Raw genomic sequence first — 60958 nt, forward strand, 5'->3', positions numbered from 1 at the left:
CATTTTTATGTGTTTACCACATTCACTTTGAAAGCACTTTTAGATAGCCTGTCTTGCTCTTCTCTGACAAGCCCTTGAGCACCACCCATTCAGCGATTTTGTGAGAACCCAGGTGGTGGGATCGTCCACATGTGACCTGCTGACCCTGAACCCCCCTCTTGGAAGGTTCTGCTCCACTGATCAGGCTCTTCTAGGATTTCTCTGCAGAAGGAACCAGTCGAGCATGACTCCACCTTTGGATCATTAAGGCTTCTAAGAGGCTTTCTCTACAACATGGGTTGGCAAAGTATGACCTGTGGGCCATCTGGCTGGCCGCCTGTTTCTGTTGTTTTCCTGGAATGCAGCCACACTCATCCGTGTACTGACCGTCTGGCGGCTTCCACGCTCCACTGGCAGAGCCCACAGGCCTAGCGTGCTTGCTTGCTGGCCCTTTACTGAGCTCGCTGGCCTGCCCTGGGACAGGTGAGCCACAGTGGAGGCTTTCCACTCCTTGTTCTGTCTGTCCTTCCATCTCCGACCTCAGTTCTTTGTTAGAGGAAGGTTCAACGTTCTTCCTCTTCCCTGCTCATCACCCTCATGGGATTTGAACTCATGGGAGACGTGAATCCTACCGTGTCAGTGAAGGTCTCCGTGATTACTGACGACCTTCCCACCCCACTCCCTCCTGGCCTATGCCTCTCCCCAGAGTGGAGTCTTTGATGATCCACCCGGCGGGTGTCCGTCCACGTCTGCTCTCCCAGGATTCTCTCCTGGTGGACTCTTTGATGGGCCCCAAGAGTACAGTTTTGGCTGAGGGCTTTTCTACACCATTCTTAAGACTTCTTACAGTATAAATTCTCTGATGGGCAATGCCATGGTGTCGATCCCCAAAGGGCTTTCCCTACTCACCATGCGTGCAAGGCTTTCCTCAGAGTGAACAGTCAGCAAAACCAAGTATTGGGAGCTTTTGCACTCATGGGGCTTCTCTCTCCTGTGAACTCTGCAGTGACCAGAGGTTAATACGATATACATGACAGCTCTTCCACACTTGTGACATGCACATAGCCTACTCAGGGTGTGTGATGGAGTGTGATGAGATGTGATCTCCCTCTGAAATCTCTCCTACACTCTTTATGTTCTGTTCAGCTTCTCTCTTGTGTGGACTGTTTGACCAACAATTAGAGTGACCTCCTGAGGAAAGGCCCTCCTGGCAGATATATTCCTTCCCAGAAGGCTGAGCACCGAAGAACTGATGCTTTTGAACTGTGGTGCTGGAGAAGACTCTTGACAGTTCCTTAGACCAAACCAGTCAATCCTAAAGGAAATTAACCCTGAATCTTCATTGGAACGACTGATGCTGAAGCTGAAGCTCCAATACTTTGGCCACCTGATGCGAAGAGCCAACTCATTGGAAAAGACTGGGGACAACAGAGGATGAGAAGGCTGGATGGCATCATTGGTACAATGGATATAAGTTTGAACAAACTCTGGGAGATAGTGAAGGACAGGGAAGCCTGGCAAGTTGTAGTCCATGGGGTCGCAAAGAGTCGGACACAGTTGAGTAACCAGACAATAATCTTGTGTGCTCGTTGTTGAGAAGAAAGGGCCTCATGTCTCAGAAGGTTCTTCCACACTTGTGACACCCATGAGCTTTCTCTGTTGTGCAGCACGATGATCAGCTTGAGCGGTGGTTTCTGATACTTCTTCCACACCCTCAGCACTCAGACTTGTCCCCATGCGGTGTAGGCTGGGCACCAGGGCTAAGGTTCTGCCACGTTATTCACGCTCTCAGGCCTTCACCCCGCAGGGGACGATCATAGCACTAGCCTGGAAACATTGCCCACACTGGCTGCAGCTGTGGGGTTTCCGTCTTGCGTGAGCACCCGGATTGTGAGAACACATGTCTGTTCCTCAGCGCATTCTCACACCCCTCACATCTACAGGACTCTTTGCCAGTGGAAGTCCTCCGGGCTGCAGGAACGGGTGCAAGCAAACCACTCTCCAGTGAAGCTCCTCTGCCAGGCAGCAACTGGTGACTTCCCAGTGGATCCCTTACTGTACACACTGTATTTGCAGAATCCTTTCTTCTAAGACCTTTTGTGGTTTCTTGGGATCCATGAGATTCTACAAAATTAGCCCTCTGGGGCCTTGCTTCTAGGGGTCCTCCCGATGCCTTCCCTCCAGACCTTGTGTCCTCAGAAACACCCTGCCTTATTGATTCCTGGTCTGCTCTCACCATCTGACAAATAACATGTGACTTGATCCTGATCCTGAGCAAAAATCAACCTGAGAAGAACAGAATAATCAAGTACAACCAAGAGAGAATGACAGCTTCAGCACGTACCTTCACAACCCTGACTGGTAAGGACAGGGAATGGGGCCAAAACGGAAACCTCCCAGAGCCCGCAGACAGTGTGAAGGGTGCTCCGTGAATAATAAGAGGGAGGAGACAAAGGGCAGGACGGAACACATGGGAAAGAAACAGGGATGTTAGCAGATGTGCAGAAATCAAGTCCACTCCCAGCAGGAAAGGAGACTGGCTGGGAGCCAAAGGTCCTTGGCGTCTTCACCACCTACAGACTGACCAGGCATCAGGCCACTGTTCCCTCTGTGCAGGCAGCTAACCCAGAGGAGGGGAACGCATGGCGAGGTGTTTCTGTGTGGAGGTGTCCCTCAGATTCCCACCTGCTGGCTTAGAGACCAAGCGAAGACAGAGATTCATCTGAATCAGCGCTCCACGCTGGGTTCCTCAACATTGTAAATGGCACAAGGGAAGGAGCTGCCACAAGGTGGGGGTCTAGCAGACTCCCCCCTCACCTGTGAGTGAGGCTCTCCATCCTCAGCTGCCTGCAGGTATAGCACCCAGGGTGCTTCCTCTTCTCCCAGGAGGATGATCAGTTTAGGTTGGAAAAAAATGAAATTCCATTCACAGCACTGGAAACAGGAAAGGGGAGATACTGGATCATAACCAGCCTTAACCCTTCTGTCAACGGGAACCTGATGTGGCTGGAGGAACCAACAGAAGTAAGACTCCCAGGGGCAGGGTCTTCAAAGGCCGATGACATGAGTGCCAGGGAGGTGAGGACAGACTCAGAGCACAGGAAAGCTGCCCACTTCCAGTGAGGAAAACATCCAAACAGAACATGAGGGAGAAGCAGAAATAGCCCACCTTCATCAGAAGGGACCACACCGCTTGCAAAGAGTCAGAAACTAAAACCAACTAAAGGGACACTTCAGACCACATCACTGACACATGGGCGGCAGCACAGACTTGGTTAGCAAGGGATGAACTGAGTCAGACCACATTCCCCTGAGTCTCCATCACATCCTAATGGAGGTTCTTCTCAGAGGTCAGTGCCCATCTACATGAGTGGAGGGTTGTGGCCACGGCCTCACTTCCTCAAAGATGCTCCTGAGCACGTGGTTTCTACCGCACCAGGGGGAAGATGCCTGAGGGGCACAGCCAGATTCAGCAGAGTAGGGGAGGCAGCGAGGCTCATGTTTGCGTCTGATGAGCAAGAAGAACTCTGCTACAAAAAGCCGGGGCTCACATCTAGGAAGACTCTTCCACAGAAAGGGCCACGGTCAGGTCTGTACAGTTGGCAAATGTCCCAGCAAAGGAAGGTCAAGGCAAAAATTCTGTTTTCCTTCTCTATTCTCAACACTGCTGGTCACCAGGTGTGTGTGTGTGAGGGAGGGGGAGGATTGGGTGGAGTGGGGTGTTCCTACACCAAGCAGTCTCACCCCACAATTTATCTCAGTTCTGACACTACCTCTACTTGGGACAGGTCAAGGACTCTGTCCCAGAAGACCTCCTCCTCTTCAGACACCAATCTCAAGTCCAGGCTGTCTGTCATCGGTGCTTCTGATTGAATAGCTATAAACCTGAGCTTCCTACAAACCCCTTCTTGCTGCTGCTGCTGCTGCTAAGTCGCTTCAGTCGTGTCCGACTCTGTGCGACCCCATAGACGGCAGCCCACCAGGCTCCCCCGTCCCTGGGATTCTCCAGGCAAGAACACTGGAGTTGGGTTAATTTGCTAGAGCAGTTCTTGGAACTCAGAAAAACAGTAAAGGGCGTTAAAAGATAAGAGATAAGATACATAGGCAGAGCGCAGGCGCTTCTGCCCCCCATAGACCTCGGCCAAGCCGCCCTCCTGGCACGTGGGTGCATTCTTGTTCACCAGCTCCAAAGAGTTCATCACATCTCACTGTCCAAGAGTTTTTAATGAAGCCTAAGATCCAGCACCATCCCCTTCTCAGAGGTGTGACCTAATCACTTGGTCTTTCTGGGGTCTAGCCTCATCCTGAGACCATCTAGGGGCCCCATCCTAAGTCACCTCATTAGCATAAACTCCATTGTGCTCAAAAGGGGCTCCTTCAAGCTAACAAAAGATCCCCCTATCAATCAGGAAATTCTAAGGCTTGGGGATTTCTCTGCTAGGAACTGGGCACAAAAGCCAAATACGTTCTAAGCCCAGGAAGGAATGCAAACCTTGGCTGAGTGGCCTAGCAAGATTTGGGGAAAGAAACCACAGAAGCAAGGCTTTCCAGACCCAAGTGCTCGGGTGGGAGCTGCCATGACCAGAGCAGAGGTGGGCACTTTGAGGTCACGAGTGGCAGAAGCCGGAGCAAAATTTGCATTAAAAAAAAAAGCAGTCCCCCACTGACTAACTCCCATGACCAGGGAGGGGTCACACGCACAAAGCAGGAATATTTATGGGGGTGGGGGTGGGGGGAAGGAGTGTGCACAGCCCCGCAGTTCTAAACCTGCATCCAAACCCACTTCAGAAAGAAACTCTAAGGGTGACAACGCATCCCAACTCCCTCAAGTGGGAGAATAAGTCAGGTAGGCTTCACTCTTTAAGAATTTTAAAATCTACCCATATACGCCCTAACCAGCCTAACTTGGACTCCTAAACAAGTTAACAAAAGTGTCACAAAGGATAAATCTCCATTGGTCAAATAGATACATCATATCTACATAGTGAAATATCATAGGCTTCTCTGGTGGCTCAGAGGTTAAAGCGTCCACCTTGCAATGCGGGAGACCTGGGTTCAATCCCTGGGTCGGGGAGATTCCCTGGAGAAAGAAATGGCAACCCACTCCAATACTCCTGGAGAATCCCATGGATGGAGGAGCCTGGTGGGCTACAGTCCATGGGGTCGCAAAGAGTTGGACATGACTGAGCGACTTCACTTCACATAGTGAAATAGCACGCGTTACAAAGAGAATAAAGTAGATCTATATAGAAAGACTTGGAAATGTTTTCACGATGCAGGAGGTTGCTGTAAGTGGAAAAGCAAGGTTCAAGTTGGTTCTTCTACAAAATATATATTCATACCTAAAATCTTAACGAATTTATTCTAAACTCCTGAAAAAAAGGATTGAGAGAAGTATTTGCTTTCAACTTTTTTTTTTTTTTTAAACACAAAGAACCTGTACTATTTTCGTGGATATTCTCTGGCGGTCCAGTAGGTAGAACTTTGTGTTTTCACTGCTGAGGGCTCAGGTTCAATATCTGGTTGAGGAACTAAGATTCCACAAGCCACATGGTTTGGCAAAATAAAAAAAAAAAGAAGAAGAAGAACCTGTATTACTTTCATTAAAAACAAAGTTTTCTTTCATATATTTTTATTATAGTAAAATAAAAACATCAGGATTTCCCTGGTGGTCCAGGGGCTAAGACTCTGAGGTCCCAACGCAGAGGGCCCAGGGTACGGTCCCTGGTCAGGAAACTAGATCCCACATGCCGTAATAAATGACTCGGTGCAGCCAAATAAATAATAAATATTTTTGAAGATGTTTAAAAACATAACATGAAATATATTTACTTTTTAAACGGCAGCAAAGATTGATTTCTCACTCGTGTGACGGGATGGCTGTAACCAGCTATGACTTTGCTCCACGGTATCCACGCCGAAAGAACAATCCCAAAGGCTTTCTCATGATTGGACCCAACCAGTGATAACTCTTATTTAAAAAGTTGTGGCAAAATGTATTTACCATTTTAATGATGTTGACATGTACAGTTCAGTGGCATCAGGTGCATTCGCACTGTTGTAGAACCATCACCATCATCCGATCTTTATAGAATTTTCTTCATCTTCCCAAACTGAAACTCCTTACACATTAAGCAATAATTCCTCATCCCTGTTTCTTCTTGAAACTGATTGGGTGTCATTTGGGGGGGCTCTGAAGAGCTCCGGTACCATAGTCCTTTAAGTCTCAGCACAGAAAAGAATTAAACGAGCAGCAGAGTCGTAGATAAGAAGTGATTTATTAGAATAGGACACTGGTGAGGCTTACAAGCCGGCTGGTAGAACTCACTGGGCTACAGTTTTATAATCAAAGGAAAAGTGGAGTGGAGGAGAAGATCTTTGTCTTTCTTGAGTAGATATCATGCTTCCATCATCAGCTCCTCCTCCAGGTTGGGCAGTGAAATTTTCTTGTCCCTACATGGTCAAGCTAAATCCACAAATTATTGTTTTAATGTATGCAGGGAGTGTGTCCTAGGTTCACCACTTACTGAGCTCACTGGGCAGCATGTGGGTCTCATACCACCAATGTTTTATTATTTTGGTGCATATCTCATGCTTCTGTCACATGGTTTTGTTGCTAAGCAAGCCTGTATGGTTTTGTGGTTAAGCAAACCTGATTTCTTGAGTAATCATTAACTTACAAGGGTCTCCCATATTTTTTCTACTTACAATTCCCTAGTGGGATTAACTATTTAATCTTAATCACCTATTTGTCCCTATCATTCTGAGTCCCACCAGAATGATGCAATATCATTCTGGTAACCACCATTCTGTTGCAGGAAGGGGGATCCCTTCCAGGGTCTGAAACTGGGCTCTTATGTAACACTTGGAAATGAATTGTCCTAGGAGACACATGAGTTGACAAAGCAAGAGATTTTATCGGGAAGGGGCGCCCGGGTGGAGAGCAGTGGGGTAAGGGGACCCAGGAGAACAGCTCTGCCGCGAGGCTTGAGGTTTCGGGTTTTATGGAGATGGGATTAGTTTCCGGGTTGTCTTTAGCCAATCATTCTGACTCAGAATCCTTCCCGGTGGTGCACGCCTTGTTCAGCCAAGATGGATGCCAGAGAGGAGGATTCTGGGAAGTGGTCAGACATGCGGTGTCTCCTTTAGACTTTTCCCGAACTCTTCCAGCTGGTGGTGGCTTATTTGTTCTGTATTCTTTACCAGGATCTCCTGTTGTAAAGCAACTCATGCAGATGGTTACTAGGGTGCCTGGCTAGGGTGGGTGGGTAGAAGCCAGTGTGCTTCCCCTAACAAGTCTATGTTCTGTCTCAAAAAATTTGACTCTTCTAGCTGTGATTCATGGGGTCGCAAAGAGTCGGACACGACTGAGCGACTGAACTGAACTGAACTGAGGTACCTCATATAAGTGGAACCAAACAGAATTTGTCCTTTTGTGATTATTTCAAGAGCATAATGTCCTCAAGGTTCATCCATGTTGTAGCATGTATCACAATTTCCTTCATTTTGAAGCCCAAATAACATTCTGCTTTTTTTGTTTGTTTATTTATACATATATACATCACACTGTTTATCCAGTCATCTATTGACTACCTGGGATGCTTTCACCTTTTGGCTATTGTTAAAATGGTGCTATGAACATGGATGTGCAATTATCTACTGGAACCCCTGTTTTCAGTTCTTTTGGGTATCTACCAAGAAGTAAGAATTGCTGGATCATATGGTAGTTCTATCTTTAATTTTTTAGAAGAATTGCCATACCATTTTCCACAACAGCTGCACTAGCGCTGCTCAGAGTTCCAATTTCTCCACAGCCTCGCCACCACTAGTTATTTTGTTTTTTTTCATAATAGCCATCCTAATGGGTGTGAAGTGGTATCTCATTGTGGTTTTGATTTGCATTCCCTTAACGATTAGTGATGTTTAGCTTCTTTTCATGTGCTTATTAGTTATTTGCATATCCTCTTTTGGAGAAATGTCTATTGGAGTCCTTTACCCATTTTTTTTAATGGAGCTTTTTTGTTGTTGAATTGGAGGAGTACTTTATATGTTCTGGATATCTTTCAATTTTAAAAAACTTCTAAAAAAGATTTTTGCATGGAAAATTTAACTGCAGCAGTAAACATTCTGCCATTCTTATTTAATTTACCAGGTCTTTCTATTTTTTTGTTATTTTTTGGCATGTGGGATCTTCGTTCCCTAACCAGACACTAAACCTGTGCCTCCAGCACTGGAAGTGCGGAGCCTCAACCATTGGACTACTGGGGTGGTCCCCATCTACCAGATCTTGATGACCGAGAATATCTCAGAAAGATTTCTTACAGCTGGATCAGGATCTTGGAGATTTTTTTTTTGTTCTTTATATTGACATAGTGATAAATCTACAAGGTATTAGATCTTCGTATCTGGAGTTAAAACAGCATCACAGGAAATTCCCTGGTGGTCCAGTGGCTAGAATGCCACACTTCCACTGTCGGGGGCATATGTTCAATCCCTGGTCAGGGAACTAAAATCCTGCAAGCTCTGAGGTGCGGTGAAAAAAATAGAATAAATAAAGCATCCAGGTGAGTTTTAAAAAAGAAAAGTAACATTACAGGTTGAATGTAAAAGGAAAGCATATAAGCAAAGTCAAGCAGGAGAGCTGGTCTCTCTTAGCTCATCTTAGCCCCTCCTAAAGGCCACTTTTTTCACAAATCAGAATTGGAAGCTATAGGAAAGAGATTTGGTAGCCAGGGAGAATGCCAAGGTCCATCACTTCATAATATTACAGTTATTTTAGTTTCATGGAAAACATCCTTGGGAAAATATTTCTGCAGTGGAAAGGCAGTGGAAATCGCACTTTCTACCAAAAAGGAACTGCAACTATTACTGGGACAATTTTTTTTAAGTTTCCAATGTGATCTGAGTCACCTACTAATACCACTCTCTCCTTTCACACTAACAGAAACACATTGCATTAAGGGTGAGCAAGTGCTCACCTAAAAAGACCACATCCGGACTTTCCCGGTGGTCCGGTGGTTAGGAATCCACCTGCCAATGCGGCGGGCCTGGGTTTGCTCGTGCACCACAGCTGCTGAAATCTCCATGCCTGGAGCCCGAGCTCTGCAAAGCCACCGCAGTGAGAAGCCCTCACACCGCAACTGGAGAGTAGCCCCTGCTCGTAGCAACAAAGACCCAGCACAGCCCAAAACTAAGTAAGTAAATAATTTTTAAAATAAAAAGACCACATCTCCCAGTCTCTCCCGTGTCAGAGCTGGTTCCAGGGTATGGTTCTGGCCATGAGATGAAAGTAGGAGTCACCGGACACAACTTGCAGAAAGCTCTTCAAAGCCTTTGAAATGTGATAACTTTGTTAGAAATACAGAATCCTAGGGAAAATGCCAGCTCTTCACCTGGAAACTATCTACTTATGTAGAAGGAGGACAACCCCTGTGTACTAGTCAACAAAGGTATGGATGAGGAGACCCTGACATCCATGGTCTTTGATGTAGCTTGGAAGGCTGCAGTGTAGACAGTCTTATCCAAACAGGTTTTAAAGGCTACCACCTGGCTTGCAGACTCTGCTTATTAAGGTCAAAGCCCCCTTTCTGAATTCAGTGATATAGTTTGATTTTCCACATGCTTTCTTAGAGGGAAAAGATGTGTGACCAACTTGCAAAAATAGTCTTGTTTCCTTGCCAGATATATTTCTCATTGTAAATCTGCAAGTTGGTGAACTATAACAGCTTGGAAGTTACATAAATGTCCAACAATAGGGAATCAGTTAAGAACAAAATTCGTTATAGTGCATATATATAAGGCGATGCAGGCATTAAAAGCATGACACAGAAGAGTAGATACTGCCATGGGAAAATGTTCACAAATGAGGATGTTTAGAAAATCAGGTTATAAAACAGATGTACCAAATATCCCAGCTATGTTTAGAAATATATATACTCAGGGAAGAAAAAACCTGGTAGAACCTTACTAACGTGGGGTTATGTCTCAGGGTGCAGTTAGAGATGATTCGTGTTATTTTGTAATTTTATAAATTTATGTCTTTGTTTTTGTGTATTTTCCACATTTCCTGTCATGAACAATCGGAAAAGAAGCAATGATGTTTTTAAAAATTATCACTTGGATGACCTTAGGCAAGATAATCAATCTCTCCGGGCCAATTACTTTAACTGTAACACAGGGATACACGCACCTCCCCCTTAGTTACCCAGACAGGTAAATGCTTCACTTAGAGCAGCCCCGGGCAGGCCGGCGTTGCTCAGCGATGGTTAGTGGGTAGCGCTGAAGTGAAAATAGCATCGTTTTGCGGATTCGCCGGTCTGTCTCACCTGGGGGGACCCCGCTTGTCAAACCAGGCCGAGAGACCGGCAGGCTTCTCCCTCCTGTGAACAACAGGCAACAGACAGGAAAGGAAGCTTAGAGCTGAGCTGACAAATTCGCAATTCTTTAGGCTGCAAAGGTGAATGTGAGTGAAGCAGCTGGAATCGGACAAATAGGTGGGGGGTTATGGCTCCCCGGAGACGGGGGACCGCCCAGAAGTACCTCAATTCAGTTTGCTTGTTGACCGATTGCTTGCTGTACAGTTGACTTACAATGGTGTGTTGTGATTCAACTCATTTTGCGGCTTCCTTTCTGTGCATTGCTTCATCCGTGGGCGGCACTGGGTCGCTGCCGCTGCTCGCGGGCTTCCTCTGGCTGCAGTGAGCCGGGGCTGCTCGCTCATCGCAGTGGTTTCTCTATGGAGCGTGGGCTTTAGGGCACAGGGGTTTCAGTGGTTTTGGCGGATGGGCTTAGCCCTGTGGCATGTGGGATCTCCTGGACCAGGAATCGAACCTGGGTCCCTTGCATTGGCAGGCATATTCTTTACCAAAACTGTCTACTTAGGTGGCAAGTAGGGTTCTCTTCAAAACACTGGGTCTTAAGAAGACCTGTTTCAAGGTCCGACTGCACACTAGTTTGGGATCTCCTTCTCTGGACATCCTGGACAGAAAGGAAAGGCAGGAGAGATGAGTTGATTTCTGACTCTCAGTCCCTTGGTCCCTCCTGAGATTTCTGACCCCATACCATCCTTGGGGAGGGCAGGAGAGGGTCTGAGCAGAAGCTCTACATGGACTCAGCAGGTCAAGGGCCACCCCATGAGCCGGCCTCTGCTCCCCTTTCCTCTCTAGACCCCAGGGGTTACGGGTCAGCCACTGGCTCAAAACCCACCGGTACAGCAGTGACAGAAGAGGTCATGATTACAGACCTACAGAGCTTGTGAACGGCTGGGATCAGCTGGGACTTAAGTTTGATGTGTGTTCTACCTAACAAGAATCCTCCATATTTGACAGATGGAAAACAGGATTCCATTACATCCCCATGTTTCATTTGATAGTTATCCTATTCAGCCCTTTTCCTTTCTTGGTTGTGAAGTTTGAACTTCTCAGGTTTGCCTTTCTTTTCCCTCCTCCTGTCCTAACTACCAGAACTAACAGAATTCCAAGTCTGACTTTGCTGATGAAAAAGTTTCAGCAAGGGGAAAAAAAGTTTCTCTGTTCTCCTATAGCTGCTGAAAAGCAAATACTATTCAGTATCGTAAAGCTGCTCTTGCCGAGGATATTGTTAAGTAGTCTTTCAAGACCCCTGGACTTCAGAGATTGTTACTATTAATATATCCTGGGAAAGTGATCTTTAACTTTTAAAGTCTCTGATTCTGATTGGTTGCTTAATAATTCGTAGTCCTGGAGGCACTAGTTAAACAGATAGGTACAAGGTTTTCTGGAAGGTGTGATTTTCATTCTTAAGCCAGGAAAGGGTCAGTGTTGGCAACCTCCTCTACTCATAAGACCATGAAGACAAAAATTAATAAAAACAATGACTTTATTGGATTTAGTTAAACGAAAGTCTAAGCACTTTTTAAATATTTGTTCTTGTTTATTTATGTAGCTGCTCCAGGTCTTACTTGCGGCACACAGGATCTTTGATCTTCCAGCTGTGGCACGTGGGATCTTTAGTTGCAGGATGCAGACTCTTAGTTGGGGTCTGTGGGATCTAGATCCCCGACCAGGGATCGAACCCAGGCCCCCTGCACCGGGAGTGGGAGTCTTAGCCACTGGGCCACCAGGGAAGTCCCAAAAGTCGAATCAATGTAAGTCTAATGTAGGTTAACCTTATCAGCAATAAAGCTACAACTGTTAAGTGTCTGGTGGCTGGAGTGATCCTTTCACCTTGAGGAAACCTGTGGAGAGGGTGAACCCGAGTTGTCTCTCTTGCACAGGAGCACATCTGTCCTGCACTACGGCCAGGGTCAATTCCTCAGCCACCAGGACTGCCTTGAACAGGCAAGGGCTCTTGGTCCTCCATGAAGCCAGGGAAGGTCTCCATCTTCAAAGGCCAAAACAGCCTTCCCTGTTGAGAGAACTTTCCAGTCCTCTTCGTATTCCCCTGGAAACAGGATTTCGGTTACTGTTCAGAGATCGACGTCAGGCTGCGGCAGTGAGAGCAACAAATCCTAATCATGAGACCACAAGGGCCCAGTGGCCGGTGACAAGGCCATGACCCATCAACTGTGTAGAAATGGATTTTCAGAGAGGTGGAAAGTGCGGGTAGACAGACACATAGGTCAGCTAAGAGGGAAAGAGACACGCCCTCGTGGTTGTCTGAATCACTGCTGTGGGGCATTGCTTCCAGGTTTCTTTTGGCCAATCATCTTGCTTTGCCTGGCTCTGAGTCCATATTTAGTATATCTCGGGGGCCTTCCGTGTGTGCACACACATCTCAGCCCAGGCGGATTCCAGCGGAGAGGCCTAGGAGTAAGCTGACATCACTTACTACAAGGTGCCACTCTCCCTTTTTGACCGTCGAGGAGCCTTTCTGCGCATGTGTAGTCAGGAAGGTCTCCTTGACGTCAAGAATGAGGACTATGTGGCCTTTCATCTCTTAACTGGGCAGGGCTGAACTCTTCTTTCGCTCCTGCTATTTTGGAGTATCTGTTCACAAACTGTGGCTGCCCAGCCTGGGGTCCACCTATCTTCTGCCTCGGCTTCACCCAGAGGACAGAGGTGAGGAGGACTGTTAGAGGTCCCGTCCCCATCACTCAGACACCTTTTCTCAGTCCAGGGTCACAACAGAGACCACTGGATTCAGAACCAGCAGATTATTTGAACATGGAGGTTCTGAGAATGTGGGGATTCTCGATCCAAGACCCATTCTCAACTCTGCTTCCATTTCCAAAGAAAACTGACGATGCAACTTTGAAATAGAGCACACAAAAACCGTAAATGCTACACTCTGCTCACTTAGAAATCCTAAGCCCATTGGGCCCTGATGAAGGTGTTAAGAGACCCCGCCTTGAGTCTTCCTTCCTAGGAACTGTGAACCAGAGTGAGACCTGACAGAGAAAGGCTGGATAATCACTGGCAATCATAAAATCTACCAGGAGGATCCTATGTTCTTAGAATGAGCCTATATCCTTAACAACGGAACTCATGTTGCTTTGGAATCACTTACTATAATCAGCACGAGTTGAAGGCAGGGCAGGTCAGTGGCCCCAGGACCTTCCTGTACTCACCCATCTGGCTCAGGTTCTTTGTCCAGTCCAGACATCCAAGGCCTCCCTTTTTCTAAATGGCTTAACACTTCAGGTTTATAAACTGCAAACCCTATTTGTGAGCAAGGAAAAGGGTCAGTATGTCAAGAAATCAGGGTATCAGGGCAACTCTGCTGGGGAGCCCCCTGATCCCAGGGCCCCAGTTAAGAAGACTGTCCTCCTCTTTGTCCCTGCCGCTGGCTCCTTCCTTCAGGCTCTAGACACTCATTTCCTTCCTTCTGTCCTTTCTCCCCAGAACAAGCTGAAGACTTTCCAGATTTTGGCTTTTCTGCAGTCCACTCTCACCTAAAAAATCTTAAACATTTTCTGCTGGCCACTATGGAAATACAGACAACGGGTGGGTAAAGTCTTGTCTGTATGGTTGACCCTTGAACATGGCGTTAGGGCACCAATTCTCTGAGAGTCAAAAATCCCCTGTAACTGTACAGTGAGGCCACACCACCCCTGGTTCCACATCTGTGTTTTCAACCAACCACGGATCAAGTAGTGCTGCAAGAGGTATTTGGGGAAAGAACTGGGTTATAGATGAATCTGTTCAAACCCATGTTGTTCAAAGGTCCACGGTATTTCTGGTTTTCATTTATTTATTTATTTGGCTGCCCTGGGTCTTAGTTGTGGCATGTGGGATCTAGTTCCCTCATCAGAGATCGAACCCAGGCCCCCTGCACTGGGAGCTGAGTCTTAGCCACTGGACAACCAGGGAAGTTTCCGGTTTTCCCTTTGTAGATGCTATCCTGGGAATCTCTTATCACCCCATACCAAGGGTAGAGTTCATCCCCACTTCATTCTTAGCTACTCTCTCCAACTCTTGGTGTGTGAACTCACAGTAAGAGGGGCTGGCAAAGGAGTCTTCCACCTTAATGCCCCCCCCACAATCTAATCTAATTAAATCATTCTGTTACATGATTACAGTAGCAAAAGGCACTAAAGACTCATTTGTTTTCCTTTTTTTGGCTATGCCACGCGGCTTGCAGGATCTTAGTTCCCTGACCAGTGATGGAAACTGTGCCCCCTGCAGTGGAAGCACAGAGTCCTAAACAGTGGATGCCAAGGAATTCCCAGCATACATTTATTATATTTTGGGAATTTGGAGAAATATGCTGTCTCTGGGGGGTCAGAATATACCGAGGCCAGGAAACCAGTGTGGTCCTGGTGAGCACATCTTTTTTGTATGACTGTGTGCAAGTGTGTTCAGCAGCTGAGTTGTGTCCAACTCTTTTTTACTCTAAGGACTGTAACCCACCAGGCCCCTCTGTCCATGCGATTCTCCAGGCAAGCATACTGGACTGGATTGCCATGCCCTCCTTCAGGGGATCTTCCCGACCCAGGGATCCAACCCACATCTCCTGCATTGTAGGTGGATTCTTTCTTTACCCACTGAGTCACCTGGGAAGCCCTTTGTGAGCTTGGGATGACATGAAAGAAAACAGCAGTGGACAGCCACCCGAGAAACTTACCAGTTGGTCCCAGGCCCATGATCCTGTTTATACAGAACTGCAGTATAAGAAAGGCAGTAACCGAGAATGCTTAAAAACTGCACACTTTTAACAGGTAAGAATCTGGAGACATGAGGTGAGGAGTAGAAATATCTTGCCTCAGGGCTGAGGAGCCCCTCAATAGTTTCTGTCTTTCCTGGGGGATCAAGAAATGGACGGCTTCAGCCAGCAACACTCCCACCAGAGTGAGTGTGTGTGCGCGCTCAGTTGTGAAGCCGGTTACCATTTCCTGTTCCAGGGGATCTTCCCGACCCAGCAATCAAACCCTCCTCTCTTGCAATGGCAGGCAGATTCTTTCCCACTGAGCCACCAGGGAAGCCCTTATACCCATAAGTGAAGGTCAAAGTCACTCAATCGTGACATTCTGAAGTGAGTGGGCAGCCATTCCCTTCTCCAAGGGATCTTCCCTGACTCAGGGACTGAACCCTGGTCTCCTGCACTGCAGGTGGACGCTTTAACCTCTGAGCCACCAGGGAAGTCACTAAGGGACACCGGCAAATTCCAAGCCTTTTGCCTGACACAAAAGTAAATACAGCAGAACAGAAATACAGACAGAAAAACATATGCAGACCAAAAAAAAAAATTAGAAACTTAAGCTCAGAGATCTACTTGGACAAATTCTGGAAGCTCTGAAACATTTCATAGCACAGGAGAAGGGGAAGGCAGAATGAAGATCCATTAGAAAAAAAGCACAGTTAAGCCTTCCAGTTAGACCAATTGTGGATCAGAGGAAAGTCCTTACTCAGTGTGATAACAATTCCAAAATTCTTGGGCATCAAGTCTATGCAGAGGGCCTCTTGAGGGGAGTCCAGATGCTTCCACTCTGTGTGTCTGAAGCTCATGGCTACATCATCCAAGGTCAGGTTCCTGGAACTGGAGGTTTGTCCATTATGGCTCAGGGTCATCCCATCACCTGCTTTGCCAAGGATCAGCAGGGTTGGAAACTTGAGAAGTGGGAGATGAACAGGGGCCACCGAAGGGGCAGAACCCCGGCGACCCCAAGCCTGGGGGCTCGGGACCCACACCCACTGTCACCTGGGGTGCGGGCAGCATTGGGAGGCGAGGTCAAGAGGGGCACGGGCGGGTAGAAGCAGCCAGCCTGTCCTCTGCACGGATCCTATCAATGCCTGTCCAGCTGTCAAACGTGGTGTCACCAGCCGACCACCTTGGGCTCCGCCCCTAGCTGACTTCCGGTCCTCTCCGGGGTGCGCAGAAGACCCTGAGTGTCTGTGGGCGGCGTGGGATGCGTGGGTACTGTGGGTCCGGGCCTTAACCTGAAACGTGCTGCCCGGACGCTGCTGCAAGGCTTGGCCTAGTCACATTTTAAGTAAGTCATCTTTCAAAATATTTTTACCCAGTGTAATTCCCAATGGACACCTAAAAAATAATAATAAATAAAACAAAAACAGCAATGATATCTCTAACATATGGAAATAACGTATGTTATCTTAGTGAATTTTACTCTGAATTATACTCTTATGAATTTTACTCTGATGATATTCTACACATAGCATATGTTTTTGTGTTTTTGACATCTCCAGTTTTCCCACTTAATTCTTTCACTGGAGCACTCCTTCTCCACACCCCATACAGTGACCCAAGTAATAATTGCCCATTTAACAGATCGTCATTCTTTGTACACAGAAGAACTGTACAAAAAATATCTTCACGACCTAGATAATCACGATGGTGTGATCACTCACCTAGAGTCAGACATCCTGAAATGTGAAGTCAAGTGGGCCTTAGAAAGCATCACTACAATCAAACAAAACTAGTGGAGGTAATGGAATTCCAGTTGAACTGTTTCAAATCCTGAAAGATGATGCTGTGAAAGTGCAGCACTCAATATGCCAGCAAATTTGGAAAACTCAGCAGTGGCCACAGGACTGGAAAAAGTCAGTCTTCATTCCAATCCCAATGCCAAAGAATGCTCCAACTACCGCACAATTTCACTCATCTCACACGCGAGTAAAGTCATGCTCAAAATTCTCCAAGCCAGGCTTCAGCAATATGTGAACCGTGAACTCCCAGATGTTCAAGCTGGTTTTAGAAAAGGCAGAGGAACCAGAGATCAAATTGCCAACATCCGCTGGATCATGGAGAAAGCAAGAAGAGTTCCAGAAAAACATCTATTTCTGCTTTATTGACTATGCCAAAGCCTTTGACTGTGTGGATCACAATAAACTGTAGAAATTTCTGAAAGAGATGGGAATACCAGACCACCTGACCTGCCTCTTGAGAAACCTGTATGCAGGTCAGGAAGCAACAGTTAGAATTGGACATGGAACAACACACTGGATCCAAATAGGAAAAGGAGTACATCAAGGCTGTATATTGTCACTCTGTTTATTTAACTTATATGCAGAGTACATCATGAGGAATGCTGGGCTGGAAGAAGCACAAGCTGGAATCAAGATTGCCAGGAGAACTATCAATAACCTCAGATATGCAGATCACACCACCCTTATGGCAGAAAGTGAAGAAGACCTAAAGAGCCTCTTGATGAAAGTGAAAGAGGAGAGTGAAAAAGTTGGCTTAGAGCTCAACATTCAGAAAACTAAGATCATGGCATCCGGTCCCATCACATCATGGGAAATAGATGGGGAAACAGTGGAAACAGTGACTGACTTTATTTTTCTGGGTTCCAAAATCACTGCAGATGGTGACTGCAGCCATGAAATTAAAAGACGCTTACTCCTTGGAAGAAAAGTTATGACCAACCTACACAGCATATTAAAAAACAGAGACATTACTTTGCCAACAAAGATCCTTCTAGTGAAGGCTATGGTTTTTCCAGTGGTCATGTATGGATGTGAGACTTGAACATAAAGAAAGCTGAGCGCTGAAGAATTGATGCTTTTGAACTGTGGTGTTGGAGAAGACTCTTAAGAGTCCCTCGGACTGCAAGGAGATCCAGCCAGTCCATCCTAAAGGAGATCAGTCCTGGGTGTTCATTGGAAGGACTGATGTTGAAGCTGAAACTCCAATACTTTGGCCACCTGATGCGAAGAGCTGGCTCATTTGAAAAGACCCTGATGCTGGGAAAGATTGAGGGCAGAAGGAGAAGGGGACGACAGAGGATGAGATGGCGGATCATCACCGACTCGATGGACATGGGTTTGGGTGGACTCTGGGAGTTGGTGATGGACAGGGAGGCCTGGCATGCTACGGTTCATGGGGTCACAAAGAGTCGGACACGACCAAGTGACTGAACTGAACATCCTTTATTTACTCATTCTATGTCAGATCACCTAGACTGATCTGGGAGTGCCAGCCTTCTTTAGAGTGGTGGCACTGAGTTTGTTTACCTGTCCTCCTGGAGGTGCTCAAGCTCGTTATCGTGTTTTCTCCATAAAGCTCTTGAGGAGGGTGCCGGTTCTCACTCGGCCTCTGTCTGCTCAAAGGTGGACCTTCTTATTATCTAGCTTTCCAGAAGAGTTTAACTTTTCTAAAGCAATTTGTTAGTTTTGGACACGTGGATCCTTTGAGTTTTGAATTTGAGTCCTATTGGCTGCTAGAAAGCTTAAAGCAAGTCTTCTGGATCAAGGATATACGACTTTCAGTTCAGTTCATTTCAGTCGCTCAGTCGTGTCCGACTCTTTGCGACCCCATGAATCACAGCACGCCAGGCCTCCCTGTCCATCACCATTCCCGGAGTTCACTCAAACTCAATCCATCGAGTTGGTGATGCCATCCAGCCATCTTATTCTCTGTCGTCCCCTTCTCATCCCGCCCCCAATCCTTCCCAGCATCAGGGTCTTTTCCAGTGAGTCAACTCTTCACATGAGGTGGCCAAAGTATTGGAGTTTCAGCTTTAGCATCAGTCCTTCCAATGAACACCCAGGATTGATCTCCCTTAGAATGGACTGGCTGGATCTCCTTGCAGTCCAAGGGACTCTCAAGAGTCTTATCCAGCACCACAGTTCAAAAGCATCAATTCTTCAGCACTCAGCTTTCTTCACAGTCCAACTATCACATCCATACATGACCACGGGAAAAACCACAGCCTTGACTAGACGGACGTTTGTTGGCAAAGTAATGTCTCTGCTTTTTAATACACTATCTAGGTTGGTCATAACTTTCCTTCCAAGGAGTAAGCATCTTTTAATTTCATGGCTGCAATCAGCATCCGCAGTGATTTTGGAGCCCCCAAAAATAAAGTCTGACACTGTTTCCACTGTTTCCCCATCTATTTCCCATGAAGTGATGGGACCAGATGCCATGATCTTCGTTTTCTGAATGTTGAGCTCCAAGCCAACCTTTTCACTCTCCTCTTTCACTTTCATCAAGAGGATTATGAGTGCCTCCTCACTTTCTGCCATAAGGGTGGTGTCATCTGCATATCTGAGGTTATTGATAGTTCTCCTGGCAATCTTGATTCCAGCTTGTGCTTCTTCCAGCCCAGCGTTCCTCATGATGTACTCTGCATATAAGTTAAATAAGCAGGGTGACAATATACAACCTTGACGCACTCCTTTTCCTATTTGGAACCAGTCTGTTGTTCCATGTACAGTTCTTACTGTTGCTTCCTGACCTGCATACAGGTTCCTCAAGAGGCAGGTCAGGTGGTCTGGGATTCCCATCTCTTTCAGAATGTTCCACAGTTTATTGTGATCCACACAGTCAAAGGCTTTGGCATAGTCAATGAAGCAGAAATAGATGTTTTTCTGGAACTCTCTTGTTTTCTCCATGATCCAGCGGATGTTGGCAATTTGATCTCTGGTTCCTCTGCCTTTTCTAAAACCTGCTTGAACATCTGGGAGTTCACGGTTCACATATTGCTGAAGCCTGGCTTGGAGAATTTTGAGCATGACTTTACTCGCGTGTGAGTTGAGTGCAACTGTGCGGTAGTTGGAGCATTCTTTGGCATTACCTTTCTTTGGGATTGGAATGAAGACTGACTTTTTCCAGTCCTGTGGCCACTGCTGAGTTTTCCAAATTTGCTGGCATATTGAGTGAAGCACTTTCACAGCATCATCTTTCAAGACTTGAAATGGCTCAATTGGAATTCCATCACCTCCACTAGCTTTGTTCGTAGTGATGCTTTCTAAGGCCCACTTGACTTCACATTCCAAGATGTCTGGCTCTAGGTCAGTGATCACGTTATCGTGATTATCTTGGTCGTGAAGATCTTTTTTGTACAGTTCTTCTGGGTATTCTTGCCATCTCTTCTTAATATCTTCTGCTTCTGTTAGGTCCATACCATTCCTGTCCTTTATCGAGCCCATCTTTGCATGAAATATTCCCTTGGAATCTCCAATTTTCTTGAAAAGATCTCTTGTTTTTCCTATTCCTTTGTTTTCCTCTATTTCTTTGCATTGATCGCTGAGGAAGGCTTTCTTATCTCTCCTTGCTATTCTTTGGAACTCTGCATTCAGATGCTTATATCTTTCCTTTTCTCCTTTGCTTTTCGCTTCTCTTCTTTTCACAGCTATTTGTAAGGCCTCCTCAGACAGCCATTTTGCTCTTTTGCATTTCTTTTCCATGGGGATGGTCTTGGTCCCTGTCTCCTGTACAATGTCACGAACCTCCGTCCAGAGTTCATCAGGCACTCTATCAATCAGATCTAGTCCCTTAAATCAATTTCTCCTTTCCACTGTATAATCATAAGGGATTTGATTTAGGTCATATCTGAATGGTCTAGTGGTTTTCCCTACTTTCTTCAATTTAAGTCTGAATTTGGCAATAAGGAGTTCATGATCTGAGCCACAGTCAGCTCCTGGTCTTGTTTTTGCTGACTGTATAGAGCTTCTCCATCTTTGGCTGCAAAGAATATAATCAATCTGATTTTGGTGTTGACCATCTGGTGATGTCCATGTGTAGAGTTTTCTCTTGTGTTGTTGGAAGAGGGTGTTTGCTATGACCAGTGCGTTCTTTTGGCAAAACTCTATTAGCCTTTGCCCTGCTTCATTCCGTGCTCCAAGGCCAAATTTGCCTGTTACTCCAGGTGTTTCTTGACTTCCCACTTTTGCATTCCAGTCCCCTATAATGAAAAGGACATCTTTTTTGGGTGTTAGTTCTAAAAGGTCTTGTAGGTCTTCATAGAACCGTTCAACTTGGGCTTCTTCAGCGTTACTGGTTGGGGCATAGGCCTGGATTACTGTAATATTGAATGGTTTGCCTTGGAAACGAACAGAAATCATCATTCTGTCGTTTTTAAGACTGCATCCAAGTACTGCATTTCGGACTCTTTTGTTGACCATGATGGCTACTCCATTTCTTCTAAGGGATTCCTGCCCACAGTAGTAGATATAATGGTCATCTGAGTTAAATTCACCCACTCCAGTCCATTTTAGTTCACTGATTCCTAGAATGTCGACGTTCACTCTTGCCATCTCCTGTTTGACCACTTCTAATTTGCCTTGATTTCATGGACCTAACATTCCAGGTTCCTATGCAATATTGCTCTTTACAGCATTGGACCTTGCTTCTATCACCAGTCACATCCACAACTGGGTATTGGTTTTGCTTTGGCTCCATCCCTTCATTCCTTCTGGAGTTATTTCTCCACTGAGCTCCAGTAGCATACTGGGCACCTACCGACCTGGGGAATTCCTCAATCAGTATCCTGTCATTTTGCCTTTTGATACTGTTCATGGGGTTCTCAAGGCAAGTATACTGAGGTGTTTTGTCATTCCCTTCTCCAGTGGACCACACTCGGCTGTGGTCCATGTGATCAGATCGACTAGTTTTCTGTGATTATGATTTCAGTGTGTCTGCCCTCTGATGCCCCCTCGCAATACCTACCGTCTTATATGGGTTTCTCTTACCTTGGTCGTGGGATATCTCTTCACAGCTGCTCCAGCAAAGCGCAGCTGCTGCACCTTACCTTGGACAAGGGGTATCTCCTCAAGGCCGTCCCTCCTGACCTTGAACGTGGAGTAGCTCCTCTTAGGCCCCTGCACCCTCGCAGCCACCGCCTCTTGGACGTGGGGTAGCTCCTCTCGGCCGCCGCCCCTGGCCTCGGGCGTGGGGTAGCTCCTCACCGTCGCGCCTCTTTGCGTGGTCGGTTGCGCCGGGGCCGGCGTCTCTCGTGTCTTTAGCACGTGTATTTTTTTGTATTGCTAGTGGTAGTCTTAGCCCCTCTCCCACTTTGGGGATTTTGTTTTTTATCCTTTTGCCTTATACTTCTTGTTTGTTTTAAGCAGGTTTTTGGGTTTTTTTCTAAGAAAATTATTTATTGACTTATTTTTGGCTGTGCTGGGTCTTCATTGATCCCCACAGGTTTTCTCTGGTTGCAGTGAGCAGGGGCTACTCTTCCTTGCAGTGCGCACGCTTATAGCAGCGGCTTCTCTTGCTGTGGAGCAGAGGGTCTAGGTGTATGGGCTTCAGTAGTTGATGTGTGTGGACTCAGTATTTTTGGCTCCCAGGCTCTAGAGCACAGGTGCAATAGTTGGGCTTAGTTACCACATGGCATCTCAGACCAGGGATCCCGTCTCCTGCATTGGCAGGTGGATTCTTTACCACTGAACCACCAGGAAGGCCCTTAAGCGTATTTTAACTTTTTCTTTGGTTTAGGCAGCTGTGCGCCCTTTTGAAACAAGGTAGTACATAAAGAGGAGAAGGAAATGGCAACCCACTCCAGTATTCTTGTCTGGAAAATCCTGTGGACAGAGGAGCCTGGTGGGCTGCTGTCCATAGGGTCTCATAGAGTCGGACACGACTGAAGTGACTTAGCAGCAGCAGTATATAAAGGAATAAATTAAAATGCTCAACAGTTTCCTAGTGTGGAAATAGACAGTTCTAATATTTAACTCTTTGAAACTTTGTCAAGATGAACATTTTTGACCATAAAGTGCTTTTTCTAATAAGGTTTTTCTGTAAGCCAAACTCTTAGAAGATGCTGCATCAAGATAAAGGATATTCAATGAGTATTTCTCTTTTTTTTTAACTAAATTTCAAAATTATTTATTTATTTATTCATTTATTTTTGGCAGTGCTGGGTCTTTGTTGCTGAGCACAGTCTTTCTCTAGTTGTGCTAAGCAGGGCCTACTCTCTAGTTGCAATCTGTGGGCTTATTATTGCAGTGGCTTCTCTTGTTGGGGAGTAGGGGCTCTAGGTGCCCAGGCTTCAGTAGTGGCAGCTCCTGGGCCCTAGAACATAGGCTTGGTAGTGTGGCACACGGGCTTAGTTGCCATGTGGCATGCGAGATCTTCCTGGGCCGGGGATGGAACCTATGTCCCCTGCGTTGGCAGGTGGATTCTTAACCACTGGACCCCCAGGGAAGTCCTCAGTGAGTATTTCTTGAGACTTGTGGATGCTGCCGGATAGAGAGATGATGAAGGTGAGGGGGAGGTGTCACAAGTTTTGAGAGTTTATTCAAAGTTAGGTACTTGCCAAACTCCTCACGTTAGTCCTGCTCTCAAAATGCATGAATGTGCATTCTGATAAAAGTTACCTAACCGTAAAGGACCGGAGAAGGCAATGGCAAGCCACTCCAGTACTATTGCCTAGAAAATCCCATGGATGGAGGAGCCTGGTAGGCTGCAGTCCATGGGGTCGCTAAGGGTCGGACATGACTGAGCGACTTCACTTTCACTTTTCACTTTCACACATTGGAGAAGGAAATGGCAACCCACTCCAGTGTTCTTGCCTGGAGAATCCCAGGGACGGGGGAGCCTGGTGGGCTTCCGTCTATGGGGTCACACAGAGTCGGACACGACTGAAGTGACTCAGCAGCAGCAGCAGCAACCGTAAAGGACAGGGCCCAGTGAAAGAGTTCCCAGTAATCAGGGCTGTCACAGATCAGGGGAAGGGCTACACTGAGAGATGGAGGTCGTCAAGTGCCGAGGAGGCAGGTGTCCTAGGGACACATCGAGAGCAGAAAAGACTGTGTGTAGTTGCTTCTCTTTAAATTGATTTTCAATTAATTAAAGTTGTAAATTTACAAACAAATTTTTTCAAGTTTAACTTACCTATCTTTGATGTTATATTTAGAAATATTATAATTTTTGTGTAAAAATTAAAGCAAGAGCTTGTCCCTTGACTAATGTTCAATTAGTCAGTGGATTTGACATATTAGATTTGCTTGAACATTATTCATGCCATTTACAAAGTTAGTTAATTAGGTTCTCTTAAATATTTAAACTGCATTTACAAATTTAACATACTTGCTTTTTTCAAGCACTTCAAATGCCTCATAGGACAGATTTACAAGTCAAGCAAGAAAAAAATCTTCTTAATCATGTAATAATTCCCCAAAACCTATTAATTCAAGAGTCTACACGTGGAAAGTCAAGTTATCATCAAGATTTCAATACCGTTTACAAATGTAATCAAATTATCTAATAACTTTCAGCTTCAAATCACAAGTCTAAGATAAAGTTATGTTGTTGTTCAGTTGTTAAGTCATGTCCACCCCAAACTCCTCTGTCCTCTGCTATCTCTTGGAGTTTGCTCAAACTCATGTCCATTGAGTCGGTGATGCTATCTAACCATCTCATTCTCTGCCACCCCCTTCTCCTTTTGCCTTCAATTTTTCCCAGCATCAGGGTTTTTTTCCAATGAGTCAGCTCTTTGAATCAGGTGGCCAAAGTATTAGAGCTTCAGCTTCAGCATCAGTCCTTCCAATGAATATTCAGGGTTGATTTCCTTTAGGATTGACTAGTTTGATCTCCTTGCAGTCCAAGGAACTCTCAAGAGTCCTCTCCAGCACCATGGTTAGAAAGCATCAGTTCTTTGGCACTCAACCTTCTTTATGGTCCAACTGTCACATCCAAACAAGACTACTGGAAAAACCACAGCTTTGACTAGACGGGCCCTTGACAGCAAAGTGATGTCTCTGGTTTTTAATACACTGTCTAGGTTTGTCATAGCTTTCCTTACAAGGAGCAAGTGTTTTTTAATTTCATGGCAGTCACTGTAAGCAGTGATTCTGAAACTCAAGAAAATAAAATCTGTCACTGCTTCTACTTTTTCCCCTTTTATTTGCCAAAAAGTGATAGGTCTGGATGCCATGATCTCAGTTTTTCATACTGAGTTTCAAGCCATTTTTTCCACTTTCTTCCTTCACCTTCATCAAGAGGCTCTTTAGTTATTCTTCACTTTTTGTCATTAGAGTGGTGTCATCCACATATCTGAGGTTGTTGCTGTTTTTCCCAGCAATCTTGATTCCAGCTTGTGATTCATCCAGCCCAGCATTTTACATGATGTACTCTGCATATAAGTTATACAAGCAGGCTGACAATATACAGCTTTGACGTACTCCTTTCCCCCAATTTGGAACCAGTAGGATGTTCCATGTCCGGTTCTAACTGTTGCCTCTTGACCCATGTACAGATTTCTTAGGAGATAGACAAGGTAGTCTGGCACTCCCATCTCTTTAGGAATTTTCCATAGTTTGTTGTGATCCACACAGTCAAAGGCTTTAGCATACTCAATGAAGCAGAAATACATGTTTTTCTGGAACTTCCTTGTTTTCTCCCTGATCCAACGAGTGTTGGCAATTTGATCTGTTTCCTCTGCCTCTTTGAAACTCAGTTTGTACATCAGGAAGTTCTCAGTCCATGTACTGCTGAAGCCTAGCTTGAAGGATCTTGTACATAACTTTGCTAGCATGAGAAATGAGCCCAATTACAGTGTAGTTTGAACATTTTTTGGTATTGCCCTTCTTTGGGATTGGAATGAAAACTGACTTTTTCCAGTCTGTGGCCACTGCTGAGTTTTCCAAATTTGCTGACATATTGAATGGGGGCACTTCAACAGCATCATCTTTTAAGATTTTAAATAGCTCAGCCCAAAATAGGTAAAAAATAGCTCAGCTGGAATTCCATCACCTCTGCTAACTTTGTTTGTAGTAATGCTTCATAAGGCCCACTTGACTTCACGCTCTAGGATGTCTGACTCTAGGTGAGTGACCACACAATCATGGTTGTCCAGTTCATTAAAATCTTTTTTGAATAGTTTTGTGTATTTGGCCACCTCTTTTTAATCTCTTCTGCTTCTTTTAGGTCCTTACCAACTCTGTCCTTTATTGTGCCCATCCTTGCATGAAATATTTCCTTTCTGTCTCTAATTTTCTTGAAGAGATCTCTAGTCTTTCCCATTCTGTTATTTCCCTCTATTTTTTTGCATTGTTCCTTTAGGAAGGCCTTCTTATCTCTCTCGGCTGTCCTCTGGAACTCTGCCTTCAGCTGGGTGTGTCTCTCCCTTTCTCCCTCGCCTTTCACTTCCCTTCTTTCCTCAGCTATTTCTGAAGCCTCCTCAGACAACCTCTTTGCCTTCTTACATTTCTTTTTATTTGGGATGGTTTAGGTACTGCCTCCTGTACAATATTATGAAACTCCATCCATAGTTCTCCAGGCATTCTGTCTACCAGATCTAATCCCTTGAATCTATTGGTCACCTCCACTGTATAATCATAGGGATTTGATTGAGGTCATCCCTGAATGGCCTAATGGTTTTCCCTACTTTCTTCAATTGAAGCCTGAATTTTGCAATAAGGAGATCATGATCTGAGCCACAGTCAACTCCGGGTCTTGTTTCTGCTGACTGTATGGAGCTTCTCCATTTTTGACTCAAAGAACATAATCAGTCTGATTTTGGTATTGACCATCTGGTGATGTCCATGTGTAGAGTCATCTCTTTTGTTGTTGAAAAGGATGTTTGCTCTGACCAGTGTGTTCTCTTGGCAAAACTCTGTTAGTCTTTGCCCTGCTTAATTTTGTACTCCAAGGTCAAAATTGCCTGTTATTCCAGGTATCTCTTGACTTCTTACTTTTGGATTTCAACCCTCTATGATGGAAAGGACATCTTTTTTTGGTATTAGTTCTAGAAGGTGGTGTAGGTCTTCACAGAACCAATCAACTGCAGTTTCTTTGGCATCAATGGTTGGGGCACAGATTTGGGTTACTGTGCTGTTGAATGGTTTGCCTTGGAAATGAACCGAGATCATTCTGTCATTTTTGAGATTTCATCTAAGGACTGTATTTTGAACTCTTGTTGACTATGAGGTCTACTCCATTTTTCCTAAGGGATTCTTGCCCACAGTAGTAGATACATTGGTTGTCTGAATTAAATTCGCCCGTTCTCATCCATTTTTAGCTCACCGATTCTTAAGAAGCTGATGTTCACTCTTGCCATCTCCTGCTTGACAACGTCCAATTTCCCCTTTATGGATCACAGTCTTGTCGTGGCAATGGGGCTTGCATAACTCAATGAAGCTATGAACCATGACAGGCAGGGCCACCCAAAATGAGTCACAGTGAAGAGTTCTGACAAAATCTGGTCCCCTGGAGGAGGAAATGGCAACCCACTCCAGTATTCTTGCTTAGAGAACCCCATGGACAGTATGAAAAGGCAAAAAGATATAATGCCAGAAGATGAGCCCCCCAGGTTGGAAGGTGTCCGGTATGCTACTGGGGAAGAGCGTAGAGCAATTATTAATGGCTCCAGAAAGAGTGAAGCAACTGGGTCAAAGTGGGAGCGATGCTCTGCTGTGGATATGTCTGGTGGTGAAAGTAAAGCCCAATGCTGTCAAGAACCGAAGTCAAGAAAGGTCAGAAGGAGAGAGAAGACTCCAGTCCATATGTCTTACCAAATTCCCAGAATCATTCTCATTGGAATCCACCCTGGATGAGTGATGCATGCCACCAGGAAGGACACTGAGTTGGAGTCATTGGCCAAAGACAACCCAGAAACTGAAACCATTTACCTCAGATTGGGGCTTGAACCCTTGTACTGGGACTCAAACCCAACCAAAATCCATGGTTTCAGGCCATAACGAAGCTCAGGTTCTTGACGTCTCATTGCAGAAAGAATTCAGTGAGAGACAAAGTGATAGGTAAGAAGTGGGTTTATTCAGACTCAGAGAGAAGCCACTCCACAGAGTGTGGGCCATTGCAGAGGGTAAGTGAAGCCACAAAATGTGGCATGGTTAGTTTTTATGGGCTGCTGCTGCTACTGCTAAGTCACTTCAGTCGTTTCCGACTCTATGTGACCCCATAGACAAGCCCACCAGGCTCCCCCATCCCTGGGATTCTCCAGGCAAGAACACTGGAGTGGCTTGCCATTGCCTTCTCCTTTTATGGGCTAGTTCATTTCATCTGCTAATAAGTGGGAGGATTATTCCAATTGTTTTGGGGAAGGGGTAGAGATTTCCAGTAATTGGGCTACCACCCACTCCCTAGTCTTTTGACAGCACCTTGGAACTGTCATAGGGCTTCCCTGGTAGCTCAACTGGTAAAGAATCCACCTGCAATGCAGGAGACCCTGGTTTGATTCCTGGGTTGGGAAGATTCACTGGAGAAGGGATAGGTTACCAACTCCACTATTCTTGGGCTTCCCTGGTGGCTCAGATGGCAAAGAATCCGCCTACAATGTGGGAGACTTGTGTTTGATCCCTGGGTTGGGAAGATCCCCTGGAGGAGGGAATGGCAACCCACTCCAGTATTCTGACCTGGAGAATTTCATACTATAGTCCACGGACCACAAAGAGTTGGATACGGCTTTCACTTTCATTTTTGGAGCTGTCGTGGCACCTCTGGAGTGTCATTAACTTGCCAGTTGAGGTTCAAAGACTTGTCTGCCATCTTGGACTCATCTGATTCTAATCGGTTTATATTGTGTCCTTGGGCTATGTCATTCTTTCAAAAGTTGTGCCCTGTCCTTTTCTCTCCTGTTACAAGGCCAATCCCATCACCATAAAACCTAAGACTGTGAGCCATGTGCAGAGCTTTCCTGGGTTCCCTCGCCCTGCGACTATCTGCCTGGGCACCCCTTTGCAATAAAGTCATTTGCTTTTTCTGCATGTCTTTTGATTGTTAGACAAGAGCCCACTCTTAGGTCCTGGAAGGAGTTCCCTTCCTGCAACAGATTGGGAAGCCACTCTGAAGGAGAAAAACCAGGTCTCATCAAGGAATATTCCCCATCCCCAGAGAATGGGGACCTGGCTGGATTTGCCTAGCTGATTTTGTTACCAAGTTCAAGCTCACTGCACAACAGGCCAATGAATCTGAGAGACGAGGTGTTTAGGACAGAAAATGACTTTATTCGAAAAGTCAGCTGATGTAAAGATGGCAGGCTAATGTCTCAAAATAACCATCTTGTTGGGGTCTGGATGCCAATTTCTTTTATAGAACAGAGAAGGGAAGGAGTTGAAGAAGTAAAGTTAAAAGGCCATTATCTTGCAAGTATCTCCTGGAATCCTGTGTGGAGCACAACAAACTGTAGAAAATTCTTAAAGAGATGGGAATACCAGACCACCTTACCTGCCTCCTGAGAAATCTGTGTGCAGGTCAGGAAGCAACAGTTAGAACCGGACATGGAACAAACAGACTGGTTCTAAATCAGGAAAGGAGTACGTCAAGGCTGTATATGGTCAGCTGCTTATTTAACTTATATATAGTACATTATGCAAAATTCCAGGCTGGATGAAGCACAAGCTGAAGTCAAGACTGCCAGGAGAAATATCAATAACCTCAGATATGCAGATGACACCACCCTTAGGGCAGAAAGCGAAGAAGCGAAGAACTGAAGAGCCTTTTGAGGAAAGTGAAAGAGGAGAGTGAAAAAGCTGGCTTAAAGCTCAACATTCAAAAACAAAGATCATGGCATTCAGTCTCATCATTTCATGGCAAATAGATGGGGAAACAATGGAAACAGTAACACACTATTTTCTCAGGCTCCAAAATCACTGCAGATGGTGACTGCAGCCATGAAATTAAAAGACGCTTGCTCCTTGGAAGAAAAGCTATGACAAACCTAGACAACATATTAAAAAGCAGAGACATTACTTTCCAACAAAGGTCCATCTAGTCAAAGCTATGGTTTTTCCAGTGGTCATGTATGGATGTGAGGGCTGGACCAAAAAGAAGGCTGAGCACCGAAGAACTGATGCTTTTGAACTGTGGTGTTGGAGAAGACTCTTGAGAGTCCCTTGGACTGCAAGGAGATCCAACCTGTTAGTCCTAAAGGAAATCAATCCTGAACATTCATTGGAAGGACTGATGCTGAAGCTGAAGCTCCAATAATTTGGTCACCTGATTCGAAGAGCTAACTCATTTGAAAAGACCATAATGCTGGGAAAGATTGAAAGCAGGAGGAGAAGGGAACGACAGAGGATGATATGGTTGAATGGCATCACCGACTCAATGGACATGAGTTTGAGCAGGCTCTGGGAGTTGGTGATGGTCAAGGAGTGCTGCAGTGCCTGGGGTCACAAAGAGTCTGACTGAACTGATCTCTTGGAATGTTTAACCTCAAGGAGGGGATGTGTTAATCTCTTCATTCTTGTAGCCACTCACAGGTGGGCACCTGTCAGATCTCCCTGTGAACTTAACAAAGGCACTTTAGTTTAACAGTCAAGCAGAGGGGCAGGATGCCCTGAGGCAGTCCATTATGTATGACATTATGTAATAACAAAAGCACCAAAGGGGAAAAAAGATTAAAGTTAAAAACACAGATCCACCCTGGAATCAGAACTGGCTCTTCCATGCAACAATTTCAAAAGTGTTCTGGACCAGTGACTTCTATAGTCCATCTATTCTTCCTTATTCTTCTTCAGAGGAGTGTCTATTGTGATTATTCTGGCCCAGACTCACCATGGTATTTTGGGTGTGTAAATAACTTGCCTTTTTACATCACAGGCATTCCATTCAAGAGCTGCATTCAGATCTGATGTCAATCACAAGATCATGGCCTTGGGCTTAATGTCCTGATGGATGCCTCTTTATGGCATCCTGAAGCAGGGATGAGCATACTTTGCCTGGAGGGAGAACAGAAATCATTGTAGTTGGAGGACAGATTGGTCGGTTGATTTAATTGATGGCTCCAACTCATCACCCTTCCCTGTAGCCACATCCTTTGTCCTGTAAATTTGTGGTTTCTTGTGATAGTTTATGGTGAAAGATGTTGGATTCGTAATCTTGGAAGATTTAGCTTCAGTACCAGAGAACAGGCTTGATCACTCAAGAGCTTTTGGGTAACAGAGTTTTATTAAAGTGAAAAAGGATCGAGAAAGCTTCTGACATAGACGTCAGAAGGGGGACGGAAAGTGCCTCCTTATACAAGGCCTTATGTGCTTTTACCAGACCCACTCCTACAATGTAGGTTTTAAAATAACGAGATTAGTCAGAAGGTTCCTGTTAAGGAGAAACATGTCCTCAAGCAGGATACATCTTATTGTATAATCATTAGTACAGAACTTAAGGAAAAACACACCCTTGAGAAAGATGAGTTTTGTTGTGTAATCATTAGCTCTGGGCTTAAAGAAAATAATGTGACTAAGACAAAGCAATGCAGAAAAAAAAGTTTGTCCTTTTCTCCGAGAGTCCCGGACCCCATTCCCCTCAAGAGCCCAGGACTCCTTATCAACCTAAGAATTAACTCTCATTTTCATAACAGAAGCAGAGTCAATTTCCCCACCCTCTTTTTTGAAAAATAATTATTTATTTATTTGACTGCACCTTTATTTAAAATATGTATTTTATATAAAATATATATTATATATTTATAAAAATAAATAAAAAATATTTATTTATTTGACAGACCTTACTTGTTGCACTCAGGATCTTTGGTCTTTGTTATGGCATGTGAGACCTTTAGTTGCAGCATGCAAGATCTAGTTCCCTGATCAGGGATCAAACCCATACCCCCTGCATTGTGAGTATGGAGTTGTAGCCAGTGGACCACCAGGGAAGTCCCTCCCCAACCTCTTGAAGAATTAGAATTTAGCCATGTGACCTGCTTTGGCCATTGTAGTAATGTTAGCTGACTTTGACATAAGTAGAGGCTAGAAAAAGTGTGATTCTGCTACTTCTCTTGCTCCTCTGTGACCGCCATGAGAACATGTGAACGTGAGGTCATGCCAAGCTTAAGCTGCTGGAGGGACATGAATGACACGTGAAGGAAACTGAGTTGCCCCAGCTGAGGTTATCTTAGACAAGCCAGACCTCAGCAGACCTGCCAGTTGATGATGAACGCATGAATGTACCCCACTAAGAACAGCTAAGCCTGGCCCAATCGACAGAATTGTCCACTTTAACCATAATCTGTGGAAAATAATAAATATTTCCCACAGAAATAATAGATGATTTTTGTTTTAAGTTGCTAAGCTTTGGGATAGTTTTGTTACATAGCAATACCTAACTGATACATGGTTATGGATGTACATTTTTAAAGATTGGGAAAGGACTAGACAAATGTTAAGAAAAAGGAATTATGGTGATTTTTAGTTTTTTCTTCTATTATCCCTAATAACTGTGTTTCCCAGTTATAATAAAAAGAAAGCAGAATAACACAATGGTAAAGATCATATACCTCAGAAAAATCTTAGGTTCTAATATGTTGACTAAAAAAGATGCACACTGTGAGAGTTACAGGTTAAGTTTTTATTTGGTTCAAAATGAGGACTGCAGCCGACAGCACCTCAGATAGCTCTGAGAAACTGCTGCAAAGAGGTAGTGACGGAAAGGCAATATATATGATTTTGGTGAAGGGGGAGTTCAATATAATCAAGCACTTACTTTACTAATACAAAAAGTTATCTGCTAGTCACGAGGAGCTGATGTCATCATGAAGGGATTTAGTGCTTCTCCAGATATGAGGAGATGTAAGAGGGTCATGAAATCAGGACCCGAAAATGTGGTGGTTTAGTCCCTAAGTTGTGTCTGACTCTTGTGACCCCATTGACTGTAGCCTGCCCGGCTCCTCTGTTTATGGGATTTTCTAGGGAAGAATACTGGAGTGGGTTGCCATTTCCTTCTTCAGGGGATCTTCCTGACCCAGGGATCAAACCTGGGTCTCCTGCATTGCAGGCAGATTCTTTACCAACTGAGCTATGAGGGAAGCCCAAATGAGGAGATGCAAGGGGAAATCAGTTCCCCTGCGCGCGCGCGCACACACACACACATATATAACTATCTGAAGTCTTGTTTCACCAATTTCTCTGGAGTACAACGTGCCTCACTCTCCACACTGAACTCCCTTCAGAGTTTGTTGAAAGTCAACAGCTGCAGCAGCACAGGATTCAATCTCTGCAGAGGCAGATGAGAAATGCCCTTGTTGTTCAGTCACTGGCAAATACCCTTGGCAAGTACTAGTTTGTAGTTGACAATTACAAAACAGATTTGGGTTTTACTTACACTTGTTTTTTCACTCAGACTCTGGGAGAGTTACTTAGTCATCCTAAACCTCAATTTCTCTATCTGCTAAATGGGCATATTTCATAAAGTTGTGAAAATTAAACAAGATAAACTATATAAAGAGTATAGTATGTCAGTTCAGTCAGTCAGTTCAGCTGCTCAGTCGTGTCCGACTCTTTGCGACCCCATGAATCACAGCATGCCAGGCCTCCCTGTCCATCACCAACTCCTGGAGTTCACTCAGACTCATGTCCATCGATTCGGTGATGTCATCCAGCCATCTCATTCTCTGTTGTCCCCTTCTCCTCCTGCCCCCAATCCCTCCCAGCATCAGAGTCTTTTCCAGTGAGTCAACTCTTCGCATGAGGTGGCCAAAGAATTGGAGCTTCAGCTTTAGCATCAGTCCTTCCAATGAACACCCAGGACTGATCTCCTTTAGAATGGACTGGTTGGATCTCCTTGCAGTCCAAGGGACTCTCAAGAGTCTTCTCCAACACCACAGTGCAAAAGCATCAATTCTTCGACGATCAGCTTTCTTCACAGTCCAACTCTCACATCCATACATGACCACTGGAAAAACCATAGCCTTGACTAGATGGAGCTTGGTTGGCAAAGTAATGTCTCTGCTTAGTATGCACATGTATATATAAATGCATTTGGGCCCCATTACTTCATGGCAAATAGAAAGGGAAAAAGTGGAAGCAGTGACAGATTATATTTTCTTGGGCTCCAAAATCACTGTGAACAGTGACTGCAGACATGAAATTAAAAGACATTTGCTCCTTGGAAGGAGCAAACCTAGGTTTGTCTATGGCAAACCTAGACAGTGTATTAAAAAGCAGAGACATCATTTTGTTGACAAGGGTCTGTATAGTCAAAGCTATGGTTTTTCCAGTGTATGGATGTGAGAGTTGGACCATAAAGAAGGCTGAGCACCAAAGAATTGATGTTTTTGAACTGTGGTGCTGGAGAATACTTGAGAGTCCCTTGGACTGCAAGGAGATCCAATCAGTCCATCCTAAAGGAGATCAGTCCTGATTATTCACTGAAAGGGCTGATGCTGAAGCTGAAGCTTTAATACTTTGGCCACCTGCTGTGAAGAGCTGACTCACTGGAAAAGCCCCTGATGCTGGGAAAGATTGAAGGCAAAAGGAGAAGGGGGTGGCAGAGGATAAGATGGTTAGATAGCATCACCAACTCAGTGAACATGAATTTGAGCAAACACCAGGAGATAGCAGAGGACAGAGAAGCCTGGCCTGCTGCAGTCCATGGGGTCACAAAGAGTTGGACATGACTTAGCGACTGAATGACAACAGCAATGTATCGGACACATAATAAAAACTCAGATTTTATTATTAATAATAGAATATTTTTGGAGATTATAATGTGGTCTACATTTTGATTAGCAGTATTGACGAAATTCAGTAGCTTCAACTCAGAGTTTCTACCCTTAAATCATACACATGACAAGACAAATACAAATACTCAAGCTAAATTCCAATCCATTCTGGTTTATAGAGCCTTCATGGTACTCAGTAAATGTTTGTTGAGTGAGTGAAAGAAAGCATGAATTCTTATTTTGTTTTACATTTAAAGGGACTTTCCCAAAAGCTATGTAAGAGGCAGACTGAAGACTTATATCCAGGTCCTAAAACTTGAAATGCATTTCCTAACTCCAACCAGTCCATTCTAAAGGAGATCAATCCTGGGTGTTCATTGGAAGGACTGATGCTAAAGCTGAAACTCCAATACTTTGGCCACCTCATGCAAAGAGTTGACTCACTGGAAAAGAGTCTGATGCTAGAAGGGATTGGGGGTGGGAGGGGACAGGGACGACAGAGAATGAGATGGCTGGATGGCATCACCGACTCGATGGACATGAGTTTGAGTGAACTCTGGGAGTTGGTGATGGACAGGGAGGCCTGGCGTGCTGGGATTCATGGGGTCTCAAAGAGTCAGACATGACTGAGCGACTGAACTGAACTGAACTAGTGGTTAAAAACCTAATGGTTAAAACCATTAACCATAAGAACTGAAGAACTGGAGATCTATATATACCCCTTATATACCTGACAGATAACCAAGGAAAAATGAGTAACTTCCTGATGTAGCTTACAACTCAGGACTAAATACCATCTTGTAAGTTTATTTAAATTTTTTAAAAATTAATTTATTTATTTGACTGTGTCAGGTCTTAGTTTTGGCATGCTGGAATTTCGATCTTGGTTGTGGCATGTAGGCTTTAGTTCTCTGAGCAGGGATCAAACCTGGGCTCCCCGCAGTGTGGCTCAGAGTCTTGGCCATTGGATCACCAGGCAAGTCCCTAAATACCATCTTAATAGGGAAAGGGGAGGGCTTAACAGGCCTTTCAGGGGAAAGTAAATGACTTTTAAGGAAGATAAATGGGCCCTTAGGAGAAGAGATGGGAGATATGACAGTTTGTGAGACAAAGTTTGTCTGATACCACGTGGACTTCGAGTCTCCTTTTTGAAGATAAATAAGTCTTCTCAGGTTGATGAAACTCCTGGGGAGGGGAATCTATGACAATTCATCTAAAGGAGGATCTGTCTTTAGACAGATGGGGGGGATTCAGAGAAACCCTTTCCCTGCATTTGCTGTTTTTCAAATGCCTACAGCTCAAAATATACCAAAGTGTCATATTTTGAAGTGGCATATTCTGCTGCCCTTCTGATGTCAAAGTATTAAGAAGCATGTTGAGACAAAGAAAGGAGGAGGGGTGGGGAACAGACCCTGTGAAATGTGGATTGGGGCACAGGGAGGAAGTGGGAGGGGCTTTGGAGACCACAACACTGGGACCATCAGGTAGGAGTCAGAGGAAAGGGAAGGTCTCAAACGCCTGTCTGTTCCCTCCTCTGAGAAACCTCCTTGGCTCACCCCCAGACCTGGCTTGATGCATCTCCTCCGGCACCCCACGGCCCTGCCCTGCACTGACACTTCTCACTTGAGTCATCATCACTGCTTGGCACCTCCTCCTTTGCGTGGAAGCTCCTGAGGATAGAGAGACACTGACTTCCCAGTGCCTCACCAGGGGTCGGCAAAGAGGAGGCCAGTGTGATGAGCAGAGTGGATCCAGTGGATTTGAAGTGGGGATTCGACATGGTGAAGACAGTGTTTTGTGAAGTGCGGTGGTGGGATTGAGCGGGGTAGGACCCAAGGAAGGGCCACTAGCTAAGCCTGGAACATGGAGGATACACTCAGGGCCGTGGCAGTGGGAATGGGAAGGTGAGGAGCAGAGATACTCCAGGCACGCTGCTGACTCAGGGCAGCCATGGGCACAGGGGGGCTCCCACACATGGAGCTGTGTGCCTGGAGGGCCCTGGGCAGCAGGGAAGAGGCATCTCCCAAGGACAAAATCCTTCTGGGTCTCCCCCTGACAGGCACGGAGGCCGAGACAAATCCCATAGCATCACACAGTGTGGAACTGGCTTTTGGATATTGTGATTTATAATAAGAAATACGTCTTTGGTTTTTGTCCTTATTCCTGGCACTGAACTCCTAAAACCCTTGGTATTTCCTAAGTGGTATAAGAGTGATATATGAAGGTGCATTTTTTTAAAGGTGCATTTTGTTATTCATAACAAGGCCCTTTCAGCCACATCTGAGTTTATGTTAATCAGGTGACTTTTGGAAAGCCCCTACAGATCGGGGCAGGTTGCCAGGGGAACCAACCTTGATTGGAGAGTTGGAACTTTCAGCCCCATCCTCCCACTCTGCAGACGGGGAGAGGGCTTGGAGGTTAAATTAGTCACTAGTAGTCGTGTAATGAAGTTTCCATAAGAATTTCTGAGCCATGAAGTTTGGGAGGGCTTCCTGGTTGGTGAACACATGCCAGGAGGGTGGCACACCCAAAACTCCCCGGGGACAGAAGCTCTTGTGCCCTGGACTCTTCTAGACCTGGCCCCAAGTATCTCTTCATCTGCTTGTTCGTTTGTGTCTTTTATTTTTAAATATTTACTTATTTGGCTGAGCCGGGACTTATTTGCAGGAGGCGGGATCTTCTATCTTAGTTGCGGTATGTTAATGTTTAGTTGCAGCGTGTGGGATCTAGTTCCCTGACCAGGGATTGAAGCCAGACACCCTGCATTAGGAGTGTGGCATCTTAGCCGCTGGACCACCAGGAAAGTCCCCATTTGTATCTTTTAATATCCCTTGTAATAAACTAGGAATCCATTTTTTTAAATAAATTCTTTTTTAAAAAAGCATCATTTATTGGACTGCCCCAGGTCTTAGTAACTGCATATGGGATCTTTAGGTGAGACGAACAAATTCTTAGTTGTGGCATGCAGAATCTAGTTCCCCGACCAGGGATTGAACCTGAGCCGCCTGCTTTAGGAGCCTGGTGTCTTAGCCACAGGACCACCACAGAAGTCCCTAAACTAATTAATCTAGTAAGCAAGCTCTTCACTGAACCATTCTAGCAAATGGATCAAACCAGAGAAAGGGGTTGTTGGAACTTCTGATCTATAGCTTGTCTGTCAGAAGCATCTGAACTTGCAATTGGCCTTTGAGGTGGGGGTCCGAGTAGTCTTCAGGGACTGAGCCCTTAACTTGTGGGACGTGATGCTATCTCCAGTTAGACAAGTGCCAGATTTGAGCTAAACCGTAGGACACATACCTTTGCCGGGGAAACAGAAAACAAGGCCAATAAGAGAAGCAGCCATGCCCCCAACCCTCACCTCATCAAGAGGAGGTGAGCCAGGCTGGTGGTAGCTGGTCCTGCTTTACATAAGTGTGTGCTCCAGCCAAAGGGCTTCATGCCATCACTCTGCCTCTGTACGGAGCTGGCATGGGAAAGCGGCCTTGTCGATGAAGGAACACCAGGCTTCTTGGCACTACACGCAATCTAGATTCCGGGGGCCAGCCGGTTACAGGAATTGTTTGAGGATGCCGGTAACTGGATACCTCTGGCCTGTGAATATTACCATGTCCCTAACCAGCCAAGGAGGGGAGCACAGAATACTCCAATTTTAGCCCCCAGGCCAGTGGTCAGCTGAGTTTGGGTGTGGCTCCTGTCATGACAAAAGGAAGGAGGGGGTTAATTCAAGCCAGTTTCGTTGTTCAGGTCAGCCAAGGTCATGTGAAAATAATCTTGTCCATTACACTACATATCACAACCAGCGGACTCCCCCCACCTCACCGGGACTGGATTTGGATTTAACATGCACTCAGTCCTTCTCACACACAGCCTACTAGTTGTGTTACTCAGGTTCCTGGAAATCTTCATTTTCAGTCGACATGGGAACCCACCTCCCAGAGCCCAGCCCAGTGCTGCCTGTGCCTGGATTCACAACATCCGCAGTTCAGAGATGCTGGCCATGCCAGATTCAGCTGGTGGGGTCCTCCTGGGGATTAAACAAGAAAATGTTCTCATTCTTGAGGAAGCCTAACTGTCTGCTAGAAATGATTTGGAGAAATTGCTCTCTGTAGGGTCAGAGGTCAGGTCAAGGAGGGGTCAAGTCAAAATATGAGAAGGCTGGTGAGCCCAGCTTCCATGCAGCCAATCATCACAAAAGTGATGTGATGGAGCAGAAAACTTTGAAGAACTGTCTTCTTCGCCAAACTGCAAAAAATCCTTAGGCACTGGGCACCAGGAACGATTCCAAGACTGCAAAGGAAGAGTTGGTTAAGTGGAGCTGAGTGGTATATTCATTTCCATGTTGATTTCAACATGGATGCCCACTCTGGCGTTACCCCGCCCCCAAGCGCAGGAGCACACTCACATACTCACAGGCATCCACTGGTGCCTGCTTACATCCATTGCCAAATCCCACCTTCCCAGTGGAAGGGGATTCTGTGGCTTTCGTCTCTTCAGCTATTGACTTTTTCAGAAAAGTCCAATTTCTGCCCATCACTTGACCTTGGTCTTGTGAGGCTGCTCTTCTTTTGGTTCATTTATACACTTTGCCAGGGATCTGCTTCTGGTCAGGGGCTCAACAGCCCAGACTACTTCTTTTTGTTCCTAATACCTGGTAGACTGAATCCCTCATCTCCCCCATTTTTACACCCCAGTAGTCTGGTGTTCACCTTTCTAATGTGTTTGGCAATTGGCGATCACATCCCATATCCTGGGTTTTGCTCATTTTTTGGTCCTGGACATTTAAAAACCTCCGGCAATCTCTCATAACGCCATTCTCTGACACACACACACACACGCACACACAATCTGCTCTGCTTGCTGCTGCTGCTAAGTCACATCAGTCGTGTCCGACTCTGTGCGACACATAGAGGCAGCCCACCAGGCTCCCCCGTCCCCGGGATTCTCCAGGCAAGAACACTGGAGTGGGTTGCCATTTCCTTCTCCAATGCATGAAAGTGAAATGTGAAAGTGAAGTCGCTCAGTCGTGTCCGACTCTTCGCAACCCCATGGACTGCAGCCCACCAGGCTCCTCTGTCCATGGGATTTTCCAGACAAGAGTACTGGAGTGGGTTACCATTGCCTTCTCCTCTGCTCTGCTTAGATTGACCTAAATCAGATTTACCGGTGTCTTTGATCTGGGCCTCTGCATCCTCGGTGTGCACACCTGGAGCAGGATATGGTTGTTTTATTTATTTGAATTAACTAATGAATTAATTTTAATGCCATTCAGATGGTTGGGGTTCTCTGGTGGCTCAGAGGGTAAAGAATCCTCCTGCAGTGCAGGAGACCTCAGTTCAGTCAGTTCAGTGGCTCAATCGTGTCCGACTCTTTGCGACCCCATGAATCGCAGCACGCCAGGCCTCCCTGTCCATCACCAGCTCCTGGAGTTCACTCAAACTCATGTCCATCGAGTCGGTGATGCCATCCAGCCACCTCATTCTCTGTCGTCCCCTTCTCCTCCTGCCCCCAATCCTTTCCAGCATCAGGGTCTTTTCCAATGAGCCAACTCTTCGCATGAGGTGGCCAAAGTATTGGAGTTTCAGCTTCAACATCAGTCCTTCCGATGTACCGAGTGGTTTGGGCAAAGGAAGGATTTTCTTATTTGGATGGACAGCCGGTGACCTAAAATAAACTTTCTTCTTTTTTAAAAAAATTAATTTATTTTAATTGGAGGCTAATTACTTTACAATATTGTAGTGGTTTTGCCATACATTGACATGAATCGGCCACGGGTGAAGGTAAACTAGCAAACTCATTAAGGTACGCTCGGGATGGGGGCGGAGAGGCGCTGGTGCAAGGCCAGGCAGGAATTTATACTGACTCTGCACAACTGAGCAGGTGAGAGTTTTTCCTTCCGCGGGCAGGCTGCACTGCCTCATCTCAGTGGTACCCACAGACTGAGGAGTCTAGACCTCTCCGGAGGAGATGAAGCAACAGTTTCAGAAGAACCACAAATCTTGATAAGAATTTAACTTCCTTAATACCTACAAAGCCCATCTGCTCCCTGTACCCCTAGACACCCCCCTAAGAATGTATTTATATTTCTCTTTTATCAATTTCATCTTGACAGAACACGGGGTGGAGTGGAAGCCTAGACACAGGCCAAAACCTTTTGGAGCTGTGCCCCAGGCCTTTCAGGAGAGAGTGGATACCACTCAGCTGCCGCCACCGCCCACCCTTATTCCAACTTTCCGCCGGGATTGGGTGGGCGGTGCGAGGCCCCGCCCACGAGAGGGCACGCTTGCGCGCCTGAGGCGGCCGCGGCCATCTTTAATCCGGGCATTCGGCTCGCCTCCCTGAGTTCTCAGAGCGGTCGCGTGGCTCCCGCCCGCGCGGCGGGTACGCGATCCCTGCCTCCCCACCTCGCCCCGTGGCTGACCTGTGCTCGAGACCAACGGCCCCGGCCCCCACCCCTCCGGGCTCCACGTGAAACCTCGAGCCAGTGTCCTGGTGGCCAGTGCCAGCTCCCCGCCCTTTCTACCCGGTGACTCTGGGCCGGTATCTCAGTTTCCTTATCTGTAAAATGGGAGTTAACAACCCTCCCCGCCACAACTATACCTGCTGATTGTTGGGCGCGTATGATAAATTCTCGGCACAAAGCTCCGCAGACTGTGTTCCATAAAAACTGTCTACGAGCTTTTCCTGCAGGAAATTGCAAAGGGCCTTGTCGCCACCACCCTTCCAGCCACCACAGCTCGCAGGGGTCCCCCTCTCAACGACTGCAGTCAGGACGTGGACTCTTTGAAGACCAAGTCGGAGGGTTCAGGGGATTAACAAGATGCCCTTGGGGAAGTGAAAGAGAAGTCCTTTAGGACTTGCGTGTGACCACTCTTGGAAAGGTGTCAGAAAACAGACCAGGGTGCCCAGGACTGGAAAGACTTCCTCGGTTTTGGAACATTTAAACGCCTCCGTGCTTGTTATTTTTATCACCCCTGGCTACCTCCCCATAGGGACTCCCATGAAGCAGAGAACTCCTAGAATGAAAAGCCTTGTGAGCTGTGGGGGACAGGCCGAAGAGGGAGCCAGGACACTGTGTCCCAGGTGGAGCCAAGCGTGGGTGGTGGCCCCTGGAAGGGAGAGTTCAGACCAGGCCTGTGTGGGTCCCCAAGCAAGGGCAGCTGCTCCACCAGTTCTGCAGCCGAAGCCTAGCAGTTTGGGGACCCCTGACTTCCTGTGGGAATGGGAAACTTGCCTGGAACCCCAACAAATGAGGAAAGTTCCTGGAGAAGGGGGTAGCGAGTGGGAGGGGCCAAAGCCTTCCAGAGGGCTGGAGAAAAACACCCAGCCCTCCACAGGGTTTGAGGAGCCCCGTCAGTAAAAACCAGGTGAAAGTCACTTCTGCCCAGGTTCCCCAAGTCAGCCTGATGAAGAGAGGGTTAGTGGAGACGACAAAAGGGAGCAAGTCTGAGTGGGGGTTGCAGTTTATTTTCAGACACACTCAAGAGGGTGGGAGGTGGCCAGGCGGCTCTCTCTGCGTCCCCTCCTTGCATTTGGTTTAATCAAGAATTCCTCTCCCCTGACCTCTGAGTCCCTCAGCTGTGCAAGATAGACGAGGCACTTGACCCCACCATCAGGAGGGGCTCGGGCAGGTGTGGGGTGCGGAGGGTAGAGGTTGGGGGCGGAATTCAAGTTTTCACAGTTCCCCTGTGCATACCCCCGGATTACACTGTGCCCAGGCCAGAAGGGAGGGTCACTGTGCCCAGGCAAGAAGGGAAGGCCCCAAGCCTGGGGTTCCTAGTGGTGTTTCTAGCCCTTCTCTCACTCAGGAACTTCAAGATGTGCTCCCTACCCCTCCTTTCCCTGACAATGACAACCCGCAGTCCTAAACCCTGTAGTCCAGGTGAGGAGGGGGCCCAGGCAGTGCGCTCACCCGAGACCCCTCCCTTCCTCATCTGGAATGGGGGGGTGTGGCAAGCTGCGCTTGTAGTGACGGGTGGGAGCAAGTGGTAACACGTGGGGGGACAGAGGCCCTCAGGAGCTCTGGCCTGCACCCCACTCCACCCCACCCCGAATCCCTGAGAGTCCACCTGCAAAGTCAGTATGGGCCGGGGGTGGGGTGGGAGCAGGGGCTGGGGGGGAGCCGAGCAGCACCTTGTCCCCTGACCTCCACCCCAGTCCTGTTCCCGGGGAATGTGATGCTTAGGAAGGGCCAGGACTGGGCTCCAGGCCTAGCTTTCAAGCTCAGCCTTCCAGAACTGCTAAATTCTGGGGAAGGGTAGAGCTGCTAACCCCACAGCCCAGATGTCCTGGCTTTGGGCAGAGTGGTGGGAAGGAAGGGTGCCCTCCTAAGGGTATTATAAAAAGCTAAAACCGTTAACAACTTGGGAGAAGTGGTTCCCAGTATCTTGCTTCCCCAAGTTATCAGTCTCCCCAGCACCCAGCAGACAGGGCTGAGGGGGTCCCAGAGAGCTAAGGGAGAGGCCACAGCCCCCCTCTGAGAGTGGGCCTGTTAGCACCATGCAATGTTGGAGCACCCAGCAGTCTGATGGATGCCCCCAGGCAGGGGCCCTCCAAAGCTGCAGTGCCCACTTACTAAAGCTTCTGTGCTCTTAATGGGGGGCAGGGGGACACCCCTGCTGGAGAGGAGGGGAGGGGAGAAGCTTGGGCCAAAGTCCACACAGGGGTCTTAGGACCCCAAAGGACCCCTCCAGGAGTCATGACTTGAAGAATCTTCGTACCACAAACTGGCCCAACAAAACCACAGCCAGAACTATGGCTACGTTCTTGATGGGGCCGTTCCCCAAGTCCAGGGCTGCCACCTGCCAGGAGAGACAGAGGGGTCATGGGCGGAGGGTGCTGGTGGCTCCCGGGGCCCGGGGTGGGGCTGGGAGGGGCGGCTCCAGCAGCAGGGAGGGGGTGACCAATGCTTAGGCACTCACCCAGCCACCCCTCTGCGCGATCCACCGGGCAATGCAGTGATGCAGCATGAAGTCGGCCACGAAGCGGGTCACCTGGCCCAGGAAGCCGGTCAGGCCACGCTGGTAGACGTGGAGGGCCAGGCGGTAGCCGAAGCCCAGCAGAGCCACCACGCGGCCCCAGTTGATGCCGCTCTCAAACAGGCTGCGGGCAGGGAAGATGCCGTCACTGGAGACCCCGGGGGGCCCTTCGACTTCCTTCCCCTCCCATCCCTTTGGACCCCCCACCCCTATCCCCTCCCTGCTGGAAAGCAAAAATGGCTTAGCCGTGAACTGGGGGGGCAGAGGCTGCCCCAGCCTGGCCTCAATCTGGGAAGAGCCCGCGTCCCTGTGAAAGGAGAAAGCTTGGAGGGCAGGTGAGTGGGGCCTGCTGCTGGGGCGCAAAGGCACGCAGAGCGTGGAGGGTAGAGCAGGCAGGTGGAGGCAGCGGGGAGATTACCTGTGGGTGCTGCTGCTGGCCTGGCAGCCCGGGACGGCAGAGAGAAAAGCACAGAAGAGGAGGTTAGGACAGTCTTGGAATCACAGCGGAGTGGGCGGTGGCCTCTAAGGACACAGGCAGGGTGTTCAGCTCTGCGCGCTGATTCCATCTCCTGCTCCTGCCTTCACGCTAAGCCTTGAATCTACCCCGAGACTGACTTCCTTAACCCAGATGGTGACAACGGCTAACACCTCTAAGTGTGCACATGCTCCTAAGCATATTTCCCCTAGTTTACGGACCAGGAAACAAGGCTAGGATGTGTCACGAAGCCGGTAAATGGCAATGCTAGGATTCGCCCAGGCTGCTGGTCTCTTGAGGCCAGAGCTCAGCATCAGGAAGTTATCTTCAGGACCTGGTGGGCTGAAGCCAGGTCCAGCAACCATCTTTGGTGTGAAATGTGGCTCCAAATCAGAACGACAGCTGTGTCCCCGCAGTGCTGGGGAGCTCTGGGGACACCCCCACTGTGAGCCCTTCCCCCCCACCACAGTCCTGATCTACCAGCTCATGTTGGTGCAGGGCTCATGAAGGCTGTGCCCTTGTGTACAAAGATGAGGAGCCTGAGCTTAGAAGAAGAAAGATGGGGGGCCGAGGCCACGTGTGAGTTAACAGCAGAGGCAGGGACAGAAAACACATCTCCCGACACCAGCAGAGAAGCTGTCTCCCGTTTCATGGGCAGGGCCTGGCGTGGTGGGGACAGTGCCCTGGAGGGGCAGTGGCCGGGGCTACCTGGATGCGATCTTGATGAAGTATTCATAGGCGTTGTCTGCCGTTGGCTGCAGGTGCTGCAGCATGGCCTGGAACTCCGTGTCGTAGCGCCGGTTGATGTCGTCCCCGATGATGGCGAGCTGGCGGCCCACCTGCCCCATGGTGCTGGAGGAGCGGGAGGTGGCCAGTGAGTTGGGGCCCTGGCTGGCAGCGAACCGCTCCTGCCCGAGATGCCCTGGCCTCGGGCGCCCCTCCTGGGAAGTCCTGACCATGTGCTCAGACATGAGAGCTGGCCCCGGGCACAAAGGGCAGGCTGTGCTGAAAAGGGTGCCTGTTCTGGGATGGGAGCAGTGACCCGAATGCAAAAAGGCAGCAGTGGGAGAAGCCCCCAGTCTTGCTCAGCTGCCAGGACCAGCACGGTGACCCTGCATGAGTCTCCACTTCTCTCTGCGGTCCAGGGGGCCGCAGCTCACCTGCTAGGTTCTGGGTGCAAAGTGGCCATCTCTGGGTCAGTAGGCGCAGCCGCCCCCTCGGCCTCCTGCTCCTGCTGATGGCGGTAAAAGACGTAGCTGCGGAAGACCTCCTCGGTGTCCCGGGCTACCTGCTCCTCTAGGGACCAAAGCCGGGAGTCAGGGAGGAAGTGCTCTGGGGGGAGGGTTCCCTGTGCTGGGGGACACACCTGCCCTTCCTCTAGCCCTAGGGTGCCACCTAGGGCTGACTCCAAGTAGAGCTGTCTTCTCACAGCAGCCTCGTGGAGGTGACCGCCCTGTTTACAGATGGGGAAACTGAGGCACGGTGTTGGCATAACTTGCACGAGGCATGCGACTGGAGTGAGCAGTGTGGCCAGGATAGACTCCCGGGCGTTTGGGTTTCTGGCTTTTAGTGTCCAAGGCATCCGGCCGTATAGCTTGGCTTAGGGAACATGGGAAACAGAGTTTGAAATTGCAGCCCAGAAAAGTCACACTGGGACATAGTGAGTGGCCTGGGACAGAACCCAAAGTCCAGGAAGCAGCGTATGCTGGGTGGCAGAGCTGCCAGTCTTCCGGATGGTCCCCTTGGAAGAGGGGACTCTCTTCTTTCCTCCCCAGAGTCTAACAGCCCGTCTCCCTGTTGAGCGGCCCGATGATAAGCTGCCTCACTTCCTTATTTCTCCAGCTGGGATAAGACAGCCACGCCCCACACCTTCCCTCCTGCTCACCCATCCCTGCCCGGGGAGGGCAGGCTGTTTTCAGGCTCACTGTCCCCTCCCTCGGCCTCCACGCTCCGGGGGCGCTGTCTTGCCTGCACCCCAGCTGCTGAGCCGGTGGGCCACCCGCACTCGGTGGGGAGGTGCTTTTCTCCTTTGCGCAAGGCAGGTAAACTGAGGCGGGCCCCTGGGACTGTCCAGGTCTGCTCTCGCCAACCTCCCAGGTGGCCCCGGTGATTATGGGATGGGTGAGGGGGCAGACAGACCCTTACCCGAGGTGGAGGAGGGGTCAGGCTCGTCGCAGCCCTGCCTGGGGGGACCTGGGCCTTGTCCAGAAGCCATTCCTCAGGTCCTGGGGAGAAGAGCAGCTTCAGACTGTGTTGGGGGCAGATAGGAAAGCAGAGATGGGACCAGGGGCTCCGGTGGTCCATAGAGGCGGGGAGGGCCCCCTCCCGAAAGACCCACTGACCCAAGAACTTATCACTTCACTGGCGGCTCTTCAAGGAAGACTGGGGCTGAGAAAGCCCAGGCAGCCAAGACTGCCCCCGCCGGGGACCAGCCCAGGCCCCGGGGCGGGGAGGCCACAGTGGTGCCCAAGCGGCTGTCTAGTCACATCTTACCCCATTCCTGGGCCGGGGAGGCGAGTTTCAGAGGCGGGGTTTCCTTCCGCTGCCCTGGGGCCCTCTGCACCCTATCCAGTCCTCGCTCACCACAGACTCGCTCCCTTCCAGCCAGTGGCCCGTGAAGACCGACCCTGAAGGCCCCACTCCCCCCGGCGAGTCAGAGCACACCGGTGTTCCAGCTCGGGCCTGTGAGCCACACACGTCCTGAGCGCCTGTGCTGTCCTCTCACACGTGCGGGAGGAGGTGTGGGCCATGGCGGGCAGCGTGGCAGGGTGGGCAAGGTCATGCCCACTGCACACCTGGGGAAACTGAGGCCCAAGGAATGCCCCAGACCACAGGGCTAGTCAAGCTGTCAGGGAGATCTGGATTTCCACACGCGGCCATTCTCTCCTCAGCTCTCATGCCAGGCTTGCTTCCCAGTTGCTGGCGTCGGTCCCTGCCCTTGCCCCGCCTGCCTAGCAGGTGGCTGAGGAAACCATGGGTACCCCTCACCCTCCTGTCTCCGGCCCCCATTTTCCTCCTTTGCCGGGTTCTGGCCACAGCCCACAGCGGCTCAGTGAACTCTGGGCAGAGTGAGTATTTCCTGGACATAAGCTGTTTCACTTTCAGTTTGCACCCTGGTCATTTCCCTGCGCCCCAAAGCTGCCTCCATCACCCAGGCGGGAAGACCCCCTCCTGCCCCCACTCGGGAGGGCCCAGCCCGGGCCCCACACACATGCGGCTGCCCTCTCTTCCCTGGGAGGGCCTGTGTACTGTATACCCCACCCCCGCCAGGCCTGGGGCCATTTTCCAAAGGAAAATGGTGGGGAGGGTCCACCTGTGTGCCCCATCCCTTCACTGTCAAGAGGGCAGGGACGGGGAGAAGGGACTCGCCCCTCCTGCAGCCCACGGTCCCCTGTCTGCTTAAGACAGACCTTTGCCTGGCACCCCGTATCCTATAAGCTGCTTCCCAAATAAGGCATCTTTCTCCCTCCCTTGGTACCCAAACATGGTGCCCCCCAGGACATCAGGGCTGAAGGATGCTAACTGCACCTCGGCTCCCTCTCCCACTACCCCTGGGGCTCATGGCTGGGGATGAGGTGGAGCCTTGGAACCTGCCCCAGGGCCAGAGGCCTGAGCCGACCTGGGACTTCCTCTGCCCCCATCCAAGTGGCCTGACTTCCTGGTGGGGAGAGTCTGCTGTGCCCCACCTTTTGGGTTTGCCAGGCCCAGGATGCTGCTGGGGTTGGGGGAGGGGGCAGATCCCAACCTGGTCTTAGGACTCCTGGGGCAGCAGGAAGCACTGTGAATGGTCTCCCGCTGCCCTTGACCTTGACTCTGACCTCCACTCCCATCCCCCAGACTGCTGAAGAACCTAGCTCTTTGGCACGCGATTCTCGGGCAGCCAGGGCCAGGGCAAGAGGGGATGCCGCCTGAGGGGCGGCCTGAGGGAGCCCCGGCGGATCGGGCCACCATCGAGTGTTGGTGGAGCTGCCCGGGCAAGCTTCATGGCGCCGGCCCCCTCCCCAGTGGGCTCCCCAGGGGCTCCCTGCCTCACCCCGGGCCTGGGGCTGCCCAGGGAGGGGGCATGGGCAGGACTCTCCCGGCTTACCTTCCTGGACCCTGGCCCAGGCCTGGGATGGCCCAGTGGGGCGGAGGACAGAGATCCTGAGGGGCCAGGGGCTGCTCCCAGGGTTGGGTCCCCAGGCCTGGCTTCCAGGAAGGGGTGTCAGTGGATCCCCGGCGTCTGGAGTGCAGCCTCTACCGGTCCCAGCGCGGCCCTGGGGACCCGCGGGGCTGCGGTGATCATAGAGGTGCCGGCGGCTCCCGGCTCCCATCAGCTCCCTCTAGAGGAAGTAGCTCAGTGGCCGCCGGATGCGAAGCCGCAGCCTGTGGCCTGAGGCGGGTCTGGGCTCCGCAGGAGAAAGCGGCTTCCCTCCTCCTCCCCCGCGGCTTTTCCCCCACCCTGATTCCCAGTCCTCATTCTTGATCTGTCCCCTGCTCCCTAAAACTGCCAGGATGGGGAGCTTTTAAAAGAGCTAGGCACTTGGAGGGAATTCCTTGGTGGTCCAGTGGCTAAGACTCTGTCCTCCCAATGCAGGGAGGTCTGGGTTCGATCCCTGGTCAGGGAACTAGAGCCCACTCGTAGCAACTAAGAGTTCACGTGCTGCAACTTGACACAGTGCAGCCAAATAAATAAATAAATAAATAATAAGAGCACTTTGGAACAACCCTGGGAAGTTGGTCAGTGGGCCACACCCATCTTACAGGGGAACAAACTGAGACTCGGCTGGTTTAAGGAACCTCTCCCAAGGTCACTGAGCTGGGTTTATAATCAGGTCTCCGGGAATAATACTAAATTGAGATTCAGGGTGCAGTTAAGACTGTGCACCAGGCACCTACCTGGGTGGTCTCCACAGAGGAAATGTGACGTCACCCTGAATGTGAGGGGCAGGTACGCAGAAAGAAGGGCACAGGGGGCCCATGCCAGCTGGACGCTGAGAAGGGAGGGAAAGGGGAGGACAGCCGCCAGGGAATGAGTGGTTCCCAAGGACGGCAGTGGCCACCGAGGAAGGACGGGCGGCGAGGAGAGAGCCCTGGGCCGCCACCCCATCCTCAGAGCTGGGGTTCCTCTGGACTTCTCTGCCTGCCCCCCAACTGTCTCCTGGGGCCTCCCCAACCCCCCAAAGCCCCCCACCCCAGCTGGCTCCCTAGGCCTCGTCAAACCCCTGCCCTCTCTGCGCCCAACGAATCCCCCCTCCCCCCCTCTGCCTTCTAGAACTCCTGGAAGTTTCCAACTTCCTTCTGTTATTAAGCAGTTGGTCCTGAGGTGGCTGCTGCGGCCCCTCTCTCTGAATCAGGGACCCTTCTCAGGATGGAGGCCCCTGCTTCAAGCCCTCGACCCCGAATTTTGGGCCGCTCCTCCATGTTCTGCTTTTTCCGGAGGTTGGTGGGCAGCAAGCACAGCCCAAAGAGCTCAGACAAGGCCCTGCGGAGGGGCCGGTCCTGGCCCCTGAGGGGGCAGGACACCGTCCCCTTGATAACCGACCGTCAGGGACGAGCCGGGAGGACGGAGTCCAGGCCTGCCGCCACGCTGCCCTGTCCCCGCCGTGGGGCCCTGCTGCAGCCCAGCCCCTTGGGGCTGGAGATGGGGGACCAGGGGGCCCAGACATCCCCCACCGCGGAGGTCCTGAGGGTCATGGCTCAGGGTGTAGAGGTGAAGCCAGTCCTGCCCAGAGGAAGCCAGGAAGTGCTGGGCCACTTGTCTGAGCTGGAGGAGAAGGAAGAGGTGGCCACAGGGGAAGCCTCAGGGAACACAGGGACTTCAGAAAGGTGAGGGGCTGGGCCGAGGATGGAGGAGCTGGGGGGAGCCAGGGTGTCAGGAGGGAGGGGGACGTGGGCCTGAGGTTTGAGGACCCGAACTGGGGAGGGACCAGGGGCTTCCCTGGTAGCTCAGCTGCTAAAGAACCCACCTGCAAGGCAGGAGACTCCAGTCTGATTCCTGGGTTGGGAAGATCCTCTGGAGAAGGGATAGGCTACCCACTCCAGTATTCTTGGACTTCCCTGGTGGCTCAGCTAGTAAAGATTCCGCCTGCAATGCGGGAGACCTGGGTTAGATCCCTGTGCTGGGAAGATCCCCTGGAGAAGAGAAAGGCTACCCACTTCAGTATTCTGGCCTGGAGAGTAGGCTGTAAAGTCCATGGGGTTGCAAAGAGTCCGACACGACTGAGCGAATTTCACTATCAGGAATGGACTCCTTGGGTGGGCAGAGGACTGGGTGGGCATGGTCGTCCACATCAAGGGTGGAGAGGAACCTGGAGATGGCAGAGGGAGGCAGAGACAGGGGTCCTCCTGCGAGTGAGGGGTTGTGGGCAGGGGCACCAAAAGGACAAGGGCACAGGCCAGGGACTAGGAAGGGTGCGTGCGGGGTGAGCTGGGCCTCCCATCACTTCCCTGCTCCTTGCTGGGCCCCTTCCCTCCTCACCCCCCCCCCCACCCTCTGGGATCATCCCCCTCTGTGATGAAGAGCCCAGAGGGCAGAGCAGGGAGCAGGGAGGTGGAGGAGCTGAGCAGGGCCTCGATGGGGGTTCGGGACCTTCACCACCTCTTGGGCCCCACCTGTCACCCCTATCTGACTGTGCTCTGGGGTCAGGGGCCACTCTGCCCAGGCCTTGGCGGTGGAGCCGGGATGCGTGCGGAGGGCTGTGGGGCCACTGGAGTTCAGCCCCGAGGCCTTCATCAGGAAGGAGGAATGTCGGCTTGATGGTGAGTGCGGTGGCCACAGGCCCCGGGGGCGGCAGGCCGGGGGTGGGGGGGTGTTGACGGGGATGTGGGACAATCTGAGCCAGCAGAGCTGGATCCTAGCTCCACTTGGTGCAGGTGGTGTGAGGGCAGCAAGTCGCTCAGCCTTTGTGCATCTCAGTTTCCCCATCTGTAGAATGGGAGCGTGATAGCACCTCTATCAGAGGGCATTAGCAAGGATTAAGTGAGAGGGTCTCTCTTTGTGAAGTGCCTAGGACTGTGTCTGGCACATAGCAGGCGTTTGCCTAAGGACACAAGGAAAGCTGGCCCTAGCTCAGCCCTCCCGATGGATCCGTGCTCCTCAGGCTGGGCCTCCACCCTTTGCTGTGGGCTCCCAGTGACCACTGCCCTCCACAGGTGACCTAAGGCTGGCCTCCTCCAAGGTGGGCACAGCTCCCTGGAACCGCCTCCTCGGCTTGTACAAGCAGCTCCAGAAACGGGCCATGGCCAAGGTCCGTGGGGCCCGGCGCGAAGGCGGGTGGAGGCAGGGTGGGCCCGGGAGAGCCGCGCCCGTCTCACGCCCTCCTGCTTGGGGCCCGGGCTCAGCTGCCCTCCTCACCTATGGGGTGGCGGTCACACCCTCAGTGCCCTCTCAAGGAAGGCCTGCTCCCAGAGGAGCCGGGCGAGGAAGAGGAGGCGGAGGAGGAGGAAGACAGCACCCTCCAGCGCTGTGTCCCAGACGTCCTCACCCTGCAGTCACCACTGCATAAGGCCTTCAGGTCAACGGACACAGTAGGTGGGTGTGCTGCCCGCACCCCTCACCCCGCCCCAGCCCCGCTTTGATGGAGCGGCTCTCGGATGCCACACCAGTTAACACCACCAGGGGGAACCACAGGACCTAAAATGACCGCCCAGGCCGGCGCCAGTCCCCAGCAGGAGCTGGGTGTGGGCCTGGGAGGCGCGGGAGGCTTGAGGGGTGGGGGGCGGGTTAGGACCGGGACCGTGGCTCCTCGAGCAGCACCCTTTCCCAGCCCAGAATTCTAACTCCTTCAGTGGCACCCCCTGCACCCCCAGTTTTCCCATCAGGTGTGCCCTTGCTGTGACGGTGCCCAGGGGACACCCCTCTCCCATTGCAACCACCTCGCTACCCTGGTGGGGCGAGCAGATGGCTTAGTGGTAATGAATGACAGCCTCCAGTAAAGTCTCCGCTGACATTTTCCTTACCACGGGCCAAACCCTCTCCTAAGCACTTTTCATGAAATCCTGCATTCTGACCCTGAGGTCAGTCCTGTGATATCGTCTCCACTTCCCTGTGAGATCACTAGGGCCCAGAGGGGTTAAGTAATTTGTCCATGATCACTTCGCTGGTCAGTGGCAGAGCTGGGGCTTGAATCCCTGTGGTTTGGGTTACTCTGGATTGGTACGCTGGAATTGATGGCTGGAGGAGGCGGGGCGGGGTGGAGCAGATGTCTGCCCCTCAAGTGAACGCTGTCCCCGGGGCGGGGAGGCAGGTAAAGAGATTCACACTCAGGATGGGAGCAGGGAGCCCAGTGAGCGTCCTGGGACAGGCTGGGCGGTGGGGAGGTGGAGTCTGGTGGGCTCCAGGAGTCTGACTGGGGGTGACCAGGGTCCACGCAGGGCAGGGAGAGGTTGGGAGAGCTGGGGCCACCTCATCTTCCTCAGATCCCAGCAGGCTGCAGCTGCCCCCTCCTTCCTGTCCCATCCCTGTCTCTCTGGCTCTCAGGTTTTGTGGAGGCGGAGCTAAAGAAGCTTTTGGTCGTTCAGCGGGAATCCCGCCTCTGGAAGATGGGCGGCTACGACAACCGGGAGCTGCTGACCCAGCCAGAGATCACCCTGGAGGAGGCGGGCGTCGTGGATGGCCAGGTACACCCGCCCACCCACCACTCCTCCCCGCCTGCGGGCGCCCGCCGGGAGCCTGGGGGTGGAGACCTCCCCTCTCCTTAGGCTGCAGGCCCAGGCTCCAGCCACCCCTGCCCCCTGCTGGGCAGGAAGGGCACAAGTCCTTCTCCATGCACACACTTCTCCATCTGGCTTGCTCTCACTTAGCCCAGAGCCCGTTGCTAAGGCGTCACTGGCATGCACTTGCTGTGTGGTTTCAGGCAAGTCCCTCCCGCTCTCTGGGGCTCAGTTTCCTCATCTCCACGAGGAGGCTTGACCGCTTTCCTGCACCTCTGTCATTCGCATAAGGTCGCTCTTCTTCCGTCTCCCATTCACATCCACACCTCCCACAAACACACAGGCAGGGGCGTTGCCAGGGGTAACAGTGGGGACCCCCCCAGCCTGCCCTCTTTGACGTTGGCCTTAAAGGTTAGGCCTATCCAGGCTTCTCTGACTGCACACTGATAGGTCTGTTGATGACAAAAATGTGTCGATTTCCTTTCTGGGTTAATTTCCATTCATTCATCAGCTCACCCTTTCCTTTAGTGGACATCTGCCCCCCTACAGACTGTGTAGTTTGCAAAAGGAAGGAGCAAAGTCTGTAGTCGGAGTCTCTGCTGTGGCCTGACTTGCTCTGTGACTTTGAATATGGGCTTTGGTGTCCTCAGCTGGAAAGGGGGCATTGGAAGATGAGATGAGCTGAAGAGTGTGTGGCAGTCAACTGCAAAGGGCACTCCAGTGTCAGGGGTTATGACTCACCCCTCGAGGGTCACGAATACCAGGAATCCTTGCCTACCCCTCGTCCTGAGACTTAGGCCATGCTACAGGGTGCCCCTGGGTGCTCTGGGGAGCCTCACCCTAAACCACACAAGTCCTGGCTCTGGTAGGGCTCCTGCTTTTTTTTGCCTTTTCCTGCTGAAGGGACGTCTTCTCCCCTGCGGCCCCCTGAGCTGGCCTGCCCCGTCCTGGGCGGTGCAGCCCTAGGGTCGCCTGAGCACACCGGGGGCTACAGGGGTCTCTGTATGGTGGTGCGGGCCCAGCACCTCACTGGGGGACGGTGCAGCCTCTGGAAGAGCTTCCTGCTGGGGGCGTGTCAGGGGCCTATCCTCATCACCACCCCCTCTCTCCTTGTCTGCCCTCAGGGACACCAGGCTGAGGGGGATGGAAGCCAAGCCCCAGCCTCTGGGGAATGCTGGGGCCCTGGAGGAGGGGCGCCGAAGCCGCAGAAGCAGTGCTGGAGGGAGGGGGGCTGGAGAGAGGGGTGCTGGAGGGAGGGGTGCCGAGCACCCTCGGCGTGGTGTCCAGGACAGAGGTGAGGGAGGGCCCGGGCCGGCCAGGGCTGCTCCCCACCAGGCCGCAGGGAGGCGGCTCCGCGCTGTCAGGCCTAAGCCAGCTGCGGGCCCCTGGGGGTGACTTCGGAAAGGTGGCCTTGGGGTACTCGTCTCTGGGGGTGCAGGTGGGATGTTCTGGGGTGCTGAGCAGGGAGAGGAGAGCCCAGAGACGCCAAGGCCTCTGCTTTCACCCACTTGCGACCCCCAGCACCTGCTTCTGGAGGAGATGGACGAGATGGGAAACTGGCCTCCAGAGTGAAGCCGGCGCCGCCCAGGGCCCCTGCAGGCGTGGAGGGATGGAGCCCCGCTTCTCAGGGCACCTCAAGGAGCCCCTGGGGCCAAGGAGTCTCAAGATAACCCGTGTCCGCGCATCTGCAGGATGGGCCTGCCCAACAGACTGCTCCCGCTCGTCAAAGTCAGGCCTGTCATGTTTCTAATAAAACTCAGTTTGGCATTGGGCTCCTTGGCTGGCTGGCTGCGGAGCCCACTCCTGTCCTGCACCGGGAACAAGGCCAGCGTACCCAGGGTCTCGGTCTCGTTGGGGCCCACAGGCCCCAGGTCACCCCAGCTGCAGAGCCCCAGGCCGCATCTGAGCTGGAAGACAGCGGGTCTGGTGCACCTGACTGCGGTGGGGAAGGCCCCGGGGCCACAAGGCCTGCAGGCCCTGATTTCCCTTCCTCTAGAGTTCCCAGGCCCGGCGTGGGCCCTCCTGGGAGGCTCCGGGAATTCTCCAGCAGGAAGTCCCTGCCCAGCCGGCTCGGGGACAAAGCCAGGAAAGCAGACCGTGGGGACCTGCCCCAGGGGCCGGGCTGGGGGCCCGTGAGGGGCCCCTGGGTAAGGGGAGGTGTGCCACAGGGGTGAGGGGCCAGGCCCCACCCTGCTGCCCTGGTCAGGGCCCACTCTGCCAAGCAGAGTGCCAGGCACCTCCGGGGACCCTGTGCAGGGAGGTCCAGACATCTAGAAGAAGACATTCCTCCAGCTCTACTGAATTCCAGAAGTGAAGGTGGGGTTGAGTTACTGGCCATGGGAGGCACACCTTCATCCCTGGCTTCATGGGCATCCAATGGGGGGGAGGGCTAGGTGCAGTTTGGACACCAGGAGGTGCTGTTTGCCAGGAGGGCAGGCTAGTTGCCCCTGGGATACTGGTTCATTTCCTCCTGTTGGGGTCCGGGCTCTGAGCCCCCAGAGAGCTCACACCGCTCCAATGCTTATCAACACCACTGCTATTTACAGACACACGTCTGGCCTTCTCCACGGGGCTCCCACTGGGTCCAGTCCGAGGCCTGTACAGAGCTGAAGATCAGTGTCAGAACACGGCTGCTGCTTGAGTAATTATTGTGATTGCTAATAGCAGCTGTCAGGCAGGTGGGAATGTTGGTGGGGAGGGGCGGCCAGCAACCTGACCTCCCGCCCCTCCCTGCCCGGCCCAGCAAAGGTGAGCGCCCTGCCTCCCACTCCCCAGCTGGGGCTCAGACTGCGGCTTGGAGACAAGATGGCAAGTGATTCACAAGTGGGCTGGGGCTTCCCAGGCAGGCTGCCCACCCTCTGGAATCCTTGACTCAGTCCCTGAGCTGGGGCCGGTGGAAGGGCCTATGGGGACTGTCCCCCTGAGTCAGCTGGGAGGCAGCCTCGTGATCAGATGACTCACCTGGGCCCTGATTCCTTCCTCCAGGGTGTTGGCTGGTGGGAAGCGTGGGGGCCTCCGAGGGCAGTCTGTGGGCTCCCCGGTGTCTCCCACATGGACGCAGCACTGCTCACGGGCCCCACGAAGAGGGTGCTTCTCTGCCTTCCCCCTTCCTGGGAGGCCCTCAAACCTGGTGCCAGCCATGCCCAGGCTGGAGGGGGACCCTGAGGCGCACAGCAGTCCAGACGCCGCCCTGCCCCCTCCTCTGGTGTCTTTGGACAGGACCAGTGGCCCCTGGGCACAGGTGGGCACCACGGTGGGTCAGGGTAGGCTGGGCCCGGCGGGCAGCTCAGGCTCCTTGGCTGCTCACCTGAGCCAAGTGGTGCTAGGTTCTTGGGGAGTGTCTCAGCCGTGGTCCACCCGGGCTCCCTGGGTTCCTGTGAACCGCAGGGAGGAAAGTTAGTGAGGCTGGGAGCAGAAACAGGGTCTGAGTCAATGCAGGCTTGAGGGCCCCTCCTTGCCCCAGACGGTCCTTGGCCAGCTTCTGTGGACGGGCCTGGCTTGACGCTCACGAGCCGGGAAGGCAGGGGTGACAAGTCCCAGGGACCTGCTGGGGGGGAAGGCCTGGAGGGCACGTGCAGGGGGCCGGGCACAGGTCCACCCTGCAAGGGGCCAGGGGCCAGACAGGTGTGTCCAAAAGGCTTTTGGGGAACGCTGCCGATGCATCTGTGGGTCTGACCTGAGGCCTGGGCGGCACTGAAAGTTGTCTTCTCAGTATTTACGTGGAAGTCCACTGTTTAGGACACTGCGCTTCCACTGCAGTGGGCACAGGTTCGACCCTGGTCAGGGGATTAAGACCCAGCCTGCCGTCCTGGTGTGCAGACAGCGAGGGGAGGGCGGCTGTGCACCGCTTGCCGGGTGGGTCCTGTACCAGGGGGCTTGGCTTGGGGTGAGGGGCTCTGAAACCCCGAGAGCTGCCTCTTTCTCATATGCACAAAGGACCAGTCAGGCTAGCGGTGCCCTAGTCAGGTCCAAGTTGAGCTGAACATCAGAGCTTGGCAGCCGCTGCCCTGTCCCAATGTCTCTCTCCTCCACCCCTCACTTCCGCCACCTCTCGCTGTTGGGAGCTGCATGAGGACCTCTGTTTCTCTCTCGCTTCCTGTATACCTGGGGGGGACGGAGGTGAGAAACAGCCCCCAGATCCATTCTGAGGGTACGTGGGGGATGGTAGGGGCTGGAAGGCAGGCAGTAGGTGGTGGTGGGGGCAATAGGGTGGACGGAGAGGTGGGCAGGGTGAGAGGCAGGCCTGCCTGCCCAGGGAGACAGCGGGTGGGGCTCCTGGGCCAGGCCTTCGAGGAAAATGCCACCTCGAGCCCTGCGTAGAGGCAGTGGTGGTCGGGATTGCCTCTCCCGGAGCAAGGGAAGGGCAGCGCCCCCTGGGTTATTTTCCAGGTGGGAAAGGAGCTGCAGGAGCAGAGGGGAGAGGCTCTGCCAGGTGGCAGCCAAAGCTCCAGCTTGACAAGCTCACATGACTGCAGGCAAGCCCCGACCTCCCTGAGCCTCAGTTTTCACATCCTGGAAACGGCGGAATCACAGGCTTCTCCTGCAGGCTGAGTGAAGTGCTGTTTGGCAGGGATCAAATATCAGTACTGATTAAGCACCCACCACATCCTGTTCTAGGCACTGGGATGGGGTGGGCGGGGAGGGGGAGCCTTGAACAAGACACTCTGAACCTCCACTTTTTGGGCACTTAGGACTGCTAGCAGGATAAACTGAACGGAGACTGGATGCGGGCGTGGCAGGTGCTGTGAGGAAGCTGCTGGGCGGCTGTCTCAGAGGGTGGGACAGGGAGGACTCTCTGAGGAGGTTCTATGGACGCAGGGACCACCAGGAAGGGAGGGCAGGGACCGCGGGGGGCGGCAGGGAGTGCCCCAGGTCGGAGCAGCAGGGGCCGATGCCCCGAGCAGGAAGCAGACCTGCGTGGCCAGCGCGGGATCTTAAAAGTTTGTCTTTGTCTGTCTGTGGCAGGTCTTAGCTGCAGCAGGCAGGGTCTTTAACTGCAGTTGGCAGCATCTAGCTCCCTGACCAGGGATCGAACCCCCGCCCCCTGCATTGGGAGTCTTAGCCACTGGACCCACCAGGGAAGTCCCTTGAGGGGTTTAAGCTTAGAACGAGTGCCCAGTGGTTAACATTTTAAAAGGCCCCCTTGGCGGCTGCACAGGGACGAGACCGTAGGGGTGAGCGCGGGTGAGGAGGGGTGGGGGGCCGCGCAGGAGGTTGCTGGGGTCGGGGGTGGGTTCCTCGCTGGCTGCTGCTGTGAGCAGGGCAGTGGGGCGGCGTTGAAAGGGGCGTGCGGAGTGCCGGAGGGGCTCCACCACCAGGGGGCGCCGCCGGGCCTCGGCGGTCAGCCGCACCCCCGCCGCCGCCTCCGGGTGGGCAGGGTCAGCCTCGGGCCGCGCCGTCGGAGGAGGGCCTGCCCGCCACGGTGGGCGACGGCGGCTGCCCGGGCGGGCGCTTGGCCTCAGCAGGGCCTGTGAGCGCTCAGGCCCCGCCATCCGAGGGTGCCCCCGCCCGCGAAGGTGCGCTCCTGGGCCATGGTGGGTATTTCCATGTCCGCCTCTCCCCCAATCCCCGGATTCCCGGGTCGCGGAGGGCTGGGGCTGCCTCTGCTGAAGGCGGTTCGATTTAACCTGTCCGGAGACCAAGCAAAAACAACTGCCTCCCTGTCCTCGTGAAATCCACAGTGGGTAAGTGGGGTCAGGGCAACCCTGCAATGAAAATCAGAGCGAGATGTTGCTATAGCAGGCTTGGAAAGCAGAGAAAGGAGCTAGTGATTCCATTAGGGAGGAACCTAGAAGGCCTCAAGGAGGAGGAGGCTTCGTCTGTGACTTGAGCTTGCAGGAGCAGGACGGATTTGAAGGGTGAAGTAAGAGGAGAGGGCATGCCGGCCAGGGGGACCCTCCGGGGATGGGGAGTGTCCATTTGGCACCGGGGCCCCACTGTCTGCCTCTCTGACCCAGACGGGACCGCCCTGGTCTCCCCTCTCCCAGGTCTGCCTGTTCAGTCCACCGTATGTGAACTCGGTCCTTGGCTCCCTGCCGACTGGATCTCTGTACACGTACGATCTCGTGCCTTGGCTGGGCCCGAATCACAGCCACACTTCCCGAGCCCCTCACAGCTGCTGCCCCCAGATCGTTCCCGCTCCTTCTCAGAGCCCTTCCCATCCTATACAGCCCGACACTGGCACCTCCTCTTCTAGGGCCCTCACAGCTCCCTGGCTATGGAACGAATGGGATCCACGTGTTTCCCTGCTCTCCGCTCCCCTGGACAGACACATTGTGAAGGCAGGCCTCCGGGCGCTTTGTCCCCAGGTCTGCGTGCCCAGCACGGTGACTGGCACAGAGTGGGCTCAGCACAAGGTACCAGACTGAGCAAGGCAGGGAGGCAGCGGCGCGAGGGCCTCGAGGACCGAGCTGGGGCTGTAGGGGCCGGGCTACAGAGGGCCACGATTCCAGCCTCAGCAGCCTGCTATGCATCCTCAGGGCAAAGGGAGCCATCCAGGGCTATAGCGGTAGGGGAGCGGCTCTGTCGTGGCATCTAGGGTGAGGCGTGCTGTGGAGGAGGCAGTGGTGGGCAGGGGGGCAGGGAGGGGCTGTTACACTTGTTGCAGGGAGAGGTGTGGGACTGAGCTGGGCCAGAGGCAGGCGGGGTGGCCGGGAGCCCCTCGGGCAGTGCTTCTCATCCGGGGCCATTCCGTCTGCCCAGGGACATTCGGCAGTGTCTGGAGACATTTTTCGTTTGTCACAACTTGGGACGGGGTGCTCCCAGCATCTCGTGGTGGAGACCTCCTTAGTATCAGTGTGTCCTCATCTTTAGTGAAGGTTTTTGGGAAGAGTAAATGGGCTGATATGTGTTCATTGTTTCAAAAAGTGGCTGGTATGTATTAAGCACTAGGTAACATGTGAAATTAAAAGACGCTTGCTCCTTGGAAGGAAAGTTATGACCAACCTAGACAGCATATTAAAAAGCAGAGACATAACAGCCCGGCTAGCTCAGTCGGTAGAGCATGAGACTCTTAAAAAGCAGAGACATCACTTTGCCAACAAAGGTCTGTCTAGTTAAGGCTATGGTTTTTCCAGTGGTCATGTATGGATGTGAGAGTTGGACTGTGAAGAAAGCTGATCGCCGAAGAATTGATGCTTTTGAACTGTGGTGTTGGAGAAGACTCTTGAGAGTCCCTTGGACTGCAAGGAGATCCAACCAGTCCATCCTAAAGGAGATCAGTCCTGGGTGTTCATTGGAAGGACTGATGCTAAAGCTGAAACTCCAATACTTTGGCCACCTCATGCGACGAGTCGACTCACTGGAAAAGACTCTGATGCTGGGAGGAATTGGGGGCGGGAGGAGAAGGGGACGACAGAGGATGAGATGGCTGGATGGCATCACCGACTCGATGGAGGTGAGTTTGAGTGAACTCTGGGAGTTGGTGATGGACAGGGAGGCCTGGCATGCTGCGGTTCATGGGGTCACAAAGACTCGGACACGACTGAGCGACTGAACTGAGCTGAACTGAACATGTGATACTGCTGCTCTTTCCTTTTTAGCCACACTGTGCGGCTTGCAGAATCTTACTTCCCGGATCAGGTCAGAGATTGCAGTGAAAGCAGTGAGTCCTAACCACTGGACTTCCAGTGAATTCCTGAGCTACTGTTATTTTAAAACATAAACGCTTAAAAAAATACTAAAAAAAAAAAAGGAGTTTAAAAAACAACTAAACAGTTAATAATAAATAATTCCTCTGTTGAAAGCCCTATACTGAATCTCCATCACCCAAGTGAGAGCCAGTCCTTCCAAGGCCCCTTACCGTCTGGGCCCTCTCTGTCTCCAACCTCATCTGCCTGCCCTCCTGCTGTCTCTGTGTGCTCCGGCCATGCTGGCCTCTGCTGTTTCCCGCACACACTCAGCCCACTCCTGCCTCAGGGCCTTTGCACTTGCTGTTCCCGCTGTGTTGCCAGCTTTGCTGCTAGGAATTTACATGACTCACTTCTTTACTTACTTGACATCTTTCCTTTGCTGTCATGTGTCACCTTCTTAATCACCCCGTATATAAAAAAAGCCTCTTTCTCTTCCAGCCCACTCCCTCTCTGCGCCCCTCCCCTGCTCCGTTTTTCTTCAGAGCACTGCCATCATCTGACACATCATATGTTTAGTTTGTTTATGTGCTTATGGCCTCTCAACTGGAATGTGAGCTTCACGAGGGCAGGCACTGTTGCCTGTTTTATCTGCTGCTCTGTCCCCAGGGTCTACAGCCTTACTAGTACCTTCCAAATACCCTTACACATTGCTTAAATGAACGAATGGCGTGAATGCAAAGCCCCTCCAGGACTCAGAGAGGTAGGACAGGAATGGAGAGAAGGTAGGGCTGTGAAGGGGAAGGGGGCGCCCGAACGCATTTCT

The 60958-nt window shown here is 50.7% G+C and overlaps 2 protein-coding genes across 3 annotated transcripts; one reads left to right on the forward strand and one right to left on the reverse strand.

Annotated features, from left to right (window-relative positions):
- Positions 1-41922: 41922 nt before the first annotated feature.
- Positions 41923-48256, reverse strand: BAK1 (BCL2 antagonist/killer 1). 2 transcript variants are annotated; one of them, XM_055406846.2, is made up of 6 exons: positions 48018-48256; positions 46076-46155; positions 45091-45226; positions 44639-44782; positions 43399-43579; positions 41923-43278 (listed from the first exon to the last, which is right to left on the reverse strand). In XM_055406846.2, the coding sequence occupies exons 2-6, from the start codon at positions 46143-46145 to the stop codon at positions 43174-43176; spliced, it is 636 nt and encodes a 211-aa protein (XP_055262821.1). In that variant the 5' UTR covers positions 46146-46155; positions 48018-48256; the 3' UTR covers positions 41923-43173. The 2 variants fall into 2 exon arrangements, with proteins under 2 accessions (XP_055262821.1, XP_055262823.1); XM_055406848.2 differs by having other exon boundaries at positions 46076-46178.
- Positions 48257-49280: 1024 nt separating this feature from the next.
- Positions 49281-54336, forward strand: LOC129543891 (gametogenetin-binding protein 1-like). Its single transcript, XM_055407289.2, has 6 exons — positions 49281-49738; positions 50559-50671; positions 51065-51159; positions 51293-51443; positions 52392-52531; positions 54086-54336. Exons 1-6 carry the CDS (start codon positions 49281-49283, stop codon positions 54134-54136), a joined length of 1008 nt encoding a protein of 335 aa, XP_055263264.2. The 3' UTR covers positions 54137-54336.
- The last annotated feature ends 6622 nt before the right edge of the window (positions 54337-60958 follow it).

Source organism: Moschus berezovskii, chromosome 23 (assembly GCF_049115385.1).
Source record: "Moschus berezovskii isolate FMDL1 chromosome 23, NW_MosBer_1.0, whole genome shotgun sequence".
Classification (NCBI taxonomy): Eukaryota; Metazoa; Chordata; class Mammalia; order Artiodactyla; family Moschidae; genus Moschus; species Moschus berezovskii.

Excerpts from the sequence above, each read along its gene's own strand:
- LOC129543891 (XM_055407289.2), top strand. The coding sequence starts at position 49,281 with ATGGAGGCCCCTGCTTCAAGCCCTCGACCCCGAATTTTGGGCCGCTCC. Across the intron at positions 50,672-51,064 it reads GGAGGAATGTCGGCTTGATG|GTGACCTAAGGCTGGCCTCC; the intron begins GTGAGTGCGGTG and ends TGCCCTCCACAG. Across the intron at positions 52,532-54,085 it reads CGGGCGTCGTGGATGGCCAG|CACCTGCTTCTGGAGGAGAT; the intron begins GTACACCCGCCC and ends TGCGACCCCCAG.
- BAK1 (XM_055406846.2), bottom strand. The coding sequence starts at position 46,145 with ATGGCTTCTGGACAAGGCCCAGGTCCCCCCAGGCAGGGCTGCGACGAG. Across the intron at positions 44,783-45,090 it reads TTGCACCCAGAACCTAGCAG|CACCATGGGGCAGGTGGGCC; the intron begins GTGAGCTGCGGC and ends CCGCTCCTCCAG. Across the intron at positions 43,580-44,638 it reads TTCATCAAGATCGCATCCAG|CCTGTTTGAGAGCGGCATCA; the intron begins GTAGCCCCGGCC and ends CCCTGCCCGCAG.